General features: G+C 34.4%; 1 protein-coding gene, 2 long non-coding RNA genes and 1 other non-coding gene across 7 annotated transcripts; 2 read left to right on the forward strand and 2 right to left on the reverse strand.

Moving 5' to 3' along the window:
- Positions 1-20,815: 20,815 nt before the first annotated feature.
- Positions 20,816-21,174, reverse strand: LOC114580970. The gene is made up of 2 exons (XR_003702765.1): positions 21,005-21,174; positions 20,816-20,917 (listed from the first exon to the last, which is right to left on the reverse strand). It is a non-coding gene; the product is annotated as an uncharacterized LOC114580970 (long non-coding RNA).
- A 4,582-nt stretch (positions 21,175-25,756) lies between these two features.
- LOC110111686 lies at positions 25,757-34,979 on the reverse strand. Of its 4 annotated transcripts, XM_020843666.2 has the most exons (5): positions 34,422-34,979; positions 31,175-31,546; positions 28,883-31,073; positions 26,587-28,794; positions 25,757-26,449 (listed from the first exon to the last, which is right to left on the reverse strand). In XM_020843666.2, exons 1-4 carry the CDS (start codon positions 34,578-34,580, stop codon positions 26,624-26,626), a joined length of 4,893 nt encoding a protein of 1,630 aa, XP_020699325.1. In that variant the 5' UTR covers positions 34,581-34,979; the 3' UTR covers positions 25,757-26,449; positions 26,587-26,623. The 4 variants fall into 4 exon arrangements, with proteins under 4 accessions (XP_020699325.1, XP_020699326.1, XP_020699327.1 ...); XM_020843667.2 differs by having other exon boundaries at positions 25,764-28,794; positions 31,175-31,543; XM_020843668.2 differs by having other exon boundaries at positions 25,764-28,794; positions 28,883-31,064.
- Positions 34,980-47,628: 12,649 nt separating this feature from the next.
- Positions 47,629-47,700, forward strand: TRNAM-CAU. The gene has a single exon. It is a non-coding gene; the product is annotated as a tRNA-Met (tRNA).
- Positions 47,701-52,741: 5,041 nt separating this feature from the next.
- Positions 52,742-53,471, forward strand: LOC110111703. The gene is made up of 2 exons (XR_002304910.2): positions 52,742-53,018; positions 53,233-53,471. It is a non-coding gene; the product is annotated as an uncharacterized LOC110111703 (long non-coding RNA).
- Positions 53,472-56,349: the final 2,878 nt, after the last annotated feature.

The raw sequence follows: 56,349 nt of genomic DNA on the forward strand, positions 1-56,349 counted from the left end.
GACCCCGACCCGCTGACCCGAATTGACACCCCTATAATTAATTACATATATTAATATTTAATTAGAAATTAAATATTTATTAAAATAACACAAAAAATTAGATAATTTGTATTATACTTAATAATTAAATTATTAATTATATAAATATTTAATTAAATAATTAATAGTGTAAGTAATAATTAAATAATTATTTATTTTAATTATTATTAAAATAATATCAAAATAAGAAATTAGATCATTAATATTATAATTAATAATTAAATTAGTAGTTGATTTTTTTAATATTGAAGTTATCTTCTAATTATATTATTTATAATTATAATTTATTGGCATAATTAAAATTGAAATTGATAAGTTATCTAAAATACAAATTAATATTTAATTTTTAATGAATTGATTACCTTAAATCCTAAATTATGTTGCCAAATAATTTTACATAATTTAACAGTTATCTTAACAATTAGTTTTCAGGATTTAACACACTCAGGGTTTACTAAATCCCTATTTAAAAATTTACTAAATCCTACTAAAGTTATATCTTACTTTTCGTTTGATAGCCTCTTCATCTTCCTTAGTTCCATTGATTGTTGATGAGGCTTTTGGCAGCATAATTGAATAAGATTTTAGCATGATTTAACCTAAATCCATCCAAATAATAAAAATGACAACTCTATTTCTCCTTGTTTTATTTTAAATCTTGGATTAAGTAAATCCAGACTGTCACACCCATGTTATCACTACGTTAAACAGTCGATACAGAATGAAACAACGATGGTTGTCAATAACTTGCATCACTCTATTAAATTTATTATAATACATGAGCTGACTGCATAACCATATTCGAAGGAAATCATAACTTAAAACATCAGTTATAAATAGAAACAATCAAATTTTCATTTTAAAAAAATTTATGATACAAAGCATCAATCTGACACCCAAAATAAGTGACTAAATCCACCCAAATAATAGAAATAACTACTCTATTTCTCCTTGTTTTATCTTAAATCTTAGATTTAGTAAATCCATACTGTTACACCCATGTCGGCACTATGTTAAATAGTCGATGCAGAATGAAACAACGATGGTTGTCAATAACTTGCATTACTCTATTAAATTTATTATAATACATGAGCTGACTGCAAAACCATATTCGAAGGAAACCATAACTTAAAACATCAGCTATAAGCAGAAACAATCAAATTTTCATTTCCAAAAATTTTATGTTACAAAGCATTAATCTGACACCCAAAATGAGTGACTAAAAATTGGCTACTAACCTCCAAAAAGTTCTCTTACATAGATTAAAATAACAAAAATGTTTACAAACAGAAACTAACACTATTCTGGTCCACCCTTATCCTTCCCTTTACATGCAATAATTAGAATAATCATCTGGTGAGCAACAATGCTCAAAAAGATATACATCCAATATAGTAGTAACATAAGGACATATAGAATCTCCACCTGCATCAACAAAAGAATGAAAAAATTGGGTCAATTATCATCATATAGGAATTTTGCATAATAAGTAAGAACATAACTGATGAAGATACATTACTACACATAAGATTTATGGAGAGAGTTATATAAATCTCATTATATTAAACTATTTGTATCCCATCTTGTCAAATGCAACTTTAAAAGATTTCAATTCATATTCATAATTCCCTTTCTTCAACCTTAGAAGGTGTCATGTTGAGATCTTTAAGTCTAGGACTCTAGCATATAGTCTCATGAGATTGTACTGCCTCTTGAGATTGTTCTACCTCTATCGCCCATAAGCTTAATTATCATATCGAGATCACATTGTGTAGTAGTCCAAACTCTTAACTATCGAGATATTGTTTGCTTTGACTAAGAGTCACATGATTTTTATCCTGTTAGTGCAACTTCCAAGGAGGTCATCCATCCTAGGATTACCCTAGGATAAGCACACATAACAACAAAGTTTCTTAAATAAAATTCCAACCATCAAGCCAAAAAACACATTGATGTTTAAAGAGTTTAACTTCTTTTATTTAAGGTGTTTCACAATCTCAAGTAACTAACAAACTCATCAATACCCCTATACAAAAATCATCAACTAGACATATAGGATTCTAGAGATGGCCCTTACAACTTCAAGTAGTGATTCCCGTCATGTAGTAGTTTGTCCCATATAGGGTTCAAGATGTGACTCCCGTCATGCAACCCTATACATCTTTAAGGTTAACTTGATTAATATAATTTAAAATATTAATTAGTAAGTAAATTAATTAAAAAATAATATTATAATTGTTGCATAAATTAATTATCTAATATAACTTAAATATATAATTAGTAATTAAACACAAATATAATTAACTTAATTAATATAATTTAAAATAGACATTATTAAATATATAATTAATTAATATTGTAAATAATAATTAAATAATAGCATTATTTCTATTGATTTTTCACAACATTGTTCTTGCTATAACTTTTCATACATGAGTAGTTGATTAATTAAGTGCCTAATGAGATAACTAAAATACAATTAATCATTTTGAAATTTAAGTAACAATTAAATGATTAAAGAAAATTAAATTAAGTGTATTAGTTAAAAGATTATAATGATATTACTTATCATTACAATTTTTTGATGTTAATCGAGATAGAAATTAATAATTTAATCTTACTTAAAAGAAAATTAAAACTAAAAATATAATATATTTAATTTTATAATAAACTAACCTCTTTAAATCCTAGATTACATTGCCAATTGCATGTATTAATGCACACCATCATGTGATGAATTTGGTGAACACAATTATATTGATGATGTGCATTAGTCTTAGAGGAAGTGACAACAATCATCGCCATCAATTGTAGGCCATAGCCCTCTCCAACTTCAAGTCCAGACTTAGCTCTACACATCTTTCGATTGGAGGATGGGATCTATTTATAATTTTTTAGATTTGCATTTTATTAAATATAGCCAATATTAAAAAATACTTTGTCTGACATATACTATTCTTTCAACATTAATATTTGAATGACTCATAATTAAGTGATCTTGAACTTGTTAATTGAATTACTTTATCGAGTTGCTGATTTTGGAAGTAAGCATGTAATATTAGAAAATCATTTAGTCATCAAATTAATGTCACAAAGTTTTCAAATACGCTTGGCATACTTGATTTGAGTTTATTTAGAGTAGGTTAGATCATTTTAAATGTCGTTGGGTTTGTCTCATCAGTATGTTCAATTCGAATATAAGTTCGTTGAAATTAGAGTTTAGATGGTCCTAAATTTAATTATAGAAGTTTTCAATACAAAAAGTTAGATACAAAAAATAAGAGAATAAAGAAAACAATACTATCATATAAGACACAAATATAAATTAAATTGTCATACATAACTCTCCTTGGCCTATTGGTTGAGAGCTTAGGCTTCCAACTAAGAGGTTCAGGGTTCGAGTCTGTGTATGCGTTGTGTGTGTGAGTTTGCCTTAAATGGCCTAAATGTCCCAAAAAAAACATTAAATTGTCAGGCTTTTTCTTTCTCGACAACACTTCATTTTCTTTTTGCTAACTGCTGGGATTAACAATGGCCATTCCTTTGACTGTTTCCTTCATTCTTAGGGGTGTCAATATTGGACTCGACCCGAAAATGTTGAGTTTGGGTTGACCCTAATCCGAAACGGGTAGGGTTCGGGTTCAACAATTCGACTCGTTTCAAAAATTGTGTTGAGTTCGGTTGACCTTTTGACCCAAAATTAACCTGAAATTGATCTGTTTTTTACACGAAAACCTGTTTTTGACTCTGCAACCCGAGCTTGACCCTTTTTTTGACCCGAAAAGCAGAGATTGACATGTTTTTGGACCCGAAAACTAGCAGGTTTTTTGTTGGCACCGGGTCATTCGGGTCGGGTCAGGTTGACCCGGACCTGAAGCGGGATCAAGTTCGGGTCCGAAAAACCGACCCGTTTGCAAAAATTGTTCGGGGGTTGACCCGAACAGTGTCTAGTCAATTTCGGGTTCGAACCGAACCTGACCCGTGACTCAAAATTGACACACCTATTCCTTCTCGTGACCCTCATTGTTTTTGCTTCAAGTGATATCTATATAGATATATACCCACACAAGAGTTTTTGCGTGCAATTTGAAAATTCAGTTCACTACAGGAAAATCGTGTAATACCGGCAGCCGAAATCCGTCTGAAATCTTAAAATTTCACCGGAAAATGAGCATTTACCAGCGGATATAAGTCTGTCGATTAGACCGCCGCTTTTATCGACTGATATAAGTCCGCCAGAAATTCCGCCGGTATACCTAGTTTTTATGTAGTGGCTAAATGGTTTCTTCTTCTAATGTATTGTTTTTTTCCTTGTAATAATATGAGTTGTTTGTTTTGTTAACTTTGTAGTTGAAATGATAAAGCCAAAGGTTGAGGTATTCAAGCTATGCTCAGAGATAATTAACTGAAATAGCTGCGACGTTCCTGATTGCAGACAACAATGCATTAAACAAAATAAGGGTCGTGGAGAGTGCATTTCAGAAAAGTCTGATACTGGCCTCTATGCCTGTTACTGTTTTTACTGCTATTGATTTGATTTAGGCTTTATTTGGAACGGTTTTCATATTGTTTTCTAAAACATTTTTTTAATACAAATTTTTTTTAAAAATAAAAAAAAAATTAGTGACAAAAATCTGTCCCAAACAAAACCTTAATTATTAAATATTGATGACAAAGTTGTTTAAATAAACATATTGCAAAAGATATGTTGTTATAATTTGGTTTTTCTTAATCCTATTATCATATAATTTGGTTTTTCAAATTCACCCAACCAATTAACAAAGTAATAGCTACCAAGCTTTTCAAAGATGAAGAATATGAGTCTATTTATAATACTTATTAAAGTGGCATAACTCTCAATCGGATTGCTCATATCAAATCCTTCGATTATAAATAATTTATTTAAAAATGTAGTATTTTAATGACCTTAAAATCAAGTGATCTCGGGCTTGTTGGACACGTCTCGTTGAGCCACTTGTTTTGACTTTAAGCATTTAAATTTTAAAGATCATTTTATTCTTTAATTAATATCCCAAAATTTATAAGTGCCCTTCAATTGTTTGATTCGAGCTAATTAGGACTTGGATTTAATCACCTTTGGTGTTGTTGAATTTATTTCATTAAGACGTAATTTAACTATAAATTTATGGAAGTCAGTCTTTGGATGATTTTGATTTTAATTTCAATAATTTTCAAATATTACATATGGATTCGTGCCGGTCAAACTAAATATTTTTTTTAAACCATATTAATATTAATTTTATTTAAAAAAAAATTCCAAGAACTATAATTCCCATTCTAACTAAATTCAGATTGAAATAGTTTGACCAAAATTTAGATTTTGTTGCTTGAAAACCATTCTAAGAACTGCTTCTACATATTTAGCCGCAATCCATATTTAGGAAGTGTATTTTTAGCCAATTGTATATTTGATGTACATTAACCAATTTAATTATACTTAGTTAATATTATATTTTTGTAGCATTATACGTCAGACATTAGTTCTGTAATGGTAAATATTCAACAAATTGCCAAATAATTCCTTTAAAAACAAAATACTTTGTTTTCTTTTGCTTACTGCAGAGATCTGAAAAGTTTAATTCTGAGAATGCAGCAAAGAGGAAGAAAGTAAATAGTAGAAAACCATTATATTGATAAAACATAGTGTAAACAGTAATTAAGCCATTCAATACAAAGGTATTATGCATTCAGTTGCAGATGGCAGGATTTGAATGAGTATTATAAGTAGGGCTGTTTCGGATAAGTGCTTAGCATTCGTTTTGTGTTGCATCTGATTGAGTTGATCAATCGGGTTGTACTGTTGACTCATATCTCAGTTATGTTGGTTGATTGGCCCGAATATTTTTCTCGTACAATGCTGCAATATTGTATACTCTAACGCTGCGACGTTGTACAACGAGCGGAGTGCTGCAACGCTCCAAACCCTGATGCTACAGCATTGCTAGTCTGGCTGAAGACAAAAAAGTGGAGCGCTACGAGTCACGCTATACAATTTTCTTTTTTGTTTTTTAATGTTTAACTTGAACGGTTGCATTCCTTAGAATGGTTAATGCGTGTCTCTTTATTAGTTATGCTGTAGAAGTAGAATGTGTGAAGAGTGAAGAGAGATAATAAGAGAGAGAGAAGAGATGTACAATTTCTCATTTTCTTATACTGAATTTGTTGGTGTGGGGTGGCTCTATAGTTTCTTTACCGGTTTTGGATTTTCTTGGGTTAAATTCTGATGTTCTTTCTTTTCAGTTGTATTTTCTCTTTTTTATGTATTTGTTGTGTGTTTTTATTCCCAAAAGTTAGGATATCCAAGGAGTACTTGAGAGACTTCTTAGGATAAAAAATGCTATGACTTTATTCTATTAACTTCCCCCCGCAAGCTAATGAGCTAGAATGAATTTTTATCTTGTTTCGTAATGGATGAAAATGGTAAGCAGAGAGTGTTAGCACACATCATAAGCCAACCGTAATTATAAGCAGAGAGTGTAATATTATTCGTGTGGACATGAAAACTAAAGTTATTGGCAAGTGTCATGGCAAAAATATTATCACAACTGATCATCGGTTGAGATAGAAGAAGTTAAAATTCATGTAATATATGCCAAATATGTCTGTAGATAACATAGTTAAAACTCATTACTCCACATCGGTAAATGATAAAGTCACAATGGATTGGTTTTTTGCACACTAGAAGATAAGTGCTGAAGAACCAAGAAATACACAATAACTTATGATTGATTGCCTTTCGATCAGGTAGATCATCTGCCTAATCTGTATATGATTAAATGATTAATTAAGCATATAAATGAAGATCATTGGGGTTGATAATAAGTGTTGGGGAAGATGATGATGAGGAGTAAACACCATAATGAAGAAACACGAAAGAATGGAAAAGAAGTGGAAAGTAAATTACACCAGGGTTTAACGTAGAAAAACTCAAAATAAGGGGAAAAAACTACAGGCCACACCACACCAAGAAATTCACTATGAAAATTTGGAGAAATAAGTAAAGCGAGCACGAGAAACTTGAGGTCCGAGACAGCAAAATAATCAGATTGATCAAAACCATCAGATTCTACACATGACAATAAGCCTACGAGAAACAATGCCTCAGATATCTCACACAACTTCTTTAAAGCTTGAAAGTGAGAATTAAGAGGGGCATGCATGAATTGGCACAATGAATTTGTAGCAAAAGAAATATCAGGACATCCAATCATTACGCATTATGGCGAGCCAACCAAACTTGATAGAAAGAAGGATTAACAAAATTCTATGGCTGAAGACTTGCTAGAGAAAGGATGAGCAATATATAGGTTTGCAATTTTGCAGGTCTGCTAGAGAATGTTCATGCCTCCATTGAATACTGAGATCGAGTGAGGTCAACACAGGACAATTTATGTTACATGAATTCCCATAAATTGGGAAACTGTACCCAAATTACATATATGAGATCATTGATGGAGCTTTTGAAGAAGTTCAGAAATGATATGCATAGCTAAGTAATCGGCCAATTATGATGAATATCCACATTGAGAAGAACACTGAATGGTCAGCATTTCATCCTTTGTGTTTAATGCCTTGGGCTTCGTTTTGGAGGTACAACTTCTTTACTTCTTTCTAAAATGACTTTTTAATACAAAAATTTCTTGCTAAAAAATAGTTTTATAAAGTAGCAAAAAAGTTGTTCCAAACGAAACCTTAATATAGTCAAGGCCATACTCTTCTGTGAACTCTTAAGCGATCTGATCGATGATCATTGCACCTAACTATCTTTCCATTAAAATTGATCGATTTTGGTGTCATTTTCTTCAAAGAACATCAAAGGGAGGTGATGGTAGAGCTACAGATCATGTAGAACTTTGCTTTCCTCCAATTAGGGCCCTTTACAGCTGCGGTATAGCTAGCAAGTTGGGTCAAATGAAATGGTACAAGTATGATTGAGATTACTTTTCTTGTTCTTATTATTGATTTAATTTTTGTTTAGAGATCCCAGCATTTGAACAAGTGAGCGTTGGATGACTAGCTTGGATGACTAGCCTGAGCAAGATTGGATTTGGTTGTGGATGAAGATGGATCAGAGTTGGGTTCGACTATGGCTGAAGGCTTATTGGAATCATACAGAGCTAACCAATCGTAGCATTTGTTAAACGTCTCAATAAAGTAAAAGTAAACTCTTAAATATCGAGACATCTTTTGATATAATGGTTAGAATATTTTTATAAACTTCAAAGTTAAACGTGCTCGTGTAGAAGCTAGCAATCATGGGAAGTTACAACAACTAAATAAAACTGTCAGATTATTAGGTCAAATCAAATAATATCTCAGTAATTAAGAATTTGAGTTATTACAAAAGATATTAGAGTAATACATTACCACTAAGATGAGAATAAAGTGTTACCATTTACCTAGTGTATGCTTCTAAGTTAAGGAAACTAATGAGGATGTTAGTTCTCTACACACACCAATGTTTGCATGCAATATCAAAATTTACCCAAATGATTACTTCCTCTCATTTCTATTTCAGTTTGATTTATAAATTTATTGACTGTGGTTAGATAAATGATTGAAGAGATGCATCTTATTAAAATCTTTTTTTTTTTACATCATGTAAAACCAATAAAGCAAGCCTAAAAGCCACCATAAAACCAAAATAAACCTTGAGGTTGCTACTCATTAATAAGGTTAGGATATTCTAATTAAAATTTGATTATGATTAATTTTATAGTAAGTGAATTTACATTGAAATAAGTGAAATATATTACAATTTAACTAACTCTTATATTGTTTTTATTGACATTAGATATCTATTGACTATTTATGTGATATGGTACGTGCTTGTCAATCACTATCGTTTGACACTCATCTTACATGTTCTCAATCTCTCTTAGGATCTCCAGTATAAATAGAATGATTAAATTGACCACCCATCATCTTTTGATGATAACTCAAACATCTCAAGTCTCACATGTTATCACCACAAGAGATGTTTTCCACCTATCATACTTACCACATCATATTATCATATTGTCAAGCTATGTGGAAGTGCAACCATTGTAATATTTAATTCACATTAGTGAACTATCTTGAATGGGCAAAGTCTCATAATTTTTTCTCTTCCCAAACTGTCCATTTAAAAATCTAGTATTTCTTAGGAGCTGCTCTCAACTCATATCATTAATTCTATGTGGGATTTTTATTCAGTATTAAAATGATAAATTCATTCTTTTCCTGTGAATATTCTAGCATACATAATTCTCTTTGAAGAGAAAATTCAAGTAGAGTTATTAGAATTATCATATCACCATATTAATATATTTCTTAAGCCTCCAGCCTATAATTTCACACAAGGCAGCCCAAAGCTCGCTGTATAAAAATTAGCAACTAATATTTTAAGGAAAATAAACTTTTTAGCCAATTGTCTATTTGATGCATGCATATCACCTATTTATAGTGGTCAGTACTCAGTATTCTATATTAGGTAGCACTGTTTGTTAATTAGGCGTTGATGCAGTAATGTTATATATCGTATTGGCACTTCATCAATGAATCGTCAATCCATTTCAATATTCACAATAATACTTTGTTTTCTTTTTGCTAACTGTTGAGATCGACAATGGCGGCCAAGCCTTCGAGCATTTTCTTCCTTCTCTTGATCCTCATTGTTTTTGCTTCAGGTAATCTATATATATAAACATCTCGATCGATCTGCCAGCAGTCTATTGAAAATTTACCCAAATGATTTCTTCTTCTTCTCATTTCCTGTTTTTATATTCGTAAAAGATCGTCGAAGCCATTGTTCTTTTCATCTAAAATGCAAACAAATATAATTTTCTCATGTTAGATGCTTTGTTTTTTACTATAATTTGATTGTTTTATAACTTTTGCAGTTGAAATGATGGTGCCGAAGGTGGAGGCACAAAAGAGATGCCAAGTGATTCTTGACCCAAACAGCTGCAACCTTCCTGTTTGCAGAGAAGAGTGCTTTAAACGGAAGAAGAATGGCTTTGGAGAGTGCATTTCCAATACAGCTGGAACTGCCTATGCATGCTACTGTTTTTACGACTGTTGATCATGATCTGATTTATCTGACATTGATGGAAATGTTATTTAAATAAACAGATAAATAAAGATATATGTTTTTATAATTTGAGTTTAATTTCTGAATCCTGTTAATTATTCAGCAAGATTTCTAATTAGAAATATAAATATTGTGGATTGATTGGGATGTATCACTTAATTAAAATCAAAGGATTTATATATTTGTGATTATATCATGTTCCACAAGAATGATAATTACATTTTCTTAGATTAAACAACAATAAAATAAGAATAAATCTTAAGAGAAAAAAAAAGACTAAGAGTCTTTTTTTTTTTTAACAAATTCATTTTTGTATTACTTAGATTATTATATTTCATGCATGATATTGACTTGCATTGAAAAAATGATATGATTGATATAAGATAATTAAACGTGTCATTTGCATGTAAGCAAGAAATGTTGGATGTTAACACTATAATTAATACATTTTAGCTCTTAAAACATAATACCCTCCGCGAGGGTGGGTCGACTAGCTTTCCTTAAAATAAAAAATTATGAAGTAATCCTAGATGTTAGTCTAATGTAAAATTGATTAATTGAATTACGCCGACGCGTAGAGTGTGACGACTCTTAATGGTTTGCTGAAAGTTACATGTGAATTGACTTAAGATAATAAACAATGATGACAAAACAAAAGTACAAAACTCTTATGACCAACTGGTCGATAGTTGGACTAAAGGATGAAAATACCACATTAAAGTTGAATGTTCTATCTTGCTATTCGTAATTATATTTATGGTTTCATTTACATGATAACATATGAATTTATTGATAAATATAATGAAAGGTGAACTGATAGAACATGAGATGTTAGTTTAATATATAATTGATTAATTGAATTACGTCGACGCGTAGAGTGTGACGACTCTTAATGATTTGCTGAAAGTCACATGTGAATTGACTTAAGATAATAAACAATGATGACAAAACAAAAGTACAAAACTCTTATGACCAACTGGTCGATAGTTGGACTAAAGGATGAAAATACCACATTAAAGTTGAATGTTCTATCTTGCTATTCGTAATTATATTTATGGTTTCATTTACATGATAACATATGAATTTATTGATAAATATAATGAAAGGTGAACTAATAGAACATGCATGGATACTGATATAATATGTCATAGCATATAAAAAAGACATTAACAAGCATTGATAGACATATTGATGCAGTACGCTAACATAGCATACTAACATGACACATTGATTAATAGTATTTTTTATCAATTTTTCTTATAATTTGATTGATCACTTTTGACTTTATTGATTAATATTAGTTTTACTATTATTGATACTGATTTTATAGATTGCTTATTATTCATACTAATATATTATTGATTGAAATTGACTAGAACTGGTATAGACATTTTGATTCTTTTATCTTATATTGAATGCATTGGTAAGTTTTGGTTACTTGCTGGATTATGTTCTCATTATATGATTTTATATAATTTTATGTAAAGATAAGAAGCCAATAAACCGAGGCTAAACAGTGGTGATAGTTTAGTTTTTATTTTCATCTATTTGATTTTATATATATTCTTTTTTAGCTTGTTGTGACTAGTGCATATATTATTTTCGACTTTAGACTTTAATCATGATGTAAATATTGATCGTAATAATGTAATTATATTTTATGATGTTCTATTTTTCCTTAATGAAATTAGTCATCTTTGGTAGTCAATAATTTAGCAGTTAATGAATTGAATAAAAAAGATAATAAAGAAAAAAGAAATGAAATCCTTCCATTTTAGATTTTGGGGCGTCACAATTAGATAATGTAGTTAGGCTAATAGACAAGAATTCACTAGCTACGCAGTTAAGAATACTTGTAGCATAAGTTTATTGGCTACTGTGGTGCCTTGGATCAATGATGGAGTAGAAGTTATGTTTGCTCATGTTTGTGATTTGTTGATAAGCAACTCAGGGTTTGTTGATTTAAGCAAGGATCCAGAATAAATTTTAGAGTGAAGTTATCAACAAAAAAGACCAGGGGCAACAACTGTCAACACAACATTAACAACCACCAAAGCTAAACGTATGCCCTAGCTTCCTTGTTCACATTTTGATATTGAAAATCTTGTTAATGATTTTGTTGGAGGACATTTAGATTATCCTGGATATTTTAAGCTCTTCAACTCTACCACATAGTGAAAGATTGGCAATCACCAAGGAAGAGGGCAAATGAGCCTCAATGTTATGAGAGATGTCAACTGACAATAATTAAAGAAGACTCTTAAGAGCCATGTCTTTTGGTTGTAATGTTTTATACAAACTTTTATGTCATGTCAAGTATATGATATAAAAAACAATCACTCGATCATCTTTCATACTTTCTATAAAAAATGGCTCTTGTGAACAATCATGATGAAGCAACTAGCGCTTTATGAGAATCTAAAGTGTTCAAGGGCAGGCTAAGTAGCTAGGTTAGTCTCTTCAGTACTACACATAAAAAAAACATAATTCATCTAAGCTAATTGGTTGAAGCTTTGTTATAATTGCTACTTTGAAGACTATGGCTTCGTTTGGGACGGCTTTCTTACTGCTTCTTAAAACAGCTTTTTAGTACAAAAGTTAAAATTTTTGTACTCGAAAGTTACTTTAAGAAGCAATAAAAAAGCAGTCCCAAACGAAACCTATGTTGTTAGCACATCTAAATTAAACCAACTCCAAGGTCTCAATTCAGCCAGGACCACATAGCCCATACTACCTCAACGACAGTGCTGCTCCACTAAGTCTGCCATAGAGGCTGTTACCAACGGCTATCCAATCAGCACTCTATAACAACCTTGTCTTCTACCCTCTACACTATTTATAACCATGTAATAGAAACAGTAGAATTAATAAAGTTATGAATTTCTAAACAATATAAACATTGCCTTGATCAAAGGAGCAACTTGCATATGTTAAGCAATCCACTTTTGCTTCAATTTCATAGAGATATTGTGTCAATGACAGGGTTTTGCATCATTAGATGAAGAAGTTCATTATTCAGTTGGATAACCTTAGAACGATTTGATGATTTCAATCTTCTATCGAGTATAATGGCTGGTCTGCTAGGCTGTTTAACTGGTAACATAATGAACATTCAAAAGGCCTTCTTTACGAAGGAAACAAGTAAATAGGCTTCAGTTGAAAATAGATAAATACATAGGCTGAAAGTTGCTAATATGATGTGCTCTTAATATAGTGAAATTCAGGACAAGGCTCTCAATCTTTTTCTAAAATTTAACATTCAACAGTCCATATGGCCAATTTGTGGAGCATCTTTCATCATCCAAATAAAAAGATCTCATCATATTAGCAGCTTTCTAACTTTTGAAATTAAACAATATGATAACCAGTTTGATTTTTTGAAGACTTGTTCTGAGGTTATGAGATCCTGAGCCACAGTGATGATTTTTATTTTATTTTTGGTTTTTTTTAATAACATCTAAAAGAAAATTAACAATAAAAAATGCTTATGCTATTACTTCTGAAATAAATCTGATTTTGCGTTAAATAGATTAGAACGAAACTCTCAATACAAAATAATGAAGTAAAATTTTTTTCATTATTCCAATTCCTTCAAACCAAATGTGCTATTGAAAGTTTTCCTTCTTTTCTTTTAATCTCCAAAAGCTTTGGGATAAATCATTATAAGAACCCAATGAATCTTTCTATTTTATATCTTAGAAGCCATTTATATAATTTGCCTACAAATATTTTTGTTTGTATCATATCATTATCATTATGTTTAATTAGTTAGAGCTAATGTTGGATTAAAATAGATGATCAAAATAATAATTTTTAAAAGTAGTCGGATTTCCTAAGTGGTTGAACTGGTGAAATTATTCTATGCGGATATGGACGGCGTCCGGAGGCAAATCAAAACACGCTAGGTCACCCGTTTGCTATGTACCGCGGCTGGGTACCGTTGTGTACCTGATGATGTGACGCGTTCTGATTAGCCTTCGGACTTCATCCGTATCCACACAGAATAATTTCTCGCTGAACTTACAGATAATCAACCGATTTGATTTGAATTTTTTTATTTTAATGATTTTTCCTTGATAAGAAGATTACAAAACTTCAATCATAAGAACTGTTCTTTATTAATATATATATTTATTTGAATAACATTGCCATGGAATCAAATAAATAAGATCAACAGCTATAGAAACAGAAGCATGCATAGCCAGGTTTATTTTTATTGGCAATGCACTCTCCATGGCCCTTCTTTAGATTATAGCAATCGTATGTGCAAGCAGGAACGTTGCAGCTATTTGAGTTCAGAATCTCTGTGCATATCCTGTCTGCCTTTACCATAGGCGCCATGATTTCAACTGCACAGTTAACAAAAGAAATATATTATACCAATAAAAAAGGCATCCAACAAGAAGAAATTATATTTGTTTGTCACTACAAATGTATTTTGATATATTTTATTGTTATAAACCTCTCGTACCATTGTACTTTGTGATGAAGTTTACAATTGATGATAAATTGTTAATGTTAAATCAAGTATGTGCATGCTTCAAATTATTATTTTTTAAAGCCAGTAATGCAATAGTTATAACCACTGCTAAAAAGTCATAGTGCAGTAATGCAGTGGTTATTACCGCTGCTATAGAGCCACAGTGCAGTTTAGCATAGGTAATAACCGCTTCTAAAGACTCATTTTCTAGATTCGCAGCTGTTATGACTGCTAAAATATAACATAATTGTAGAGGTTAAAACCGTTGCTAAAGCAAACGCTGTCAAAAACTACATCTATTGCAGCTGTTTAAATAGCACTGTGGAAGCCGTTTGCAATGATTACAAATACGGCGAATGTGCAGTGGTTTTGAAATCACTGCAGATCAAATGGTTGGTGTTTTTACAGCTATTGTAGGGTTGAAAAAGTGTTGTGAAAGCTTATTTTAATAGTAGTGCGTATTGTAAGAAAAAGCAATGACTTTTATGATTTTTTATAAGCACAGAAACAATAAAAGAGGAGAAGAAATCATTTGATAAACAGACCGCTGCTAAAGCAAAAAAACAATGATTTTAATGATTTTTTACAAGCACAAAAACAATAAAAGAGGAGAAGAAATCATTTGGTACACAGATCGCTGCTAAAGCAAACGCTGTCAAAAACTATATCTGTTGCAGCTATTTAAATAGCATTGTGGAAGTTGTTTGCAATGATTGCAAATACGGCGAATGTGCAGTGATTTTGAAATCGCTGCAGATCAAATGGTTGGTGTTTTTACAGCTATTGTAGGGTTGAAAAAGTATTGTGAAAGCTTATTTTAATAGTAGTGTGCATTGTAAGAAAAAACAATGATTTTGATGATTTTTTTCAAGCACATAAATAATAAAAGAGGAGAAGAAATCATTTGGTAAACAAACCGCTACTAAAGCAAACACTGTCAAAAACTCATCTATTGCAGCTGTTTAAATAGCATTGTGGAAACTGTTTGCATCGATTACATATACGGTAAATGTGCAGTGGTTTTGAAATCGCTGCAAATCAAATGCTTGTTGTTTTTACAGTTGATGTAAGGTTAAAAAAGTGATGCGAAAACTTATGTTAATAGTACGTAGTGTGTATTGTAAGAAAAAATAATGATTTGATGATTTTTTACAGGCACATAAACAAGAAAAGAGGACAAGAAATCATTTGGTAAACAAACCACTGTTAAAGCAAACGCTATCAAAGACTATATCTATTGCAGCTATTTAAATAGCGTTCTGAACCATTTGTAGTGATTACAAATATGACAAATGTGCAATGGTTTTGAAATCGCTGCAAATCAAATGGTTGGTGTTTTTACAGTTGATGTAGGGTTGAAAAAGTGTTGTGAAAGCTTATTTTAATATTAGTGTGTATTGTAAGAAAAAATAATGATTTTGATGATTTTTTACAGGCACATAAACAAGAAAAGAGGAGAAGAAATCATTTGGTAAACAGATCGTTGCTAAAGCAAACGCTGTCAAAAACTACATCTATTGCAGCTGTTTAAATAGCGTTGTGGAAACCATTTGCAGCGATTACAAATACGACGAATGCACAATGATTTTGAAATTGCTGCAAATCAAATGGATGGAGTTTTTACAGCTAATGTAGGGTTGAAAAGTGATGTGAAAGCTTATGTTAATAGTAGTGCATATTGTAAGAAAAAACAATGATTTTTTACAGGCACAGAAACAAAAAAAAGAGGAGAAGAAATCATTTGATAAATTTTGAGATTGCTTGCAAAAAACATACCTGAGGCAAAAACAATGAGGATTAAGAGAAAGAAAGAAAGACTCGAAGACTTGGCCATTGTTGATCTCAGCAGAAACAGAAAGAAGAATAAATAAATAAATAAAAACAAGTCTTGTTGTGCAAAAATGACTTGGCAATATATTGAATATATACCATTACAGCACTAATGGTCAATGTGTAGTGCTACTTAATTTAGAATATTGACTGCTAAAAAAGGTAATGTAAATCAAATATACAAATGGCTAAAAATACAAGTACTTAAAATATTAGTAGCAGACTTTTAAAAACGAGCCTTTGGTTAAATTTTGTCAAACAATAGGTGTTGAATAAATACAAGGGATTATTATTATTTTTGTTTGGATTGAAATAAAATAAACTCAACATAAAATTAAATGATGGGAGCAGCATGTGGCCGGCAGCATGGTAGAAGGCGGCAGGTAGCAAGGGCTGGCAAAGGTGGTAAGATGTGGGCGGGTGGGAATTGACAGTGGCGGAGGAGGTGGGCGGGCGACAACCAATGCAACATGTGATGGCCAGCGGTGGCGAGTGAGATCCAATGGGGAGAGGGATGACAATTGGTGGCAACAGAAGACAGAGGAGTAAGGAGTTTACTTATGATGTGAAACTGGTGTCTTTTCGAATTCATTTGAAAATGTGTGAATTTAGAGTGCATAAAAATATTCAACAAAACTTTATTCTGCATTTATTTTTCAACAGATTAAACATCAAAGTTTTCAAATCCTCTTTATTTGAAATAATTTGCATGCAATTTTCAGCAAATCAAATAGATCTAAATATATAAATAAATAAATATATAACTCTATTTTTAGTAGCAAATTCTGTCAACTATCTATAGACAAGTTATTTTAATGTTTTGAAGTATAATTTTACATTTATTTTATATTTGATTTTTATTGCTATATGTTTAATGTTTGATGTAAACTTATTCAAAATTCTATTGTTAATTAGTTATTTTCATGGAATGTTTCTTGTTTGATGTATTGTGTGATGTGCTTTCAGTTGGAAAGTTAAAGAAGTGCTTTGATTAATTCACATTTCTCTTCATAGGATTGCATGCTAAGTGTTGCATGATAGCCAGGGGTGGATCTAGTCTTAATTTTTAGGGTGTGGGCTCCAAAAATTCGGCCTCGGCCTCCACTTGCTTTTCTTATTCGGCGAGGGAGTTTTAACGAACTAAGTTCCGAGGTAAATTTTGGAAGGCAGATGGGTTTGTATATAAGACACTACCCAGAGATTTCGCCCTCATTTTGGTGAGTGAACAGTGCGACGCCAATATTGGCGTCGCACTGTTCACCTGCGATTAAATGGCGGAAATTTTCGCGTTCGGTTGGAGCGACGGAACGACTCCATACACTCGTTTAGCGTTCGGTTGGAGATTCCCTAAGTGTTGCATGATAGCTAGGGGTGGATCTAGCCTTAATTTTCAGGGGAAGCAAACTTATAAGTAAAAGTGTAGAGTTTTGTTCTGAGGGCGTTGCCTCTTGACCCCTATTTGTTCATCATTGTACACTTCAAAGATATGTCGGGGGTCCAAGGGGGCAGCGCCCCTAGCGGGGTTCGACTTGCGCGGTCAAGTCGCGGGTCAAGGGGCAGCACCCCTGCGGGCACAAGTTTTAGTTGTAAGGATATTTTTTTATTCTGTTTACTATTTCTCTTTGTATTTAGTTCATCATTCCCTAACAATAACATCTTTACACAATGTGTTTAATTATGTTGGGACAATTTCCTAAAGACCATATTATTTTAAAACTTTTAGGGGGGGAGGCAAATTGCCTAAAAACCCTTCTAATAAAGACTATAAAATACATGAAGGGAGATAACTTACCTAAAAAATCATACAATAAAGATTTTTTTTTCTTTTTTCAGAGGGGGGAATCAATTGCCTCCCAGCCTTAAGGTGGATCCGCCCATTATGATAGGTATTATCAAGTCTTTGTTTGGAACAGTTTTCTTACTGCTTTCTAAAATAATTTTTTTATAAAAAAATTTTTTGAATTAGAAAATTTTTAACTAAGAAAAATTATTTTAAAAAATATCAAAAAATTAGTCTCAAACAAAACCCAAGTCTAGAATTTGAGAATCATGTCATTTTGAAGGTTTGTAAATGCTTACTTCGGGGTGGGTGCATGTGACTTTTTGGAGGCGGGTTTGTTAACCCTCATGTTATACCCAAAAGAAACGAAAGAGAGAAGCAAAATGGAAATCCTACGTACATACCTTGTCCATTGGATCCCTATTTCATGCGTAAATCCTGCAGAAATCACGCCGAACTCAAACGGAAATCCCGTAACTTAGTACCTGTTCGGCGCCGTTCGCGTCGCTTCTCCGCGAATCCTGCGACGACGGCTTCGATCGCCTCCCATTCGCGGTTATAAAATGAAGCCGATCGCTCAGTTTCTTCACACCGACGCCTCCTCTCTTCCACGATTGCTACAGCTCTTCTCTCGATCCTTTAAATAAAAGAAACTTGTATCATGTATTGTTTTTCTTGTTCGTGGATTGAATACAAGAAGTTTTCCTTGTGTTTCTCTCAATATTCTTAAATTCATGCATCGTTTTATTGTCTTCTCTCTGAAATCAGCATATTTCTCACTGTTTTTACCGGTTATTGCTAGGTTTGCTTGCGAACTCAAGTATTTCCTATCACCCTATCTCCCGATTATAGTCCTTCGACCACCATCCTCTGATTACGATCCTCCAACCACCATCCCCCCTATTATGGTGCTTCGATAATCGTCGCCAACTGCATTCTTTCAACCTCCATCACTTGACTATAGTTCTCTGACTATCACCATTGTGTGACTATAATCTTCAACCATTGTCGCTCAAGTGCGGTCCTTCAAACACATTCGCTTAACTACGGCTAACCTATAGTTGACTAGCGACATCGATGCTAGCTGAATTCCACCTATAATCCCTAATAATAATATACACGACATGACTAATCGGATTGATGCATGTTGTTGACACAATCCTTGACATTTGACGTTAGCACCAGGGTTTATACTATACATCTTAGTCTTTGGTGTTCTTTCCAAAAATGAGTTGAATCAAACAAACAAACAAACAATTTCTTAAAGACGGCTCCAATGTCACAGGTCTTTTCCAATTTTTACCATTTAATACGTTTTATACATTGTTTATTATATTGTATCAATGTCTCATCTGAGAAAGTGCATCATTTGTAATTGATGTCAAACACCGGTGGAATCATTTCAACTAAGTCAGGCCCCATGATTTTCCTCTTTTTAAAAATTTTTGTTTAAAGTTTTGATATCTCTTATATCTCCTCTTTTTTCTGTAGGTGTTGGATCTTCTTACAAAGTTAAGACAATTACTCTCACTCTACTAACGTTCCTATTTTGGCACGCAACAAATATGAACTAAAATACCTGAACTAAAATACCAAAACGAAAGCCCTTTGAGGGTGTTTGGAATGCATTTTTTCTTGTAATTCTAACTAGTAAAGTTTTCCTGGACTATTTGTTGAACATTTTCCAGTGCTTAGCTGCTATTTGGCACTTTAAATGATGATGCAATTGTATAAGCGTTTTCTTATGGTAATAGCGCACAGTTCATACATTACTTCGAGTTCTAACCATTTAGATAAGGTGTAACTAACTGAGAAATTATTCTGTGCGGAATCCAGTTATACAGCTGTGTTCGGAAGCCAGTAAAATAATTATATGTGGCGTGCTTACGTGGAAAGTTAGGATATTCATTTGACTTCTTACCCGACCCGTTTGTCTTTTCGGGCTTACTGTAGATGAAGTGAAATCCGCAACAAATAAGCAGTAAATAAGCAGAAAATGTGTAACATATACGCAACAAATACTCAATGAATACGCAATAAAATACTCAATCAATATGCACATTTTTACGCAATAAATACTCAATCAATACGCAAGTCAAATAAATATCGCGGACTTTTAACTTTCCACGTAAGCATCCGAACACAGCTCTATAACCGGATTCCGCACAGAATAATTTCTCCAACTTATGACTGTTCGCCGTTCGCAGGTATTCAGATCTCATTTGGTTTATTTGTTTATAGCTGTTGCAAGCATATTTCTCATATGCACCTTTTCCATCTTTTTTACATCTTTGCTTCCAGTTTTATGCATGCTATTTCATTCCATCCAACTTCCCTTTCTCTCAATCTAGCTCTGCATCTTCAGGAAAATTGCTGCTTGATTGCTTCTTGTCCTCATCATAACTATTTTCTTGGCTGTCTCTTGTGCTAGTGTTGGTTGGTACTGCTGGGTTCTTTTGGTTGTTAATCTAGACTTTGGTGAATTTCAGCTTTTCTAGTGTTGCTCATCAATTGCTGTCAGCTTGGGTTGCTCTGCTTGATTTGTGCTCTGTTGGTTTATTCTCTTATTGTTCATCTTTTCCTTGTGTTTCTGCTTCTTGGAGCTGCTTCCTTCAGATCTGCTGGTATTATTTCCTCTTGTGGTATGGTTTCACAGATATCTGCTGTTACGCACGTCTCTTTCGGTTTACAGCTGCTGAAGTGTTGAGTTGGTGGGTTATTTATGCAGTGTTGGCCACTGCTGTGGAGAAAAATAATAATAATATTAATAAAAAATACATACCTCTTCCAAATCCCTTTATCGAATGCTGCCCAAATCGCTGCTTGCTGCAGTACCCCATACCTCTACAATGGTGTTGTTTCAAATAGAGCACGTGCAAGCCTCATCTCCGCTCTCGTTAGCCTTACACAACTCTTCTTTGCTTCCTTCCAACGCTTGAAACTTTCACTTCTCTTTCGTTATCGGGAGAGGTACTTAAACTATAGGAGGTTGCGCCTATAGGAAATCAAAACTCAATCATAAAATCAGCAAGAATTTTTATTGCGTCCTCCCACCTGACGTAGAGATACGTCCTTCCAGAGCTAAAATCGCGCTAAAAAACGAGAAATACCGAGCAAATACCGAGCAATACCAAACAATAACGAAGAATATCATCATGTGAAGACCAATACCGAGTTATACCGAGTTATACCGAGCAATACAAAAAAATACCTAGTTTTTCCTAGAAAAAACTCGATATTTTTTTGTATTGCTCAGTATTGCTCGGTATAGCTCGGTATAATTCGGTATTGGTCTTCACATGATGATATTCCTCGTTATTATCAAATAATACGTAGCAATACCGAGCAAAAACCGAGTTTTTTGGCAGTGGGAGGATGTATCTCTACGTCAGGTGGGAGGACGTAATAAAAATTTCGCAAAATGAGGGTGAAATCTCTGGGTAGTATCTTATCTACAAACTCAATCTGCTTTTTGAAAATTTACTCCATAACTTAATCCGTTAAAAATCCCCCAAAGTAAGACATGCTGGGGCACTAATTTTCACAGCCCACATGCAGGCGGAAAACATGAATTTTAATTCAAAAATTGAAAATTATTCTAGTGAAGAAATTAAAAATAGAATTTCCCTTGTTTGCAATTATGAGTACAAGAGGTGTAACTTGATTAAAAAACTATAAAGATCTTCAATTCATGAAGGTCACGAGTATACAGTGAAAATATTTGGTTTGAAGACTACGCCATCTGCATCATGATTCGTGAAACAATAATAATGAATCAAATCTTATGAATATATATATTATTCTTCAATAATTTAGTGGGCAAATTGGTGCAGCATCATCTTAATATATGTTAGTTAAAAGCTCAAATTTTCGATAGATTATTAGATGCGGTGTCCGGATTGTTCGGAGGCGAATTCAGATGCGCCACATCACTCGAATGCATTGACTCCGAGTGACGTGGTGCGTCCGGATTCGCCTCCGGACGAATCCAAACGACCAGATGAAACAATTTTTCCAGATTTCAATGAAGAGATTTTATAGTGGAGGTTTTATATGAAATTTCGGCCACTTTGGCAATTATTGCTGCGACGTTTATAGTCGGCCCTACAATCCTCGGAGTTTCTTCATTCAGCTGTACCTCTCTCTTTCCATCTTTCTCTCTCAATATAGATAGCAATCCACTGACAGATCGATTGATTTATTTTATTCCACGTGATCCCCAAACTTTTCTCTGTGATTTTCTCTCTCTATTCAGAGAGAAAAAAAACTAGAGAGGAAACGATAAAGAAATAAAAAAAGTTAAAGACAATGAGCGTATGGGGCATGTGAGTGTCGTTTATAAATAATGTAGAGAGAGAAAATCAGAAAGTGACTTTCAAGAGTTCAGATGTAGACAGGGGAACAAACTTGGCCAACAAGGAAGAAAGAATTATCACTGGTCATCCAAAAGATAAAAACAAATGGTTCTTTCATGACTCATCATGAAAGCGATTTGTTCCACAATTTCATGTGACAGTAATGATGATGTAGATGAAAATAAAGGTTAGGGGTGGGTTCTTAAATTGTTGCGACTTAGGGTAAATTATTACATAGGGTAATCAGACGCGAAGATAGGTCCGGATATTAATAAAAATTATTTTAAATTAAGCGCGTCAAAAGCGTAGGTAAAGAGCAGGCAAAGCACAGTCAAAGCACACCTAAAGTGCAGTCAAAAGCGGAGGTGACGTGGCAAGTTTTTATTGGATGTCCAAACTTATTCTCGGCGTCCGGTGACCGGATGTAATAATTTCCTGTGGCTTAGGAGGGTTTTCTGTGGCCTCCATGCTTTTAGGAGAGATTAGTACGTGTAGAGTTCGAATATTCGTTTGGACTCCAATTAGATGAAGACATTTGAATTTTCTCTCTCTTATAAACATCATATATATAAGAGAGAAAATTCATTTGTCGCCGTCCGGACTCTGCACTTAATATTTTTTTCTTTTTGTCGCATCCTAGAATATAATGCCAATGCTATTTTTTTTATTTAGTAATGTTGTATTGTTGAATTATTATTTTATTTTCTTGTAAGTTGAAAATATTTGTCTTATTTTAATTTGAAGACTTTTCTATAATGTTTAAGTCAAATAAATGCAAACTTGATAATAACGATGATTATTTCCATATTACTATAGGCTAATATTATATTAATAAACAAGATTAGCAAGTTAGTACTTAGAATTAAGCATGATAATAATTGTCTATCAACATATTAGTAGAAATTGTTACATCAAGAGTTTAAGACAAAAAGAATTATTTTGAATGTATTTTTTTTTAATAGAATGATATTAATGAATTTAATTAAAAAATAAAGTGATAATAGCACTTTTAGTGAGGGCTATTAGAGTTGTATATCAATACTATAATAGTATTTACTTTGCATTTGAAAGCATTGTGGTAGAAAATCAACCATGTAGAAGATTATATACTAATAATTCAATTATATTTAAAAGAGGTGTAGTTCCACAATTCTTCTTTGTGAAGACCTATATTGAAGAGGTTGCCATCACAGCTAATTGTCAAGCTCGAGTATTTGTAAAGCACTTAGATCATCTTCAATTGAACTGCATACCATCGTATGCTGTCTTTCATTTGCTGCATTAGAACTTCAAAATCTGACACCAAAATTCGGTAGGTGAACAATTGACGCCAATATTGGCATTGGATTGTTCACCTACTCAAAAAAATTCTAGCTTGCAATTTTGTCGAAGAAGAGCTGGAAAGAGGAGAAAAGCATGCGAAAAAGGAAAGAGATGATTATCTTCGCAAGAATCGCACGAAAGGGGAGAGAAATGAAATTCGATTGGAGATGAATTACATTATTTTGAAGTTTTACTGTATTTTAGAGTATAAAACTAACCTCAAACTAAATGTTGTCATTTTGTTTGAATAATTATAAAGATTATATTGTTGATAATTTTGATCTTTTCTTTTAACCTTAAATAGTAGTTATTATATCTAACTCCCTAATAATTTAGGTCCAATGTTTTCTTGATATTTGTTGAGCTCATGAGCAATTTGGTTGTTGCATGCTACTTTAATTATTAAGTAGATCAAATAAACTAATTATCCACAAATTAAATCTGATACAGCATATTCTCTCTCTATGAATCTCCTCTTCTCTCTAACTCAAGAAGCATACATAATAATCATTCTTTCTCTCTCTTATCCAATACTTTCTACTTTCATTCTCTCAGCAGTCTCTTTGTTATTATTTTGTGGATAAAATACTATTACTCTTCCTTATAAATACCACATCAATTCTTTATTATATATTACATCAAGGCTATTTGATTATCATGATTATGGATTAAACTCTTCTCCTAGATGGTTACTCTCCCCTTCATTAGCTCTTTTCAACTTATTGAAAACTCTATATGAGAATCAATTTCATCTATGCAACACTTAACTTAATTTTATACTCTCTTTTAATGGCCAATATTCTACACCACAAAGCATTATAAGTCTCATCACCATCTTATAAAATTTTTCCTTAAATTTTAATAGGACTTTTCGATCAGAAAATAGGCGCGATGCATTCATCCATTTCAATCATCCAACTTGAATTCTACTAATAACATCCCATCTATTTTTCCATCGATTTAAACAGCAAGCTTGAGATATCTAAAACGTGCACTTTTTTTATGATTTGATCACTCAATTTCACAATCCCACCATTATATCTATTACTACTAAAATTATACTTCATATACTCAAATTTAAATATACTTCAACAAAAATCTTTATATTCTAAAGTTGACCTCCAAAATTCAGGCTTTTCATAACTCTCTCGCTAATCTTATCATTAAGCTTATCCTTGATGTAATACAACTACAATAAAAAAATACTTGATTAAACCACATTATATTTGAACACTAATAACAACTAATGACCAAAATATAAGCATTATTAATTTTTTTAATAACTCTTGAAAGCACTTTTGTAATTCGGTGAAAATTTTATCACATGTACTTTTTCTAAATCAATAAATATCATAGGTAAATCTTCTCTACTCTCTCCTTACATCTCCATCAAACCTCTAAACAAATATATAACTTCCATAATAGACCTACCAAGAATGAATCTAAATTGATTTCAAGAAATATAAGTAGTTGGTTTTGACACTTGACAACAATACTATCAATCATATCTACTTTGATTATACCTTCTCTGATGAATCTCAACCACCATTTGAAAAGAACCTCCTTTTAAGCCCATCACTCATCATCTCGATTCTGTAGCCAACAAACAATATGAAGAAGATTACCATACTTTAGATCTTTAGTCTTCTCATTACATTTACATTTCCACCTGATCTACAAAGTGGAAACTGAATCACAAACACTCATCACATCAGAATTTGTAGAACCTCTCTTATCATTCGTCACAAAATGAATTTTCAATTATTTTCAATTGAAAAAGAATCGAATTCTGAGCATAAACAGAACCATAATTCAAGGAATGAAAAAGAAGATTAGAATGACAATCAGAAAACATAAAAAACAAGCTGAAAATACGAGTAATTCTTCAGAAAAGGTGAGCATGGGTTCTCTGTTCATATCGACACACAAACGAGAGAGAGAGAGAGAGAGAGAGAGAGACAAAATTTAGCAGGGAAGGGAATCTAAACTATAAATACAAACAATATTCTTATGTTCTTAGCACAGTGCATACAATATGATCCAGTCAAGTAAGTTCTGTGCCATTGAGGGTGTTCCAGATGGAAAGCATATGTACCAAAACAGCATTTGCCATTGTTGGCAAGTTAAAAGTTTCTGGAGAAAAGAAACTCAAACAAGCATGTTAAAGTCACATATCTACAAAGAACACCTAATCTCCAGGTACAGTTCAGAATACCTTCGGAATACAGTCACAGTTGGGAAGAGGCCAAGAGAAATCGGAGAATTAATTCGGTTACCTTTCTCTATGGCAGTCGTAGAAGCTCATCCTCTAGCTTCACCATGGCTGGAGTTTTTTGCTTGGTGCATGGAAACAAAGAAAAAGTACCAGATCCATGAAAAATTGGTTTCTAGCATAGCATGGTATCTCAACATTTACAAGAATTACATCGAGGATTCCATCTGAATGAGCCCAATAACACCATTGAGGCAAACTCCAGGACAGATATGATCTAGTGTGTGTGTAACTTAGTGAGAAAGAAAATTTTGATTCAATCCGCAAACTCCCGAGCCTGCAATTCAAGGTATTACTTATCCAGATGCATTAGAATTAAAATACATATCATTAACACTATCATATTTTGAGTGATGGGAAGAACCAAAAAAAACAAAAAGAGAGAGAGAACAGAAAATCTAGCTGGTAGCTCACCACACACGTCCATCACCGACGAATATCATCGCTGGTATTACTGCCATGAAGGCTGCTGCTTGAAAGTGAATCTTTCCGGTTCCCAACCGCCATCTGGTTCCTTCCTTTTTAACACAGCACCTGCAACTTGATATAGCCTTGCTTGCTCGTCCATGAAGCTCTGCGAGCTGGCAGCATGAAGCTGTCTTGTTGAGGACACTCTGTCGTCTTTTACTTCATCTGCAGTTCCCGGACCTGCATTGAGATCTAGACATTGCCGCCCCCATTTCCTACTACCATCAGATCCACCACCTGCACTGCCTTCTGGTAGACTTACCATGTAGGGTCTGGCATAAGGGGATGAAACAGCACCTGCAGCTCCAACAAGCGGAGAAGGGATGGGAGGGAAGTATGGTCCCCCAGATGAAGAATCAACATAGTTTGTTGATCCAGCAGAGAAAGATGTAGATACCAAAGGAAAACTGGAGCCAAAGGGAAAACCAGCATAAGAAAATGCAGTTGCAGCTGGCGAAAAAGCCATGGCTGGCGAAGATGGAAGTACTGGTCCTCGATATATATCACTTCCGAACGAACCGGCATTGGTTACGGTCCCCAAAATCCTCTGGGCCCCTGCAGCTGCAACCATTGGGTAAGTTTGCTCTCTATCAGACAAGAATGATGGAATAGTAACCGCCGGGTAGGAGTTACCAGCTGGAAACCAGCCAGTTCCCAGTTCAGCATTATTCATTCTGAGACCAACAATAGGAGGAACAAATGGTATATTATTACTGTTCTTCATATTTTGGCTTCTTGGAAGTGGCTCTGTAACGACATCATCAATGCCAGGTCCATTGTTAAGATCAAAGTCCCTTAACATATAGACCTCACCATTAGGGAATCCATTTGCCGCTGGCTTTGTGGGCAACAGTGGTACTTCCAATCGATGGTTGGTGCTGGCCAAGAACTGACCATTTTCTGCACCTTCATCAACTCTGTTCAAATCAAGATCAAGTCCTCCACCAGCTTTTGCAGGTAAATCACGGTTACTAATCACACCTGACTCAGAACCTGTTGTCTGAGCAGAGCTCTGAGAAGCTACATCTTCCAAAGATCTGTCATCAGGAACGTTGAGATCAATTTCCAATGGAGGACGTCCCTGCTTTGTCGTGGTAGAGTCCGATGACTGCACATCAGAAGTATTGAGCGGCATCTCCAAAACCTTTCTAGGCTCTGCAGGGCGAAATGCACTAGTAGCAGCAGAGCCTTTCCATCCCAGTTCACCCTTACTCTTCAACAAATTTTCAGGAGGCATAAAAGATCCTTTCGCTGGAGCAGCAACAGTTATGGGAGCTGGCGATCCGTTTAGAATGGGCGAAGAAGATGAAAGAGATGAGAAACTTGAGATTCTTATTGCAGGCGAGTAAACAGGTGCAGCTGCTGAAATTGGCTCAACCTGATTCACATCATCTCCAAGTATACCTTCATTTAAGTCAAAGTCAAGCTTAGCCCCGGCATCTTGCTCGGTAGTGGTAGCAAATGACAAAATGTCAGCTGAAACTTCCTCCTTTCTTTCTCCATCAGCGGCAGATATTTTAGCAGATGCCTCAGCTTCCCTATGTACAGTGGGCATTTGATCACGATCACCCGAACCTACGGTCTCTGCACCATTGGGCTTGCCATGAGTGCTGGAAACTGATGCAAGATATGCTTTGTTGCTTGTGGCAGGGATGGTTGATCCATTCCTTTCAGTCTGGTCTTGGCATCGACCATCTGAGCTATCAATCATCTTACTTTTTGTTGAATCAGCATTTTCTGGGCATGGAAGCTTATCAATAAGAGAGGAAGCAGGTCCATCAACCCCCTTTCTTTCCACCACTGTTTCGGTTTCATTAACAGAAAGTGGTTTTTGTCCGGTTAATGTGGCAGTAACCTGAACACTCTCCTCAAAAGGATGAGCTGTTGATGAATCCCCAATCACTAATTTATCAATATTTTTACAAGATGCAGAACCCTCAGAGTCAATCCCGTGAGGCAAAGATTTGCGAATAGAATCAGATGTGAACTTGCTTCCTTCTACAATCGTTTCATGAACAGAGCAGCTGGTTTTGATTTGATCTGTTGGGCTCCTTACCTCAGAATTGCAATCTGTAAGAACATCTGCAACCTGCCCACCAATCCTCCGATCATCCTGGTTCTGATGTTCATCCTCCTCCCGCTTTTCTTTTATATCTGTAAGATTAAAAACATACGACAATAATTCTTGACATTAATCCAATGACAAAACAATGTTCCACAGTTTTTTTACAAATAATCGTACCAGGAAGAAGCCCATTTTGTTGAGTTCTGTCTTCTAACACAGGGGTGGCACCAATGTTATCACATGGGAAGTTCACACCCACCTCTTGTATCTCATCCTTAGGAAACAAGGGAATATTATTCTTTCCATGCTTCTCAGAGTTGAAATCAGTATTTTCATCGTAAGGGCCAAGATTTCGAAACCCAGAATCGCCAGCAGAAAACCTAGACTTAGCCTCATTTATGCCACTGCAAGGGCCCTCAGTTGCAGGAGAACCTCCTGGAGATGGAGGGGGTGAAACTATATCAGATTTGGAAATTTCTCCTGCAGCCACACTCGCAAGTAAATTCATGCCTATATCATCTCCTCCTGATAAAGGTGTAGTAGCCTCAGAATATTTAGCACAACTTTCAATCAACGCATTCATGGAGCTAAAAGAATTCCTCATCTTGGGTTCACTAACATTGACACCCTTATCATTACCTGATGATGAACAGGCAGTTCTAGAAATTTCTATAGCCCTCAGAGTTTCATCAGCCGTTCTTACTTCTTCATTAGGTATAATAGCAGGTGATCTATCACCCTCATCACATGCGACTAATCCCTCCTTAACATCATTGCTTTGCCATGATTCTCCATTGAAATCTGCAGGAGTATAAGTTCTAACAACATCATCCCTTCCATTCACCTTCCGATCTCCACGCTCAGGTTTATCTGGGACACCAGGAGATGATGCTCTGCTACCAGCTGAAGGGTCTTCCAAGGAGCCTCCGCTGGTGCTTCTTGCAGGGCTGCGACCAGGATTAGGAAGCCTAACAATCAATCTATGATTACTTCCATGGTCTGAAGCAGACGCATCCGTTGTTTTCTCATAATTTATCCCAGCCTGACTTAACTTCTCACTCGTCGAATTCCTGACAAGTAAGACTGATTTGCTTGCATTAGAATCCTTGTGCCCCCCAGATATATTGCTAGCTATAAAACCATTGTTAGACTTTCGTTGGCGTGATGAACCGCCAGAGGTCTTATTGGCATTCACTGATCCTGCAGTAGAGCTCCTAGCATCTTCCTTCAAGGAAGAGCCAACAGTCTTCCCATGATCACTCGAGCAAGACTGGCTTGAACTGCTGCTCTTTTCCTCCTTCACTACAATCTGTGGCAGATCAGAAATCCCGCTGCCAACAGCAACTTTTGAAAGCACCTCCTTTGAGTTAATTATTCCAGATGACAAAGAAGATGCTTGCTGTTTCCCAGATCCCACAATAACAGCTGTCGACTTCACAGTATCTGCATGAACAGACTTCCCAGCTAAGCTCTTTGATGTGGATTGCTGAGTTATTGAACTTTTCAACGATAAATCACCCGATCCAGTTCGCCTGTTTCCTACATGTGAAACCTCAGAGAAACCCTGTTTGACCGGCCATGCCATGGCTTGGCCAGATCCAACAGGTTTTGCATCATTAGTCTTCATTTCCGCATCAACTCTTTTCTTCCATGTGTCCACGAGACTTCTAGCTTTCTTCTGAATCTCCACGTTCTTATGACTGCGCAAATGATTTACAGACTTTCCAATATTACAAGTCTGGAGGGCATTAAGATTGACAGGCAACTTATCTAGCGCACGAAGCAAAGCCAACAGAAGCTCTTCCACAGCTTTATCACTCTCTTTGGGACTATTCCTATCACCAGCTTTCCCTTTGTGAGCCTCTTGAAGCCATTCATCCAAAACAGGCACGCCCCTGATCTGTACAAACTTGTTCAGGCAGTCTACCCTATCTGTAGCTGCAATCACATCTGCTAATAGAACCCGACAAGTTAAATCTATTTTCTTACTATTATCAACTTGCATCAGTTGAACCAGCTTCTCAACCCCATCAGTACTTGTAAGGGCCCCTTTATCTGTTATTTTAGAGATCTCAGACTTAAACATGTTGTTGTCAAAGTTGCAACCAGTAGAATCACCATCATCGGCTTTCGAAGCCCGATCTCGCTTGTTAGGGTCGGTTACATGGTCACCCCTGTCCCTCTTCTTACCCTTGAGTTGAGAAGAAAAGGAAGTCCCACTGTTCTGTACACTATCTGAACCAGATTTTAACTGCTCCGCCGATGCTGGACCATTCAATCGCTTTGGAGAGCGTCCCCCAGACTGCACTGCAGCATGCATTTCTAGCCGAGTCTTATCCAATAGTTGATCTACTTCTTCCTGATGTTCCTGACATAAAACGTCAGTGTCATAAGGAAGCATTAATCATTTAAAAATCATCCATGTTTTGTATACAAGTAGAGAAAGAAATTCAAGGTAGAAAAGTTTACATTTATATAATCCTGATCTGTTAGCCACCATAAACACTTATTAGCTATGTCATATACTCTCCTACACACAAATGAAGATATTCCCAATGGCAGGTCAACACCCTTGCGGAGAAATGCTACTTTACAAGGATGAAGCAAAGAAGCAGCCGATATTACGTCCTTGTGGAACGAGTAAAAGACTTCGTTGGGAGCTGCTTCTGGTAAAATGCCTTTTGCAAGCTTTACGTCAGCAGGTCGGTAAAGCCAATTTACACATAATTTGAGATGAGCCTCTTTGTCAGTCGAAAACCACCGTATTATTCCAATAAAAGGTGGGGCATTGCCAGCCTGGAAAAGTGCACAGTCACCCACTTGAATTTTCCGGCCGTCCTGCTAAGCAAAGATACATGTTATCTTAATTGCATAAAAGACAGATCTAACAAGTAATTACCAAACTATCTTCATAAAAATTCAAAGAATAACATATATTGAAAGAGACAAAATAAGAAGATATAAGGATATTTCAACACAATCATAGGTAAGTTATGCATGGCAGAAACAAAATACTAGGAAGTTGCTTTAAGAAACAGAAAGAAAGCCGTCCCAAATGAAGCCATAGTAAAACTTTTTTTTCAGAAGCCCAAGGTGATCAAGATATTACAGATTTTCACCAAATTATATAATGATAAACAAGCACCCGCTTTCAGGAACACAAAAAAGAAATTAGCATGCAGAAAGACAGCCTGCTATAGCTTAAAACTCTTGCCACAGTAACATTATAAAGTTTAGCAATCGATACAGCAAAATCTGTTAATATCAAAGTTCTACTTGCCAACAAAGAGTTAAAAAGCATTAGAAAAAAAAAATACACAACCGGCGCACAACTTAAAAAACTATCAGACCATCAACAAGGACCAACATCTTAAACATTAAATCATTCAATAATAACAAAAAATGAGTCATCCATATAAGATAAGCTGCCTCTTGTATTGACAAAACACACCGAACCAAAGAATCAAGGTGAATGGACTGGCTAAGAAAAAATGCACACGCACCAAAGTGAGAAAGAGTCAAGAAAATGTCATTTATTTACTCCATGACATCCCTCAAACAATAATTCAAGGAAAAAAGAGAACGTAATATTATAGAAAACAAAATATAGAAGAGCAGAAATTTCTTATAATATTCAGGATCATATAAGATCAAAGTATTTTCAAGTGTACCATAGGCATAACCGCATAAATACAAATCAAGAATTTGAAGCACAATAACCATGAAATCCAAAAGATAAGAAAGTGCAAATATTGATGCTTTTTGGACTAAATGCTTCTTCTGCACACTCTTTAATACAATACATTGAAGATAGAGAGCATTCATATCCCCAAAACTTTCTATATATCCATTTTCTCTCTTTAAAAATCAATACAACAACAACATCAAGCCTTTATCCCACTCCGTGGGATAGGCTACATGAATCCTTTTACTCCACTGTTTCCTGTTAAGAGTCGAATTCTCCTTTAAATCTAATAAAAAAAAGGTCATTACTAATATTTTCTAACAAAGTCTTTTAGGCCTACCTCTACCTTTCTTAATCTCTTTAAAAATCAATAAATAAATAAAATTTAACTGAACATATTCTTGTGCAACTTCTATTTCAAAAATTACAATAGCAAATATGATAACATTAAGCCTGAAAAACACACTAACACTTCAAAGTTGTATGCATTAGAGATTTTTTGAATTTGCACAAGTATGATGAAGGAAAAAAAACAAAGATTAAAAAAACAATATGCTAAACCTCCGAATGCAAGAAATATATACAAATACACTTTCCATTAACAAAGCTTTGTATATAATAACAGCACAAAATTGGAGCCATTGTCCATTGGGTAAATTATATGAAGGTCATGTCACTTGAAGGCCTTATGGGTTATCAGGGAATAAATAAGTTTTCTCTAATACAAAGTTTAGAGAAAGATAAAATAGAAAAAATCCACCTTCTAGAAAAATTGAATACTACATGAAAGCTACTTAAATTATTGCTTCAAAAAATTCAAGAGATCTTAATATAAGGAGAGATATATTAAGATGTCAAAGCAATCAAGTTCTGCAAGGATTTCTTTCACACTTTTTCATAGATAGGAACGCTTACAGCAACATCTTCCTTTATTTTATTAATTTAGACAACAATAGATAAAACAGAAGAGTCCAAATCCATATTTCACATAACAAAATAAAGGGAATTTTCACATAATGAAGGTTGAGCAAGCTTATAGAAGTAGAATTAAACAGTATGAAGTTGCTTCAGAGACTGCTGATCCTTAAAGTCAAAATTATCCAATTGTATATAAATTTAATTGCGTAAGATATATCATAATTATGTTCCCAAACAGTAAATGGCAGGGGACTAATAATTATGTTAATCCTTGAGCTCTAGCTTGTCAAACATTGATACCAAGATTATTATGAAGATGATACAAATGACAACTAGTCCATAATAAAACATATAGATCATTATACCGCCAAGAAAACAAAATTAGTTTAGAAAGGATAAAACCTGCAAACCATGCTAGAAGGGGAAAAAGTTTAGTCTTCATAATTATACAAACTTTCCAGTAAAGCCCCTATAAGAAAGAAAGAAAAAATGAACTCTTTGTGAAAAATAAAATGACAGTTCATCACAATTTTACAAAACTAAAGCAATGCAAGCACTCATTTGCATTGTCAGTCTACCAGCTCCAATTTGTTCACAAATGAAATCATTATGATGAAGAAGTAGGCTATCAATAAATCAGACGCTCTTGACGTGCAAAGAAAGAAATAAAAGCTATGCATCAAGAGAATGCAAAATATGAACAAGTTCATCCTGTTAACAAGCAATTCGTGTTTTTTCCTTGGGGATAAAAGACAAAAATAACAATGCAAACCATCCCGACTGAAACAAGGACACCCTGCTCAACACATCCCAAAATTTCCCGTAAAACAACTGTGAACAAAGAAACACAATCGAAATACCCGATTCTTTACGATCCACAACGGAAAACCTCCCAGAATACAATCAGCAGTTCAAAAACCTAAGTTTTATAACCCAGACCAACAAATCCCAAGACCCGAATCAAGGCCACGAATCCTTCAATCTGAAAACAGGCTCAAAAACAGAAAAACCAATAATCCCCTTCACAGGCTGCCTCCTTCCTCTAATTGAGTTCCTCTGACTTATAGAGACCTGCATACCCACGCCTAACCAAGACCAAAGAAAAGGATTTACCTTCAAGAATGAATCTGCAGAGGTCTGGACCAAATTGGCCGCCGGAGATGGTGGCTGTAGAATCACAGCCGGTTTCTCTACTGCTGCTGCTGTACCGGGCGCAGGGACCGACCACATGTGCTGCCTCCGTTTCCTCTCTTCACCTTGCCGCCCATGCATAGCCTTGCATCTTCCCCGCCGTTGTTGGTTCCGATCCCTCGTCCTCCCCGTGCGAGACACATCAATTCCCCACCTTTGGACTAATCCCCTTGTTCCCGATGACGGAACCAATAAACCCCTAGGCACCGACCTTCTACCGCAACACCGATCCGGGAAACCCTAGATCCGCCGCGGTCACGCTCATCCACCGATCAAAAACGCCGAAACCCTAATTCTCACAGCGGGCATCAACGACTGAACGACGACCTATCGAATCAAATCGGGCGACCGAGAGAACGGGAAAGGACACGAAAGACGAAAAGCAATGGATTTCTGAGAGATTTGGGTCGCGGAAACCGCGATCTGAGAGAGAGAGAGAGAGAGAGAGAGATGGATATTGCCTTATTGGAGAGACCACGCAAGACGGCAAAGAGCGGAAATGTGTACTTGGTAGAAGAAAGCGGGCAGTTCGGGCAGCGTAAACGGGCAACAATTGGCAAGCGTGCGACGGGCGAACTTCGCACATGCGAGGGGTTAATCTGCGCGCATCGCGCCTGCGTGTGGTTTTTTAATTTGAACAAATGACATAATAATTTGTTTTGTTTTTATAAAATATCAATAATCCATTTTTAGTAGAGGTGAGGTTTTTTTGTTAGTTATTAATTGTTGGTAAGTTTGTGAGAATCAAACTAATAAAATAAATAAATAAATAAATTGAACTAAAATAATAGAGGTTTATAATTTAATGATTTAATAGAGTTTGAGTCAAATAATATTATTGTAGTAGACTAACATATTTGTTGTGGTAGATTGATATATACTTTAGCATTCAAGTTTTGTACAAAAATCTAGCACATAAATAGATAAGAGAGAGGGGCGAGAGAGTCATAAGAGGCACTAAGATTTTTATGTGAAAAATCTTGATAATGATAAAAATCCCAATGCATTGCTCAGTTAAAATGGTTCAACTGGTGTTTATTGTTTATTAAAAATGATCGGGCGGGGGGGGGGGGGGGGGGGGTGGGGGGGGGGGGGGGGTAGCATGATATAGTAATATATGTCATTGACCACATTTCATGGTGGTGGCTGGAAGAATAAAATGTTAAGGGAACCACTCTCAAGAGAAAGTTGATATGTTCATTTGGTTCGCATGATGATGGAGGTTGGAAGGACCTTAATCGGCAAGCAATGGAGGTTGGATGGACTATAGTCAACGAACAATGGTGGTTGGAAGGATCGCAGTTGGCGGGTGACAGAGGTTAGATGGATCATAGTCGACGTGTGATAGAGGTTGGAGGGATCGTATTCGACAGGCGACATTGGTTGGAGGGACCGTAGTCGACGGGCGACGATGGTTTAAGGGACTATAGTCGACATGTGGTGGAGGTCACAGGGACCGTAGTCGGTTGGCAACAGTGGCCAGACGGATTGTAGTTGGCGGGCGACAACAGTAGAAAGGACTGTAATCGGTGGACAATGATGATCCTATGGACCATAGTTAGCGGGCGATGTTGGTTGGAGGGACCGTAGTTCGAAAGAGACTATGGTCCGAGGGACCGCAGTCGGCAAGTGGCAGAGGTTGTAGGGGTCGTAGTCGGCGGGAGACAGTGGTAAGTAAATAAGGTAGTTTAGGCGTTATGTATGTAAACATAATAGTTTTAATTGTTATGTATGTAAAAATTCATTTTATATTTTGGAAAAAATTTAGATAAATATAAATTTTGAATCAATAATTGTCAAAATCTCATAATACTTTTGTATGACTTACATAATTATATAATTCATCCATTATCATCATAAAAATATGAAAATGAGTATATTAATTTTTTTCTTATGCATGCCCCTAGTCATGATTAATATGAATATTTTATATGAACTAAACTGATGCAATGAGTTGAATGTAAACTATAATATCACTTATTTGCTATGTTATATATGTTGTAAAATATGTGCATGTAAGAAAGACTTGCTAGAAATAATTGCTTGATTTAGTTTTGCTAAAGATATGTTACCATGTACAGGAGGGTGGACAAACAGGCTTTATTTTAAAATAAGGTTTGTTGTGGTGTAACCCTAAATTATATAAAAATAGAGGCATAAGAGACAGATTTGTATGATATTTTTTAAAGAAAACATATTGATACAATATGATACATCGACAGACAAGAAGTGACAACTTCTGATGTGAAAGTCACATGACTTAAATGACTTGTGATATGATTGTTTTCTATAAAATATATGTTATAATCGATACAAGTATATGATAGGACCGATAAAATTGATACAAAAGTATATCATATATATGAATTGCATGATTTATATGATATATATGTATAACATATACACTGTACGACATGCATATAAAAAAGATGTGTATTGATATATTATTTTGTTATATAAACTATTATGTAATTATTGTGTATAGAATTGACAAAACTTATTGACCATTGTTAATTTAGTTAATGATTATTGATCATGAATTGCGTTGCTTACACTGATTTTATTGTTTTTATGACATTAAATTGATTATATTGTTTGTCACATAGTTTATTATTGATAGTGATTTAATGACTATTTACAAACTATTTTTATTACCTTGCATTAATTTTGATTATAGGTTTTGGTAACTAACTTAGGTGTTGGTGAGGATAGATCCGAGATTCAGATTTTATTTTATTTATGCATTTTTTTTATAAATTTTATTCTTTTGTAGTTTAAAGCTAAAAGATAAAATGATGAATGTATGAATTGAATTCTTTACTATTATATATGAATTTTGAGTAAATGAATATAATTTTATATTTGGTATTTACATGATTTTTAGTTGTTTAAGTTGCATTGATTTATGCTGGTGAATTCATAGAACCTCTGATTGATTAATTAAGAGATTAAAATAGATAATTTTTATAAAATTTTATCTTGGGGCCTTATAGATGCATTCTTAAATCTCTATAAAACCTCTGATGGAACAAGAAAGTTTAAGTGAAATCAAGGTTATGATAACAAGTGCACTCTGATATCTTTAGTATTTATGTGAAAGTATAAGTGATGCTTCTGAAATCAAAGAAAGAAAAAAAAAAAAGTTCACTATGATGATCCCAATAATTTTTTTATTAGTGATTTGTTTCTTTTTGTTGATTTATTGAATATTTAAATAAATTGTTATTAATATTTAAATAGATATTAATATTTGTGATGGGATTATCAAAGAAGTCTACTGAAATAGTTGTGCTCACTCAATGGATGTTTTGACATTTTAGGAAGAGGAAAGGCCTAACGGAGTAGAGAAGGGTAAAACCGTAAAAACATGGTTGAGGTATTTTGTAATACAATATAATTCTTTTGATGCATAGATTAAATATAAAATGGATTAGTGTATTTGAGTTTTGAGAAGTAGAATGAAATGATGTTTGATATTATTATATGTCGAGCACTTAATTATTACTTAATGACTAATATTAATCAAAAGTTCTCTATCGTTATCCATAGTATAAATAACTATAAGGGCTTGTGCCTCTTATAATTAAAGGTATTTTACTTGGTCACGGCCTAGAGGGGAGGTCTATGTTGATATCTAGAGAGAGATTGTGCCTCCGAATTTCTTAAAAGTTGTAATTTTACAATTCGAATAATTTAAAATGCTATGACATGTATTTTTGGACTCTACAAGCTTCGATGCTAAAATAAGGGGGTAACTTATATATCATCAAAAATTTATCTTGATTCGAATGAATCTTAAGGCAAAATTGAATTGGAAACTTCCAAAATTAAATTTGGAGCCATATAAACTTTGATTTCTTTAAACTTATAGTCAAATTTAACATCTCAAAAAGACAAAACAAACGACATCAAATTCGACCCAATCGAAGCTCAAATGGGTCCAAATCGAAGACCTAAAGCATATTTGGAAAGTTCAAACTATAAATTGGACGACCAAACATTTCTAAATGTGGCATGCTTATAATCTAATCGAGTGGCTTGACGAGATGAATCCAACGAGCCTAAGATCGTTTAATTTTAACACCATTTAGGCATTCAAATGCCCAATAAACAGTGCATGATTAAGGGAATCAATATCAAACGTCCATTCAAATGACTCTAAACCTATCATTGATCTCCCTCATATTTACTGATCATGTCACTCTAAGAAAACTATAAATGGACCTCTCATTCCTTATGGGGAGGGAGAGAGAATCGAATCAAGGAAGAGAAGAAAGAGAGAGAAACTAGAGTTCTCTTGCCACCAGACTCCTCGACCACCGTCGAACTAACGATCGTCATCGGACTATCGTCGAATTTTCACTTGACCATCGATTGACATTGAACTTCCGCCTGACCACTGATTATCGCCGGACTTTCTTACATCCACCAATTATTGCCAAATTAACACTTAGGCACCACATGAAGCCAAATTTTACATCCGATTACCGACTGTTGTTGGTTCCTTTGACAATAGTTTTTTTCTTACCATTGTCACTTGCCGACTACAGACCTTACAACCTCCGTCACAGGATAATAATCTATCTAACCACAGTCGCACACTGATTATGGTCCCTCTAACCTCTATCGTCAGACAACAGTCTTTCTAACCACTTTTGTCCACCAACTACGATCCTTCTGACCTCCATCGCAAGACAATAATCTTTATAATTATTATTGCCCCACTGACTACGGTCCTTTTGATCTCCGCCGCCATACAACAATCTTTCTAACCACTGTTGCCCACCAACTACGGTCCTTCCGACCTCCATCACTAGACAACGGTCTTTCTGACCACTATTGCCCATCGACTACAGTCCTTTCAACCTCCTTTGCTAAACTACAATCTTTTTGACCACTATCACATGCCTATTAGTCTATTACAGTCCGTCTGACTTTCATAGCTAAACTAAAATTCTTCTGACCTCTGTTGCTAGACTACGATCATTTTGACCACCATCACCTAACTACGATCCTTCTGACCTCCGTAGTCTGCTGATTATGGTGATGTTGTTTAAATGACATGCCAATACTGATTTTTCAAATTCCCACCATGTAATGCACTTTATATGATGTATATTTACTAAATCAAGCCAAGACCTTCCCTCAATGAAGAGCCTCATTTGTAAGTGACTGCAAACACTAGTGGATTAATTCAAACTGGGTCGGACCCCTTTTAGGGGTTCCCACATAAAAACTCTGGTGTCTTATGAACGTTACATCATTCTCTTTTATTTTATTGCGTGTTTGATCTTCGTACATAGCTAAGATGTTAAATTTTACATTTTTGTATTGCCTTGAATATTCCAAGATGCAACAAAGTTTACTCTCATTTTATAATAAGAAGTTGGTATCTAGGATAAGTAGCAACAATTATATCAGTGGTTTTCTATGTAAAAGATGAACTCATTGCATTGATAGGTATACAATAATTAAAAAATCGTCTTATAAAATTCATATCCAATGATGTAAAGCATCTTTAGATACCAATACCATTTTTAAAGATGGTTTTGATCCTAACTTTATTCTAGGAGAAAAAATAATTTTCATATCATTAATCTTTCTTTTATATTTAATGATTCATTTATGATGTGCATTCGAACTTTATGTTTTGGAAAGAGAAGAAGAAGTCCTCCCTTATTTAATAATCATGTAAATATATACACACTTTATCATCTTGTCCTTATTACTTCTTTTAGATATTTATTTTAAATTATCTTACATATGTTAGCAAACATCATGTGATGCCTTTTTTGTATGTAACAATATTACCATTGTTGCATCATGGAACATTCACGGTGGTAGAGAGATATAGTATTTATCGTTCGAGCTTTATATGAAGATACAATATATAAATATATAAGAGAGAGGGATGCGATAGTCATAATATATACCATAATTTTTACTGGAAAATCTTGAAAAGGGAGAAAAACTATGAGGCCTAATCCAGTTGAAATGAATCCAGTAATGTTTGAAGTTGATTGCTAAGTACATTACATGGTGGAAGTTAGAAGAATCTAGTGATATGAGAGATTTTTCTCAAGAGAGAGTTGGTCTGTTCATTTGGTCTGTAGGACTGTAGTCGGCAGGTGATAGAGGTTAGAGGGACCATAGTCGATGGGTGACATAGGCCGAAGGGACAGTCGGCAGGCGATGGAGGCCGGAAAGACCTCAGTCAGCGGGTGGCAGTGGTCATAGGGACCGTAGTTGGTGAATAATGGAGGTCGGAGGGACCGTAGTCAGCAGAAAATAGTGGTTGGAGGGACCGTAGTTAGCTGGCGAAGGTGGTTGGAGGGGTGAGTTGATGGCAGTCGACGAAGGTTTGGAGGTGGTCTGTGGTTGGGCAGAGATTCATTGACTGGGTGGAGTTCCTGCGGCCGTCGACAGACGAGCGGTGATCCAACGACTATTAGCTAATGCGCAGTGGTCTAGCGATGATCGGCATATAGGCAGTGGTCAGAGATGGACGACGGACGGATGGTGGTCCGATGATGGTCAGAGGACAGGTGGTGATCTGGTGATGGTGATGGAAGTTTGCCGGCGGTGGTTCTTGGGTGGAGCTCTATATTCATGAAACCTTAGAACTTTCTCTCATCTCCAGCCAAAAGCCCCCTCATGAAGAGAGCAATAGCCTATTTATTGATTTTTTAGAGTGGCATGCCATGGAGAAGATTTTGGGGAAAATTCAGAGTGCTCCATCGGATGACTCATATTGATCCCCTCGATCATAGAGTATTCATCAAGCAGTTAAGTGCCATAATGATGTTGAAATTAAGTGATCATAGGCTTGTTGAATTCGTCTTGTCGAGCCACTCGATTTAAATATAAGCATGCTATACTTGGATGTAATTTGGTCACCCAATTTATGATTTGAACCTTACAAATATTTTTGGTCCTTTGATTTAGACCCATTTGGGCCAGGATTGGATTGATTTGGTGTCATTGGGCTCATCCATTTGAGACATTAAAAGTGGCTATAAGTTTGCATTTACCAAAGTTTGGATTGTCCCAAAATTAATTTTATAAGTTTCAAATTTGGATATTCCTTGAGATTTGTCCTGGACTAAGATGATTTTGATGATGTATCAATCCTTAACCCCAAACAATGTGTTGTTTTATCATATATATATATATATTAACGCTACATATTGAAATAGCACGCTGACTTTCAGATCCATCCATTCTAATATAAAATACATGACAGAATGACAAACTAAGTTTCAAACATACAATGCAAATTAAAAGTGATATAAAAGACAAACTAAGTAATTAAAAATACAATCCCTTTGTTTATATGTATGATTCTATGCATAGTTATGCATGTAATTAAAAACATTATATTTCAATATTAATATGCTTTAAGTACTTTTTTGAGATCAAAGAAGCTGCCAAAAACATGTACATATCCAAAAGTTTTCAATAAAAAATGTCTAAAGGTGCATTATTTACTTGTTTCAAAATTTCAATGAAATATTTGATCCTACTTTTTGTTCAAATACTTTTTTGGATGTTCCATTATGGATTATGAAGATAAACATCTCAACAATTATATTAAAAAAAAAAAAAAAAAAGATAAAAAGAAATCCACTATATATTTTTAGTTATATTAACATTGGAAATCAAAGGACCTTTAATGTGCTTAAATATGAATAGATTTTGAAATGCAGCAACAGTTGCTCATGTCTTATTTCTAGTTCAAAGCTTTCAACCCAATGTTATTTTGCTCTAATTTATGGGCTAAACCCAATGTTATGATATTTGATCGGATAACATAGTGGGAAAATGAATCGTCAATGACTAGCTATTAAGAGGGTAGGACGAGGGTGAACATTTGACACACAAGAGAGGGATAGCTTGACTTTTTATTTGGGGGAACAGGGTTGGGGGTTTTAATATTAATTTATTATAAATTAATAAATTTATAATATTTAATTCATGTGGCAAAAACTTTAGCCCATAAACTATGCGATCATTTGAACTGATTGATTCTACATAATTGAGACTATTGTGATGGTCGAATGGACAGTTCAAACTAGTTTTGAATGTTTTGAAACAAAATTAGTTAGTAAGCCAACCATAATTGGCCAAATGGTTGGTTCATGATCGAGTTGGCCAATATGTTTCATTTTTTAACCCTTTTATTATTGGTGTGTTTGAATTTGATTTGATAATGGATAGTGGTGTAAACTAGTTAAGCTGAGCTCATACCACCTCATGCTTGAGTTTTAGCTTGATTACTTATTTGAATTTAAGCTCAAGCTTTGACTTAATTCCACGAGTTCGAGCCAACTCATTTATACAAAAGAAATAAAATAGTTTTAATTAAAGTATTTCTTATAACAAACGATAACAAATGAGCAATTCAAGGATGAACAATAAGAAATTGCTAGATAGTAAGATATAATTTTTGAATATTTTTAACAATTTTATATTTAAACTATTGAATTTAGATGCATTTTAAATAAATTTATATTTATATTTTTTAAATAAACAAGCTTACAAGCAAACGAAATGATTCAAAGTTGGCTTAAATTAACTTAGCCCATTAGTTTATCAAGTTCTGCTCATAAGTCATTTATCGAGTCAAGCCCGAGTTGGCCCATGATTCGGCTTGACTGAATTACATCCAAAATAGTGGGATATTATGAAAAAAAATCACTCAGCTATTATTATATTGACAAATGTCAATTATTTAATAATAGTAGTTTTATGTTAAATTATTAAAATTTGTTGAAAATTAAAAAAAGGTAATGGGCTTGAATTTTGTTATAAATTTTAATATTTATGCAAGATTTTGAAGAAAAAACAGACGGATATTAATTTAATAAATACCCAAAAATTATATGCATATATAAAATTACTCTTTTTTTTTTTTTTGCTTCTTATCTTTTAATTATTATTCATTTTTGCTAAATGAAATCACATGTCATCTATGATTATTAAGCCATACAAGTCATATGCAAGTTGTTTCTCATTATTCAATTATAAATTTGAAAGCTTACAATTATCATTATTTCTATCATTTTAATAATTTTTTTGAACTCCAAGATTAATAATCAAGACTAGCATAGTTAGAACACACATAAATAAGCGTGCCTCAACAATGACTTCAACATGGAATTATTAGAGTGTAGATTAAGCTCAAAGGCAACTTCCATGGCCCTCATCAACAACAATATATAATGCACTGCTTGAGGATTACAGAAGGAGTTCTCGGTCTATTTTAAGTTAGGGTTCGAACTCTCTATCATCTTTTTAGTAGCTTAGGGTTTTACAAAGGACAAATTTGCTAAAAAATCCAAAGTATGACATTGCTTTGGGGTTTTATGAGGGTTTTTGTATTCTTCGATGGATCAAAACCATCAAATACCCTAATCCTTAGATGCTTCAATGTCAATTCATTTTCAAAAATCACGTTTGACCAATATTCTTATGGAGAGGAGACGAATTGGTCAACGTTTTTTTTTCAAGTTAAAATTTTCATTCCAAAGAAAAGAAAATACAGACAAATCCCAAAAGAGGACAAGCTAAATTACAAAGCATAATATACAAATTTTAGGTAAACGACCTCAAAAGATAAAGAACAAAAAAAAGAGAAAGATGTATGGCGGACTCAATAAATAGTAGGAGCCATCCTGCACTCGTCACCCAGATGCACGGCCGGAAACATCCATTGGAGGCAACAATCCACAAACCAGTCCAAAGATAACTTCGAGAGCAACATGCATCATCTCATATCCCAAAGAAGAGCCATCAAAGTCCGACCAACACTAGAATTCACGACCAAGGTTGCCAGCAAGCCAAGATCATCCAGGTGACGAGCAGGAGCTTGCCCCATCATTGCCCAGATTGTCCAAAGCAAACCAAAAACACCGAGAAGGGCTACGTGACTTCTATGAATTATATCGAAGTGATATTCCTTTGGTTGATAGAGGGCGATAATTAGGTTGGGAGCTTTGAGACCTATACTGATGTGATTTTGAGTAATTATTTTAACGTGTGTGATTGACTAAGCACTTAGATGACAAACAAAGCCATACGCAGAGGCATATAAATCAACGGTACTGATGCAGTAATGATCGAATCTTGATGCAAATGATTTGATGACTTGAAAATTGTCGATCGAACAAACTCCTTTTGAATTTTTATGTTGACGATTGTGTGGGGCAGATCTTCAATATATATAACTTGGTCTTTGTATTTACATAGATATCAAAGACAATTGAAATATTCAAAGGATAAGAGGACTGATACCTCACGCAAACTTCAATGTACAATGACAACTGTGGCATGAATCTTATGACATGACAAGACCATTTGAAGTCACATTAATACCTTTTGTCCCTATTACTAATCTTTCTTTCGAGCATAAAATTTCAAAATTGTCCCTCAAATTTTAACTATTATCGGGTTGAAAATTAGAAATTATTACATACAATGTTCGGACTCCCATTAAATGAAGACACGTAATTTTAGCATGGTCTGACGATCCGGCCCGTTTGTACACACACTATGTACAAGTTATACATAGTATGTATAAGATTATACATATACTTTCTATAACTAATACGTAGTATGTGTACACATACTGTATATAAGTTGTACACTATGCTGTACAATCTTATATATTGTATATAACTTGTACACACTGTATGTACAAAGAAAAAGTATACATATTTTAGGTTGGATCGGATTATCGGGTTATGCTAGAAAAAAAAAATACACGTGTTTCCATTTAATTTGAAATCGGAACGTAGGTTCCAACTCCGCACGAAATAATTTTTTTGAAAACTGAATGGTCAGTCAGAATCTTCTTTTCTTCTTCTTTGAGTTTTGGATGTGATCGTTTTGTAATCTACTTCTGTTTGCTTCTTTCTCTTTACTGTATTGATGTTGTTTGCTTTGAGAGATTATTATTTGTATTGTAGTTCTGTTCACTTTCTCTTGTCTCCTTAGCCTGTAAGAATGGCAATCTTTCTGTAGGGCTGATGTTGATGTTGCTCATATAAAATACAAATGATAAGCTTTTAGCGTTCTAAAAATATTTATTGGTCAGTGTTTGTAAATTGAGTTAGGCTTTTTTTGAGGCGATTTTCTCATTGCTTCTTAAAGAAGTTTTTAAGTAAAAAAAATTATAAAATAGAATTTTTTTACTAAAAAATTTCTTTGAAAAAACAGAGAAAAAGCCGTCCCAAACGAAGTCTTAATTTTGAAAAAAGAAAATATTATATTAGTTAAAAACATAGTATAAATTTGGCTAATTACAGTAATAGATTAAATATTAATTATAGTTTATTACTTAATCAATCCAACTAAAAATAATTTTAATTATATTAAATGGTGACTAATTAGTGTTTAATACAAAGTAATTAACTGATGTAATTTTAGCTGGCCTTTTTATTATTAATTACTCCTATTTACATTGTGAATATAAAATGAGTAAGGGTTAAATACACATGATTTTTGTTGTTTTATGTATTTATTAAAATCTTTTTTACTTAATTCTTCTAATATTAAAATTTATTGAGAAACTTATAACAAATTTTATAAATTACTGATGCAATTAGCAGGACTACAATAGCCAAATCATCAACGGTGGATCCACTTTTTTATATGATTTTTTAGGTTATTTGTCCATTTTCATCTATTTTTTAATCTTTATTATAAGTATTTTTCGGCAATTGCCCCTTAAAAATTTTAAAATACTATTGCCTCGAGGCAATTGCCCTAGCATAATTAAACACATTGTGTAGAGTTGTTATAGTTAGGGAACGATGAACCAAATAAAAAGAAAAATAGTAAAGTGAATTCATCAATTTTTTTTATTAATTTGAATTTCAAAAATATATTTAAAAACTAAAATTTGTTCTGGGGGCGTTGCCCCTTGACCCAACAACCTGATTGCGCAGGCAGATCAAACCCTGTCAGGGGGTGCTGCCCCCTTGGACCCCCGACATGTATTCGAAGCGTACAACGATCAAGAATATGAACAAATAGGGGTCAAGTCAAATTCAAGGCAACTTCAACATATAATTTGTACAAATTAAATGATTAATCATCTTGAGCGATCATTTTCTTTTGTCTCTATTTTTTTGTCGTTATTGACCCATTTCTTGTAGTGGGTCAAGCCAAATTCGATGCAACACCAACAATTACTTATAAGTTTGACCCCCTGAATATTAAGGCTCGATCTGACCTTGCAAATCATGACTATAAACAATAATAATTAAATACTTTTTAGAACGCTAAAAGTATCATTAATTAGACCTTAACAAAAGTCGGGAAATGATAGCAAAGAATGTTAGAGGTGGTCGTCGACGATGATAGCTAAGAAAATATAAGATTGCGCTTTAATTCTTTAAAATCTTCAACTTCTTCTTCAATAGAGAATCAAGTTATTTTTATAGCCTTTTTGGGATCGACATCTTCACAAATTTGGCTAGAATTCAAAGCATTACATCATACAACCTATATTGATCCTCTTGATTATAATTCGTTATCAAACACCGAAGTGCCTTAAAGGTGCCAAAATCAAGTGATCCTAGGATTTTTTTATTCGTCTTGTCGAGCCACTTGATTTGACGATACACATGTCGTAATCAAAAGTCATTTGATCTATCGATTTATGTTCAGAAGTTTTCAACTATAACTCGAGTGCTTGATCTGAGTCATTTTGAGTCGAATCAAATCATTTATATCGTTGATAAGTTCTTTGCGTTAATACGTTTAGTTCTACTATAAGTTTAATGGAATCAGAGTTCGAATAATCTCGAATTTTATTCCAAAAATTTTCAATTCACATATTACTTGGAGATTCATAAAGATTATGTGAATTTTTTGGAGTGGTATCAAATTTAATAATAAATGTAATATTTATATTATACCAATTTTAAAATAAATCTCATATTTGAATAAACAATTTTTATTCCATGTTTTATCACCTTTATTATTTGTTTTTCAGTTTAAGGTCAGTTTTTTTAACTACAAAGCAAGCCTTAATAAAACTGCTTGGACTGCATTAAGGTTTGGGCAGAAAGTTACTGGACTATATAGTGTTAAAATATTATTGAAAAGCAACAACCATCACAAAATCAGAGTGGCGCAGCGGAAGCGTGGTGGGCCCATAACCCACAGGTCCCAGGATCGAAACCTGGCTCTGATAAAAGAGTAGCTTCCACGTGCTTTTTTTATGATTAATTTTTTCTAGCTTTGTAAATGATTTTTCCTAATAAATTATATCGCTGTTTCTTCTAGCAAACAGATCTCTTTTTTTTTTTACATTTAAATAAATTAAGCTATAATATATATATATATATATATATAAGATTTGAACTCAATATTTTTTGGTTGTTAGTCAAAATTCTCGATTAAAAAAAAAAGAGCTGTATTTTTTAATATTTTGCGGACCAAATTAGATATTATAACTTTTTCTCAATTATGTTAGGCAATAAGATAGAAATTATTTCTCTAAATGGGTAATTATTAGGATTTAGAATGGTATTAGGAGCTATCAAATGAAGACAACTATTATGATTGAACAATCTTTCGTGTTAACATTATTTTAAAATAAGAAAAAAAAAATGAAAATGACTTATTATTTTAAATATTATTAAAAAATTGATTTTATATTCAGTTGAAGAAAAAGACCGAAGGAAACAACCGAACCTCAAATGATGACAGCTTTAAATATACTTTACTAGTTAGCCTTATAGCGTGAGGCTTTAGTTAGGGCAATTCTTTTAGTATTTTTTAAAATATTTTTTTAGTATTTTTTTTTTAGAAATAAAAAAATAATGGAAAAAATCTAACCTAAAGAAAGTTTAAGAGTTTATTTGGGATAGCTTTTTAACTATTTTATGTTTCATATCACAATTACTATTTTTATAAATTTGTGTACTACTTATAAGAAAGCAGGTGTTTGACTTTTAAAAAATATAAATATTTATAATTGATAGGTCACAAAAAATTGCTTTCATATAGCACCAATCTTGATGCATGTATGATTTGAAAACTTTTGAAATCCATTTTGAGACCATTCAAACTCTAGTTTTAACAAATCTATAGTCAAATTGAGCGTCTCAATGACATGAATCCAACGACAATAAAATATGTCCAATTCGAGCCCAAATGTGCCCAAATCAAATGACTTAAGCATATTTGAAGCTTCAAAACATTAACTAGATGATCCAATGATTTATAGTCAAATCGAATGGCTCAATGAGAAAAATCCAACGATCTATGATTGAAGGAATTGATATGGGCCATCCGATAGAGCATTAAAAAATTGCTCTTGATTTTTTCCATATACTACGAAACATGTCTCTCTCAAAACCTATAAATATACCACCACTTTCTACATAAAAGGGATATTGAACTTTTAGAGTCACAAATCTTGGGATAGAGACTCAAGGAAGCTATGAGGCTTGAAGCATCTTTGAGCTCCATCCCAACACCACCACCACCAACAAACCATCGCCACTAGGCCGCCGCTGCTGAACATCTACCAAAACATCGTGGTTGAACCTCCGTTTGACAGTCATCACCAAGCCTTTATCCAACCTACATCGCCTGCCGACTACGGTCCCTCTGATCATGGCCGCACGTCGACTACAATCCTTGTGACTATAGTCGTATACCGACTACAGTCCCTACGAACATCATCGCTTGCTGACTACGATTCCTCCGACCATAGCGTTCGCCGACTAAGTTCTTGCAACCACCATTGTCGGCTAACTACGGTCCCTTGGACTTCCGTCGTCGGCCGATCGACTACGATCCCTTCAACCTCCATCGTCGGATGACTAAGTTCGACCCTGCCAACTACCGAATATGGTCCCTCCAACCATTATAGTATACCGACTGTGGTCCCTCCGACCATCATCACTCGCCGACTATAGTCCCTCAAACCTCGGTAGCCCGGCTGTGATCCCTTTGACCTCCATCACTCGACTATGGTTCCTTCAACCTCCATCGCCCGACAATTGACCAAACAAACAAGCCAACATTCTTTTAAAAACAACTCTTATATCACTGGATTCTTCTAATGTCCATCGTATAATGTATTCTATGTGATGATATATATTTTGACAATGTCTCCTCTCGAGGAAGGGCATCATTTGTAATCGACTAAAAATATCAGTATAATAATTTTAATTGGGTCAAATCCCGTGATTTTTTCTTGCTTTTTAGAATTTTACACGTAAAATATTTGGTGTCTTATGACTTTTATACATTTCTTTCTCTCATCTATATGTGTGCTAGACTTTTACACAATGTTATAATATTAAACTCTATATTTTTCGAACAAATCAAATATTTCAGGACGCAATAATAATATCCGTACATCAACTTTCCAAAAAGTTATCTTCACGATAATAGCTTTACACCTATTTTTAAGAAATGCTATTGCTCTCACAAACATATCCTAATTTACATCTGATAATAAGATCTTGATAATACAACCAATATATGCATTTTATATAGTTTGCGCAAATTTTTTATAAGTTATTGTTATTGTACTTCCCCATTAATTCTCATTGATTCGTGCATGCATCGACACACTCAACCGATTTTCTTACGTGAAAAAATCAAACATTTGGACCCAATCAAAACTGAGTATTATATGGACCGTACCTAATGCATATCAGGTTGGTGGAGAGTAAAGGACCCTTACCAAGCTACCGAAAGACTTTAGCGTCGGTGTTTATACTGCGAAATTAAGGATTTTTTTTTTTTCAGTTTTTATAAGATGTTGATATATGCTATTTATTTAATATATATAATATTGAGATTGTAAAAGCTATGAATGAATATTGCTTTTTTTACTGGTTTTGAGAGATTTATAATAACTTTATGTCATTGAATATATTCATGATTTATTATGTAACATTATATATCTAAAACTTTATTTGCGACAACTTTTTAACTATTATTGTGATAGGTGAAGTAATCCATGATAGTGTTTTTTTATTGTTATTCAAATTTTATCTTTGAAGTAATTTTTAGAAAAATATATTTGAAAACAAATAATACAATATAACTTTCTTTTTTTTTTTTATTGGGTGCTTTGGTTGTCAATTAAGGGAATAATTATTAGACCGGACGTAGAGCTACGTTCGGCCGCCAATAACATGTCGCCACGTGCTCTTACTCTTTACCGCGCGGCCCGACGACTTGACCCGGACAGGAACCCGAGAATGCTATATTCACGTATTGCGAGGTATTACTCGGTATTTGCTCGGTATTGCTCGGTATTACTAGATATTGCTTGGCAATAACGAGAAATATCGCTATGTGAAGACCAATACCGAGCAATACCGAGTTGTACCGAGTTTTTCTAGAAAACTTGGTACAACTCGATATTGCTTGGTATTTCTTGGTGCTCGGTATTTGCTCGGTGTTGGTTATTGCCGAGCAAAATCGACCAATACCTAGCAAAATCGAGAAATATCGAGCCATCCTGGGTCCGTTCCGGATCGGGTTGTCGGGGCGCGCGGTAAATAGTGAGAACGTATGGCGTGATTCTACTGGCGGCTGAATGTAGAGCTACGTCCTGTGACCGGACCAAATAAAAGTTCCAATTAAGGGGTCTAGGATTTGAGTCATGCATATATATTGTGTGTGTCCGAGCATTGGCTCTTAATTCTAAAAAAAAAAAAAAAAAAATAAATATAAACTATGGTTTTTTTTTTAAGGAATTATTTATTTGCAAGTTATTTTGGATTTATGTTATTACTGTTAAGAATTATTCATGATATTTTTAAAGTTGGGGGTTTAGTCCCATATTTTCTTAGAGGACCCAAGTTACTTTTGATAATTTTTTTTCCTGAAAATATATTTATTGAATATATATAATGGTATTTTCATCAATGATCAATAAGTATGTTATTTCAAAAAAAGAGTTCAAGTAAATTATTACTATTATAAAGGTGATGGTGATTTTGATTCTTGGTTAGCCTAAAGCGTTAAAAGGGAGACAAGTGCTTTATGGAAATATGCGTACTGACGAGGTTAGCTTCTCTCTCGTCTGCTAATGATAATATTATTTTGTGTAGATACAGATGTTGTTTGAAGGCGAATTAAAACACGTCATGTCATTTTTTTACTGTATATTCCGCAATTTTGTACCGCGTGATATGATGTGTTCTGATTCACCTCCGAACAATCTAATGTTCTCACATAATAATTTCTCCGACTAATGAGTCCATCATTGAACTCATTTATTGATAGGACTAGACAATAGTCAATTGATAAATGTGGGTGACGGGTGGAAATTTAAAAGTTACATGAGAGAAAAAAATCATATCTTATGCTTTTGAATTATTAAAAAATTTAAAATACATGTACATAAATAATAAATTTTAGCAGATTTATTTTATACAGGTGCTAATTTATTGTCAAAATTAGTTAGAGGAGCATGTTTATTAAAAAATTAGAAAAGAACAATTCATCAAATAAAATAACGCATTTAGAATAATGATGGGATTCTTTTTGCAAAAAATTTAATTATTTGACAACGACAACAGAGGCCATGATGGAGCTCAGGACGATGGAGGTCGCGACTACTAACTTGTTTGGGACGGCGCTCGACGAGTCGCTCGATGTGAGACGAGTCGAACTTATCTTGATGTGAGACGAGTCGAACTTATCTTTTGAGCTTGACTCGAGCTCAGTATTTGACAGTTGAGTTTGACTCGAATACCCCGTGGCTCGAGCTTGACTTGATTGGTTTGCACCCCTAGTTGAATGTGATTCTTTTTGCAAAAAAATCTAATTATTTGATAATGAAGGACGTGATGTTGACGACAGAGGCGAGGATGGCAACGATGGAGCTGAGGACAACGGAGGTCACGACTACTAACTTGTTTGGGACGATGCTCGACGAGCTGCTCAATGTGAGACGAGTCAAACTCATATTTTCAGCTTGACTCGAGTTAGAGCTCGAGCCTGAGCTCGGTATTTGACAGTTGAGTTTGATTCGAACACCCGTGGCTCAAACTTGATTTGATTGGTTTGCACCCCTAGGCGAATGTGCCAAACGAAGTAACATATTTAGAATGAAAAATGAGCTGTTTCGTTTGACCAAATTTATCCTTTTTTAAATTTTATTTCTTTTATACTTTTCCTCATGCAAATAGTGAAATAGAGGAGATTTAGTTATGCACTTATACCGCACATTTCAAGCATAACATATATAAATAATTTCATACGATGAAATGCGGGTGCGTCACCCACAAGCTTCTTGTACCGGGCTTGAAAGGACGTGTAAAGCATTTTCCACTCCGACGGTGCTGCCGCGACAGGTGCCGATGTATTCGGGATAGATTACTACTTCTTCAGAACGTTGGTCCCATTCTTCCGTCAAATCTTCCATCTATCTCTTGATTTTTCAAAGCAATTAGGTTTCCAAAGTCCACAAATGAAGGAGTCTCAATTTAACGCGGCGTGGAAACGATGCCCCTCGATACTAGTTACAGTTAGGTATTGATTCTTAATAGACAGTTAGGTATTGATTCTTAATAGGGTTTTCCGTTGCTCCATTGGTCTCTCCAGGCCTTAGGTGAATGCGCTTGAAATTTATGGTTCTTCATCTTTGCGGGTTTTACAGTTTCAAGTGTTTTTTTATTATGGGAAATCTACGAGTATCATGAATTTTGCTTTTTCTGATTCTAAATGAGAATGGGTTTCCTTGCAGTAAACGGAGATGGTGGCAAAGAAGATAAGCATTGGAGTACCAGCGAAACGCAACATGTTTGATGCAAGCTTCAGGGCGTAAGTGGTAGTTTCTTTATTGTTTTCAAGATAAAATAAGCGAAATGAAGCTGAAGTGTTTGTTTTTCAATTTTAACAATTGAAGGGAAGTGCCATTTTATCAGATGGAGCTTATCGCTTTTATAAACTTGTACATTGCGTCTCTTATATAACATTGATATTTGATATTACTAAAGCCACAAATGCGAATATAAAAATTTGAGAGACGTATTAAACCAAAATCAAGTAAATCAATGAAAATAGAAAAGAAAACCATTTATATTGTAAATAAAATACACTTGACAATTTGGATTTACTAGAAGAAACCAGAAAAGAAAGTTGTTTCCTAAAAGCCATAGCTGCACGCTTTATCCAGAGCAAATATTGATTAAGTGAGTTCAACATGCTACCGACGAAACAGTTTGAATACAAGTTTTTGTGCTAGTATTATTGAGTTTAAGATCTTTATCATCATGCATATAGTTTGAACATTTTTATATAAATATTGCATGTCTTTTAAACATTTTATCCACCAACAATTTTATACTTAGATGTACTTGTGTGTTAAGTTCTGAATGTTTGTTTCACTCCCTTTTTGTTTGGATTTTAGTTGGTAAGGAGTTTGCAAAAAAAAAAAAAAAATACTAGCCTTTGAATAATGAGTACCTAATTCACCCCCTCTTGAGCCTTTAGGTTGTCACTAATTTGACTTTAACTTTTTTACTTTGAGTCTCGTCTTAAGGAATTGAGTGTTCTTAAGCATATCATCATCATAATTTGCTAGACATATCTAAAAAGAGACCACTCATGATTGGTAATTAGACTCTCTAGATGGCATGGTCTCTTGACCTCAATCATTAGTAGACTAGATGCTCAAAGTAGATCTATGACAACATAATCATGGAATATTGATCCGATTAATTTCTTATCTCTATCTATATTCTCCATGCATAAACTTGAATTTCTACAACCAATCCAAAGTACAACAATATCCTTAACTGTTTTCAAACATTACATCTGAGACACACTTAACCAACAAAGGTTATGTCTTGGGAAACCTCGATCTTTCGTATGTAATATAAATAGTAGAAGTAATTTGTAGGGAAAATTTGGAGGAAATAACATAATTTGTTTGTGAAAGTCCCATGATCATAGGAGTGCTTCTTGCGTTCTTGAACGCCTTTAACATAGTTCACATGCTTCACCATTTACCCGCGACTTGTTTTCTATTCAACCGTCTTTGCAAATTTTTTTTGCATTCTCTAGTGCTTCCTCCTGTTCTCCAACTTTGGAAGTTCCCATGACTTAGTCTCCAGTGAGATTTCTATGTTTTTTAATGTTATTCCTAATTAGGTATTAGGGGATTTTCTTTGTGGTTGTTTAAGGGAATTTTTTATTTGACTTTCCTATTATAAATAAGGGTCTCAGGCACTTATAAAACTGAACAATTGGCACTTTAATAAAATTTTAATTGAATTTGGGATTAAGTTATGTTAATATTTGGTCCAGTTTTAAATGTTAGTTTTGGTTTTACTATTTTTCCCCTTTAGTTTGTTTTAGTTTAAATAGGGGTGGCATTGTATTCTTTACAAGTTAAGCCAAGTAATAAGATTCTAGTTCTCTTTTCTCCAACTGCTTCTACATTCAAGAAGAGCATTCTTCCTTCAAGAATTCCAATAATTGGTATCAAAGACTAGTGGAGGCGATTATGGGGGAGGAAGATGTTCTTGTAATCAAGAATGGGCCGGAGGCTGCGCGGTTTCTTACACTGTCAGGGAAGGTCGAGTCGTGTAGGCGGGTGTGCCTTGGAGTAGGTGCAAGCAGTACAAGCACAAGGTGTAAGGGCGCGATAGCCAACCAAATGGTCGTGTTGCACGAGTGGTCGGGTAGAAGCGGGTTGAGCTACCTGGTCAAGCAGGGCTGGGACAACGGAGTTCAGGTTGGAGCGGAGGTCACATTTGTAGAAGACTGGTCAGAAGCAGGGTTTAGTTGAAGCGGTCGTGGCGTGTCTGTCAAGTGCGGCACTGGGATTGCAGGTGTTCGTCCAGAGTAGAGCGCGCATGAATGTGTGCAGGAATAGGGCGCAAGCGGGTGTTAGCCGTGCAAAATGGGTGTAATAACTCAAATTTTATCCAACCAAATAATTTTTTTAGGAGTCATTAAGTGATGATTGATATTGACTAGAACTAAACATATATATTAGTTATTTTACCTTGCATTAAAAGCAGTGATGAAATTTTGGTTATTTGTTGGACTTTAATGCTTATTATGTGAATTTTTATGATTTCAGGTTAAGAAAGGAGTCAAGGTCAGTTGTAGTGAGTTTGACAGAGATCCTCATGTTTTCGTTTGAGTTTGTTTATATTTTTCCTTATTCTTTTTTAGTTAGGAGTTTTTTATAGAATAGTAATTGTATTGATCTCCTGACTATTGTATTGATTTTGGGAGAATGAATATAGTGCAATATTTTGAGGTATGAAAAATTGAAGATGTGTCTATTGTGGGTTCAGTAGATTATGAATAAATAGGCGGATGGGTATAAGGACATTCAGTTTGAGGTAGGGGAGAGGGTGTTCTTAAAGCTACAACCTTATAGGCAGAGGGCAGTCGCCAACAGGAGGAATGAGAAGGTTGCCCCAAAGTACTTTGGGCTATATGAGGTCTTGGAGAGGATTTGACCGGTAGCATATTAGCTAAGATTACCATCGACATCGACTATACATCCCATGTTCCATGTGTCACAACTGAGGAGAGAAATTGGAGATCATGCATCTAATTCTGAGTTACTAGTGACATTGACAAAGGACTTGGAGGTGGTATGAAAACCACTAAAGTTGATGGGGGTTCGCTAGGGAGAAGAAGGAACTAAGGAGGTTTTGATTAAATGGAAGAGTGTACCGAACTACGACGCCACGTGGGAGCCATATGAGAGATTGAAGCATCGGTACCCATCCTTTCAACTTGAGGACAAGATGATTCTTTGGGAGGGGGGTATTGTTAGACCGTTCTAGCTGGCCCTAGGCAAGGGGTCGACTCAATTTTTTTCAAGGCAGACCAAGGT

This window comes from Dendrobium catenatum, unplaced genomic scaffold (assembly GCF_001605985.2).
Source record: "Dendrobium catenatum unplaced genomic scaffold, ASM160598v2 fragScaff_scaffold_1446, whole genome shotgun sequence".
NCBI lineage: Eukaryota > Viridiplantae > Streptophyta > Magnoliopsida > Asparagales > Orchidaceae > Dendrobium > Dendrobium catenatum.

Bases quoted from the DNA above. Each gene is read 5' to 3' on its own strand.
- LOC110111686 (XM_020843666.2), bottom strand. From the start codon at position 34,580: ATGCATGGGCGGCAAGGTGAAGAGAGGAAACGGAGGCAGCACATGTGG. The intron at 31,074-31,174 runs GTAAACTTTTCT...GTTTTATGTCAG, and splicing joins CAGATCAGGATTATATAAAT to GAACATCAGGAAGAAGTAGA. The intron at 28,795-28,882 runs GTACGATTATTT...TTAATCTTACAG, and splicing joins ACAAAATGGGCTTCTTCCTG to ATATAAAAGAAAAGCGGGAG.